A 60,948-nucleotide genomic window follows, 5' to 3' on the forward strand; every position below is an offset into this window, starting at 1 on the left:
CCATCCGGCAGGTTTCTCTGGGCAGAGCAGCTCAGAACATCGGACCAGCGAGAGGCGGCAAGACGGCCAAATGAGAGAGCTGCAGCTGTTTGTGGGTTGTGGAGGCGGTTTGTGAGTCGAGAGAGAGTGAGAGAGAGTGAATATAGATTTGATATGGAGCCTGTGGCAAAAAGAGGACGTTCTGAAGTTTGGGAACACTTTTATTTGATTTCATTTCACCCAACAATGGTGTTATGAGCAAATGTGTTATGCCTACATTTTGTTCATTCTCAATGTTTGACTTTGAAATGTATTTAGGGTGGTTGGTTGCAAGTTGCAACAATATGTCACATGTAAAGTATTGTTTTGTCAGACCAATCCCTTCTTTAAAAACATCCCTCATTTGTAATTTATTTTTCTCGGTCCAGTGTTTAGTTTGTGGCCAGCATCTGCCAACGTCAATTCACTTCCACTATCTCTCATGATACCTTAATAATTACTGTGTCTCAAATGATAAGTCAGCTTGCTGCTGACTTGTTATGTGAGACACAGCAAATGTCCTGGTCTCTTCAAACACATTCAGTCATGCGTATGAACACTCTGCTTTTTCATCCCCATCTTTATTCAAGTTGGCCTGTGAACAATAGAAATGCTGACATCAAAATATTAGCTATACTAGGTTTCAGTGATGTGGACAAATCATTCAATAATTTAAAACATGTAATTACTCATACATCACATTCATTCATTCAGCTCTGCCACATGACATGCTTTCCTTGACTTTCACCACCAGGGGTCCTTGTTGGGCTCTGATTTGAAAAGCTTCGAGTACTGAACCTTTTTTCAATACAATTGTGTTGAAAGCTTTGTTGCTTCAGAAAGCTTCAGATTGCCATCACTACGTTTAAATATGCTCCTGTAGTGAACTAATCAATAAAAACTTTAAAAATCTGCGCTATACCGTTCCTGTCTGGACCGCTGGCAGCCATTTTGGAAAAGACGTCACACACACCGAGTGAAACGGACCAATCACAGAACAGTATTTCTTCTTCTTTTATTTGACGGGTAGGCGGAGGACAACTGGGCTCACTGCCTCCTCCCCGCGATGTGGAGAAGCTATGGCTGGTTTCACCTCCGGTAAACAGAGCAGTCAGAGTGATTTACAAAGGAAAAAACACATCGAACAAACAAACGATTCACTATTAGTGACAAATCTTAGGTTATCAACAAACATATTCCAGAGAAATTATGAACCGTTGCCACTGTCCAGCAAAACTAAAACTAAAGCCAATATAAACAGACAAACAAACAAAAAAAGCTGCAACAACAAAACATGCACGTTTCATTATTCTGTCAGTGGATCTCCAGTACACACAACACATATATATATATATATATATAGATATATATATATAATATATATATATATATATAATATATATTATATAGACCAAGCAACATGCTTGTGCCCTTTCCGGCAGGACACCGAATTCAAAGCTTTAAAACAGTAGCCAATCACTTTTGTGATGTCCACAGCTGGGTCACTCATAGCAGAATATAACAGCGGAACTTCTTCTTCTACGCTTGCAATTAGAAAAGTAGTCGCTGAAAGCGCGGCAAGCTCTGGCTTGGTCTGCGCGGCTTCCGTAGTTCAGGTGCGGCGCGCAGACATGCAATGGAGCTGGATGAGAGTGCCCTGTTTGGGCTGTTAAAATGTACTAAATGACCTCGTTAAGATTAATTATGGACGTTACGCGCTCAGGACACTTGGATTACAGCGGACGAGCAGTATGAAGGAAACTGGGAACGTTTGTGGATTTATGGACCATTTTTTCTGTCGGCTTTGTCGGTCCCTGTGTGTTGACAACAAAAATCCCCAAACATCTCCAACTGCATTTGAAACGTCAAAAAAGTGCTCCAGAGTGTTTCTCAGCATGAGGGTGAGTAGAAAATGAGGCCAAATCGTTTTTTGGGTGGAGTATTCCTTTAAGATATTGTTGAAACTGGATTTTCTAACTGAAGAGTTCTATTTAGAACATTATTTAATATTTGCAAAGAGTCTAAGAGAGCTATTATTTTGTTACAAGTTTTTACATTTCATTTGATTTTGTTGAAGAATTAAGGAAGTTAATATTGAAGCATAATAAAGCATGTTCGTCAACCTCTTGACGAACATGTCTCGCAAGATTGAGTCCACGAGACGAGACGACACGAGACGAGACGGGGGGAGAGGGGGTCGAGTGGGGAGCGGTGCGGTACTCACATGGCAGCGTCGGAGCGGCACAGAGCAGTGCTCACACGGAACACAGAACGTCGGGGCGCCCTAGGCGGCCACCTAGTTCCCCTATTCCCATTCAAACCGCGGTGCACAGACGACGCCATGACTGCATTTGCATTTCATGCCACTAGGTGCGCTGTTTGCATGTTCAACCTTATTTTACACAGACACCACAGAGGAAGAAGGGCGCCGCAGCCGCTGCAGGTTCTCTTTCAACATTCGTTTCGGTATCTCACTATGGGACACGCCCCCAGCGCTGTTCCCCAGAAGCAATATTACACTACGCCAGTCCTGACTGGCAGACTGACGTGACGTCGGCTCCGCAGGGAGGGGCCTCCCCCTGCTATAAGAGCCCCACGTCGACGTCATCTCCTCAGTCTTTCACCTCTTCTCGCTCCCAGAAGCACCTCTCAGATGCTTTTTGTGGCTAAACAGGCTAGCTTTACCGTTCGCAGAGCGAGCTCACACCTCGGTCGCCGAACGCTACCTGCTCTCCACATTAGCAATCTGGGATTAGCAGACGGTCTGTCCCAAACAGCGGCTGCTATAGCTTGTTGCAAAACTCGCTAGCCACGGAGCTAACTTGTCGGAGTTTTTTACCGCTTCCTCACCATGGACGGGACAAAACCTCCGACCAAGACCTGCACATGCGGAAAGAAGATTTCGGGCGCAGATACCCACGCTGCTTGCAGCGCTTGCCTCGGGCTGCAACATGCCCAGGAAGCGCTCGCACTCCCGGCTTCTTGTGAGCATTGTGCACGTCTTTCGCTGAAGACTCGCCGACGCAGGCTAGCTCGCCAGGCTAGCCTGTCGGAGGTGGACCCTATGTTAGGGGTAACCATCCCCCCGACACAGGTGTCGCTGAGTTCCCGCGAGGACACCATTCCCGCGGGAACGAGCTGGGGCGAACAGCTCGACGCTGTGGCCCCGCTCACCGACCCCGATGACGACGCTATCAGCCTAATGGCCGAGCAGTGCGACTTCGGGGCGGCGGACTTCGAGTCCGGGGACGAGCCCGTCAGCCTCGGCTCCGACGGAGATGAGGAGGACGACGGGCCGTTTATCCCCTCTCCGGCTGCAAAGCCGATGGCGGAAGACAGCACGCGCAGCGGGTCCCCAAACCCGGCCGCCTGCATGGATTTGCACGCCGTCTGCCGCAGAGCAGCTGCAAAGCTTGGCATCGCGTGGCCTGAAACCCCCGCCGAGACCACCACGTCTCGTTATGAGGGAAAAAGGCTCCCGAAAGCCAAAGCCGCGGCCAGACAACTGCTGCCAGTCTTCCCTGAGTGCCTGGAGGAGGCGACCCGGTCGTGGAGCAATCCACTTACCGCCAAAAACCCCGTCCAGGGAGGGTCGGCGTTAGACTGGGACAACATGGAGGAGAAAGGTTTTTCCCACCTTCCCCCTGTTGAACCTCTCGTGGCATCTCACCTCCACCCCAGCCTGCAGCCATGACGGCAGCGGGACCCTCCCTGCCTTCCAAGGCCGAATCTTTTCAGTCTTCCCTGACTGAAAAGGGCTACAAAATGGTGGCGACAACGGTGAGAGCACTGAATGCTTCTTCCCTGCTTCTAGCCTACCAGGCTGAATTGCAGGACGAGATGACGTCCTCACCTGCGCCAGACCTGTGGGACGAGCTGTGCGTGGTCACCGACCTCTGCCTCCGTCTTCACAGGAGCGCTGTTTCAGGCTTCGGGACGAGCCATGGCTCTCATGGTTGCCCAGGAGAGAGCCAGGTGGCTGAACCTGTCCAGCCTCTCCCAAAAAGAGAAGGCGAACCTCCTCGACGTGCAGGTGGACCCAAAGGGCCTGTTTGGCCCAGCCGTGGCCACCATGCAGAGACGATGCGAGGAGAAGAAGAAGGAGGGAGAAGCACTCCAACTGTGTCTCCCCAGAAAGATGCCTCCCCCTCCTCCTACTGCACCCAGACAGACTTTTGCGCAGGCCGTGGCCAGGTCGGCCTACCGGACCCCAAAACGTCAGTCTCAGCCGACAGGCCGTGTTTTCCAACAAGCCTCCAGAGCTGAAAGGTGCTTGGCTGAAAAAGCCTTCTGCCACCAGTGTGACGTCAGGGGACCAAGCTGGCCCTCCTGCCACTCTGGGGGCCAAAAAGAAGCGCCGCGCCACCTAGAGCGCAGCCATCGAGGGGGGAAGACGGGCTCCGCCAGACGCCAACGTCGTCCCTCCTGAGTCATGTTCTGGCTCACATGTTCGAGGCATGTTCCAGCCCACGGAAGAGGCATGCAGAGGCCATGGAGGCACTCACAGTTCACGGCCCAGTGAAGAGAAGAACACTCGGACCTGCAGAGAGCTCAGAGGAGCCACAGCGGAGTCCCACAAGCACACACCAGTGCACAAGCACACACCAGTGCTCATGTTCTTCAATAAACTTTTCATTAAAGATGTTTCAGAGCGCGCATCCAGGCCTGAGGCCAAGGGCGCAGCCAAAAACATTCAAAATAATGAAAAATCATATATGTGTGGCACAGGACACACCTGTGCAATCGCACAGGGGGCCTCTAGAGGGAGCCATTGCTCCATCTATGAGGAAGCAGGCCAGCACACCTGCTGTGGAAAGCAGAGCTGCTGTACCGCTGTCCGCCTCTGTCCAGCATGGCGCTCACACAGAATCCCCGCTCGGCCCGCTAGCGGTCCGAGCCCAGCAGTGGCGGGCATGTGGAGCAGCAGATTGGGTAATAAAGACCGTAACCAGAGGTTACAGGCTCCAATTCGCGTCCGCTCCTCCCCGGTTCAACGGGATATTGCAGTCGCTGGCTCGGGGAGAAAAAGCTCATGTTCTGCAGGAAGAAATCACTTCTCTGCTGATCAAAGGAGCTATTGGAATAGTGCCGCTGGATCAGAGCCAGTACAGTTTCTATTCAAGATATTTTCTGGTCCCGAAGAAGGACGGGGGGTTACGGCCGATTCTGGATCTGCGCTCTCTGAACAAGTACATGAGAAAGTACAAGTTCAGGATGCTGACGCATGCAGTCCTAATCCGCCTCGTGCGTCCAGGCGACTGGTTTGCATCCATAGACCTGAAGGACGCTTACTTTCACATCCCTATTTACCCCCCTCACAGAAAGTATCTCAGGTTCGCCTTTCAAGGCGTAACATACGAATACCAGGTGCTCCCATTCGGGCTTTCCTTAAGCCCGCGGGTGTTTGTCAAATGCACCGAGGCGGCCATCGCCCCCCTGCGGCACAGGGGCGTGCGTGTGGCAACTTACATCGACGACTGGCTTCTCATGGCGCAGTCGTCACACCAGGCCCAGGAGCACGTGAGGCTGCTCACGTCACATCTCACTGGCTTGGGTTTCACAATAAACCGGGAAAAGAGTGTTTTGACACCCACTCAGAAAATCCCGTTCATTGGCCTGTCACTGGACTCAGTTGCGTTCACGGCTCACCTGTCGGCGGAGAGAGTGAAAGCCTTTCAGGCTTGTCTGGCACAATTCCGCAGAGGCGCACTTCTGAGGTTCAGGACGTGTCTCAGACTACTAGGACTGATGGCATCAGCACTGGTAGTTCTTCCACTTGGCCACTTGTACATGAGACCGTGTCAGAGATGGGTGACGTCACTGAGGCTGAACCCGGCGCTCCACGGTCGCCGTCACGTTCTTGTTTCCTCCGCGTGCGTTCTGGCGCTGCGCCCATGGAAACGCAAAGGCTTTCTCACTGTAGGCGTTACCATGGGGACGGTCCTGGTGAGGAAAGTGATCACTACAGATGCCTCTCTGTCGGGCTGGGGAGCCACGCACGAGGGCAGGATAGTGAATGGCACATGGGGCGCGCAGGTGCGCGGGATGCACATAAACTGCTTGGAGCTCCTGGCTGTCTCGCTGGCACTGAAACACTTTCTGCCTTTCCTGAGAGGGCAGCATGTGCTGGTCAGAACGGACAATACCACGGTGGTGGCATATATCAACAGACAAGGGGGACTGCGCTCGCATCACCTTCACAGTCTGACACACAGACTGATCGTGTGGAGCAGCTCCCACCTGTTATCGCTGAGAGCGACGCACGTCCCCGGCATCCTGAACCGGGGGGCGGATCTGCTCTCCAGAGGGAATCCTCGCTACAGGGAGTGGAAACTCCACAGCGAAATAGTGACCCAGATATGGCAGAAATATGGACAGGCAGAGGTGGACCTCTTCGCCTCGGGGGAGAACGCCCAGTGTCCCCTGTATTTCTCCCTGTTGGACCAGAGTGCTCCCCTGGGTCTGGACGCTTTGGCACACGAGTGGCCGCGCGTCTTGCTGTACGCGTTTCCCCCGTTAGAGCTGATCACTCCTACGCTCGCCAGGGTGCGGCAGAGGGGGCTGGCTCTGATTCTGATAGCTCCGCGCTGGCCAGGGAAACACTGGCTGTCGGAGATATTTCAGATGTTGTGCGGTCAACCTTGGCCCCTGCCCCTCCGCAGGGACCTTTTGACGCAGGCACGCGGAGAAATCTTTCATCCTCACCCGGAGCGCATGGCGCTGTGGGCTTGGCCCGTGAAAGGTTTAACCTGCTGACAGGTGGGCTCCCGCATAACGTCATCGTAACTATTCAGAGCGCCAGAGCCTCGTCCACACATCGTGCGTATGAGGGAAACTGGCAGGCTTTTGAAAAATGGTGCGTAAGGGCAGGTCTGGTGGCTTTTCAGAGCCCCGTCCCTGCTATCCTGATGTTTCTGCAGGAGCTGCTGGATAACGGTCTGGCTTTCTCCACCGTCAAAGTGTATTTAGCCGCTATATCGGCTTGTCACGTCGGTTTTGGGGATAAGACGGCTGGCCAGCATCCTCTTATCTGTCAGTTCATGAAGGGAGCGCGGCGGCTTCGCCCGGTATCCAGGAGCTTGACTGCGCCCTGGGATTTATCCTTGGTGCTCGAAGCTGTGTCACGCCCGCCTTTTGAGCCACTTCAGCAGGTGGACCTGCGGATGCTCTCCCTGAAAACGGGTTTATTACTCGCGCTGGCGTCTGCGAAACGCGTGAGTGATATCCATGCGTTATCGGTGAACCCGGCCTGCATGCAGTTTTTCATGGGGGGACATAAGGTTTTATTGAAACCTAACCCCGCATTTGTGCCTAAGGTTTTTAACCAGGCAACTTCGTATCGCCCTATCGAGTTGGCGGCGTTTTATCCCCCTCCTTTCGCGACGCAGGAGCACGAGACGCTTAACGCGCTCTGCCCTGTGCGCGCGCTGAGGGCGTATGTTGACAGGACAGCCGGACTCAGGAAGTCCGAGCAGCTGCTTGTGTCATGGGCCGCATCACATCTGGGAGAACCGCTCACTAAGCAGCGTTTATCTCACTGGATCGTGGACGCTATTAGCGTAGCTTATAACAGCAGCGGGTTGCAACCCCCTGCGGGGCTGCGCGCGCATTCCACGCGTGGTGTGGCCGCGTCTTGGGCGCTTTTCCGGGGGGTTTCTGTGGAAGAGATCTGTGCGGCTGCCAGTTGGGCGTCGCCTCACACTTTCACCAGATTCTATAACCTGGATGTTACTGCGCCATCAGTGTCTCATGCTGTGTTAGGCGTGGGTTCTGTACCCACTGTGTCTGCCTGACCGGCTGGACATATGCGCCTGGTCTTCGAGGTAAGCTTGTCTGGCAATACGGGAGTCTCTATATCCCATAGTGAGATACCGAAACGAATGTTGAAAGAGAACTTTAGGTTAAGAAGTTAACCCCGGTTCTCTGAAACATGAGTGAGGTATCTCACCAGACCACCCTCCTTGCCTGGAGTGAGGAAGAGGTGTGCTTACAATGACTGAGGAGATGACGTCGACGTGGGGCTCTTATAGCAGGGGGAGGCCCCTCCCTGCGGAGCCAACGTCACGTCAGTCTGCCAGTCAGGACTGGCGTAGTGTAATATTGCTTCTGGGGAACAGCGCTGGGGGCGTGTCCCATAGTGAGATACCTCACTCATGTTTCAGAGAACCGGGGTTAACTTCTTAACCTAAAGCTCTCTCTGCATGTTGTAAGAAAAGAGTGTGAGCCGGCAAGACGTGGTAAAATGTTCATTGATGCGATGCATCGTTTTTTCAATAGAAGAGAAGAACTGTATGATCGTTTCCGCACATTTTATTTACGTCGTAGCAATTAAACTGTATCACAAGTAGTTTGCATACTCAAAAGACCAAGATTCCTTGCGGATAGAACATGCGCAGAACAATATTTCATGTCCCTTTCGACCGGGTTTTTAAATATGAATATGAGCATATTCGGGGGTTTCCACGTGTTTATATGGCTGTGCGCCATGTAATGTATTATTCCGTCAATATTCCAGTTAATAAAGAGTTATTGCCTGCATACAAACGTACCCAATCTCGCGGCATTTCGATCTTGTCCCATCCCTACTCTTTAGGTATAATGTCTATTTTTTTCTAGGGCTGGGCACTGCTTCCTTAACGCTGACAAATATTTTCATCAGGCGTTGAGGTGTGGCCCGCCCCTCACCTCACTGTAGTTGAGGAAGAAGATGGAAGAAGGTGAAATGCAGGCATCTCCCTCTAAAAGTGTGGAGGAACATGTAACCTACATGTAACTGTTGAACTCCGGGCTGTGATCCAATCAAAAGACTCTGTTCGCTCTAGGAGTGGAGAGTGAAAGACTGAACGCAGGTTGGTTGTAGTGATGGTACCCTTTTTTTATAATTGTGCAAATACACAAACAAACAACAGACAAAGAATACAAACAAGAAATTGATAATTATAGAAAACCAAATGAACGTTCAACAAGGGAAAACTATATTCACGCATACGTCACGCAATGCAGCATTGTCCACTGGAAACACACGTATAGGATCCGTGTGTCAGATGGGAAAAGCAACCAGTTCAGGTCCCACTTGTGAGTGTCCAGGGGGAAATCCAAATTGGGGAAGGGGATGTACTGATTGAAAAGTGGCCTGTGAATGAGTTGCAGGGGCAGAACGAGGGCAGCTGCAGTGTGATGTATCCTACCAGCCTGACCAGGGCAGAGTAGAACAGCGCAGGGCAGAGCAGGACAGAGCAAGGTCCACACGTGGTCTGTGTCTCCAAGTTTCCTCAGGCTCTCGTGCCTGACTGGGCCTTCTGGCTCGCCATCGACACCTGGCCTGTATCAAAATAGGTCTAGTGAGGTCAAACGTGTACACTTATCAAAATAACTTGTACTAAATAACATACTGTTATAAATACAACCAATCCCATATTGCACAATATAATAATATATCCATTATAAAATCCAATTTGAATAAATATAAATACAATCAGTGTCCAAGTATCACACAAAGTGCAAAAACAGCTCCAGTGATCAGCTGGGCTGTGCATGATAAACACCAGCTTCACAATGAAAACCGGCTTTAAAGTGCATATTTCATATCATAGTCACCAGACAGGTGATTAATCGTCCAATACATAAATAACAGTGCTTCAGTTCTTTTAACATTGACATATCCGGAACATAGGCAGCGTAACTGAATGAATGAATGGAGCTTCGTATGAATGGAGGCTAATGCTAATGCTAGCGCGACTCACCAATTCCGACGTTTGCTCTCTGCACGGCTCGGCTACAGACGGCCGACGGCTCTGGCAATCAGCTCCTATGGTCCGACATGCACTGTGTTTAGTAGTGATGTTAACCGTGACACCGAAGCTTCGAAGCATGTGTTGAAAAAATGAACCTCTTCTCACTGGAGCTTTGTATCGGAGCTTGATTCGTTTCCTGATAATCACGTGATCCGTGACGTCTGAAGCTTCATTTGCGCACACCCACGTGACGCTTCAGCTGCTGCTTCACAGGTTCAAAACGCGCTGCAGCTGTTTGTGGGTTGTGGAGGCAGTTTGTGAGTGGAGAGAGAGTGAGAGACAGTGAATATAGATTTGATATGGAGCCTGTGGCAAAAAGAGGACGTTCTGAAATTTGGGAACACTTTGATTTGATTTAATTTCACCCAACAATGGTGTTATGAGCAAACGTGTTATGCCTACATTTTGTTCATTGTTAATGTTAGACTTTGAAATATATTTGGGGTGGTTGGTTGCCAGTTGCAACAATATGTCATATGTAAAGTATTGTTTTGTCAGACCAAATCCCTTCTTTAAAAAACATCCCTCATTTGTAATTTATTTTTCTAGGTCCAGTGTTTAGTTTGTGGCCAGCATCTGCCAACGTCAATTCACTTCCACCATCTCTCATGCTACCTTAATAATTACTGTGTCTCAAATAAGTCAGCTTGCTGCTGACTTGTTATGTGAGACACAGCAAATGTACTGGTCACTTAAAACACATTCAGTCATACATATGAACACTCTGCTTTTTCATCCCCATCTTTATTCAAGTTGGCCTATGAACAATAGAAATGCTGACATCAAAATATTAGCTATACTAGGTTTTAGTGATGTGGACATATCATTCAATAATTTAAAAAATGTAATTACTCATACATCACATTCATTCATTCAGCTCTGACACATGACATGCTTTCCTTGACTTTCACCACCAGGGGTCCTTGTTGGGCTCTGATTTGAAAAGCTTTGAGTAATGAACCTTTTTTCGATACAATTGTGTTGAAAGCTTTGCTGCTTCAGAAAGCTTCAGATTGCCATCACTACTTTACACACAACCTCCATGTCCTCTGGCTCACATTCCTCAGTACACTCTTCCATGATGGTTTCCATGGGTGTGGGCCTACGGGACAGGAAGTCAGCGTCCCCGTTAGCTGTCCCAGGTCTGTACTTCAGGGTGAATCTATAGTCTGCCAGCTCTGCAACCCAGCGATGACCAGTAGCATTGAGTTTTGCTGATTTGGTGACATAGGTGAGTGGGTTATTATCGCTGTAGACAGTGAAGTGAGGTGCATGGAACAGGTAGTCACGGAAACGTTCAGTGATAGCCCATTTCAGTGCGAGGAATTCCAGTTTACCTGAGTGCAGCTTGTAATTCTTTTCAGCTGGAGAGAGGTTTCTGGATCCGTAGCCGATAACTCTCAGAATACCACCCTGGCGCTGGTACAGCACAGCTCCGAGTCCTTCTTCAGAGGCGTCAACATGAAGGATGAGAGGTTGCTCGAGGTCAGGATACGCCATGACAGGCGGATTGGTGAGCTTATTCACAAAGGTCTCCAAAATGGCTTTGTGTGCATCTGTCCACTGTACAGGTGAGGAGGGCGAGAGCTGGTAGCTGGCACACTTCATCCCCTTCTTGTGGTGGTGCTTTGGCTCACATTTTGGCTTTGCCAGCAGCTCATACAGTGGCTTCGCAGTCCTGGAGAAGTCCTGGATGTAAGCTCTATAGTAGCTCAGGAATCCAAGGAGCTTTCTCACCTCCTTCACTGTAGCTGGGGTCTGGTGTGCGAGCGCCTTTACTGCCTCCACCTCTTTTGGGTTCATCCTGTATCCTTCTGCAGAGATGACACGACCAACATAGGTTACTTGTGGCTTGAAAAATTCACATTTACCTGCTCTGAGCTTGATTCCACAGGCTTTCTGTCGTTGCAGGACTTGTCTGACATTGTGCACATGTTGGTCAAATGTGCGGCTGAACACAAGGACATCATCCAGGTAGGGCACACAGACTTCGTCCCTCAGATCTCCCAGGCATCCCTCCATATGGCGTTGAAAAGCAGCCGGGGCATTTGACAGTCCAAATGGGATTCGGAGCCACTCTTAGAGTCCCCAAGGTGATATGAAGGCTGTACAGGGTCTGCTCTTCTCGCTCATGAAGCCTTGGTGGTATGCTTTGCCTTGGTCCAAGACCGTGAACCAAGAGTTTCCTCCCAAGTTCTCCAGGATTTCTTGGATTCTGGGGATGGGATGGCGGTCTGGTAGGGTCTTCTCATTCAGCAGCCTATAGTCAATGCATAAACGTAGTGTTCCATCCTTTTTACGCACACAGACTACAGGAGACGAGTAGGATGAGTACGACTTTTGTATCCAGCCTCTGTTAAGCATGTCCTGAATGTGAGTTTTGACCTCTTGATACAGGTGACGGGGTATTGCATTGTAAGTTCTTTGGACCGGAACAGAGTCTTTCAAATTAATGTCCATCTGCAAGTCTGTAATGCAACCAGCATCCCACTCATCTCTGGCAAACACGTCACACTCCTCCCTCAGCATCTGCCGGACTTTATGCTGCTGCTCTGTAGAGAGGTGACTTAAGTCCACGGGCGGGTCCCAGGGCTCCCCTTGTGGTGCTTTATTAAACTGCTCCAGTGATGATGTGGTGCTGTTCTCTGATGGCTGACAGTCAGCGGACTTGGACTCAAGTGGATAGACAGCGTCGACACTATGTAACCAGCCAAGTGTTGTTCGGCCACACAGCGCAATGTCACAAGTTGTTGTATTCTCAACAGTAACTTTAATCCTTGTGTGGTCTTGGGGGAGGTCAATCAGCTGCTCTCTCACTTTGAGTCCAGTGGGCCACGGTGTCTCTGGGTTAGGCTCTAGCAGAGCATTAGGTCCATTCAGCACACCCTGCTGTACATAGTTACAGTGCACTTGAATAGCTTTGTTCTTAGGGACAGTGACTGATATTCTTCCCACCCAAGCAATATGGGGATTGTTCTCAGGTGGCTGCTTCTTTAAGACTGTTAGAACAGCTCTGGCAGTTTTCTGTCCCACTTCAAGTGCTGAACAGAGCCTCTTCACCATGTGACCAGCAGGAAAACAGTTCTCAGAGTCCTCATTAGTCAAAGCCAGCTCTTCAATTACATTAAATCCAATAATAGGACGTTCAAGTTCTGTGGTGGCGACGAGGATGGGGACAACCACAGGCTTGTCACTCATCCCAGCTACAGCATTCTGGGACAGTGTGAACTCCACTTCAATCCAGCCTTGGTACGGGATCTGTGTTCCATTGGCGGCAGACAGGTCCAGTCCTCCTTCCTCCAGTAACTCCTCCACAGGCCGCACGGCAACGTCTGGTAAGTGTCTCTGCTTCCACTCTGCCCCAACTATAGACACTTGTGAGCCAGTGTCCCACAGCACTCTGGTGCCAACGTTATTCATAGTGGCTCGGACAAGACACCTCCTCCCCACTAGCTTAGCTGTTTGATGTTGTTTGCCAGTGAGAGGTGCAGTGGTGCAGAATAAATGCGCATTCTTACCAAGATGTACACTGCTCTCAATCTTGTTGGTGGAGGCTGTGGCATTCCTGGGTACTCGGCGGCAACCGATAGCCCAGTGGTCGGTGCTCCCGCACTTGTAGCAGTGGTCACACCTCCCACCTGGATTGGTCCGCTGGCACTGGTGACACTGTCGCATGGGGCGTGTCCTTGGTGACGGTCGGCTGTAGCTGCGGCTGGCTTGCCCCCTTGCTGCAGGCGGGGGTGATTGTCTGGGCAGCTGGTGGAGACTTGACAGTTGGGTGGTAAGGTTCTGGATCGCTTCACAAATGGCTTTGTTTCCTTGGTCCACTTTCTCCATTAATGTGTCTCGTTTCTGTAATTGTCCTTGTCTTTTATGTGTAGAGTTACTCTCATAACTGCAGCTCTCCGAATCAGTTGAGTTTGAATCATGACTCACCGCTGACACCTTCACTTTGGATTTTGTTGACAGCTTGCTCTTTCTCTCCATCTCCAGGTTGTAGGCAGCAGTCATTTTCTCCAGTAGGACCTCATCTGTTACTGTTGGATTCTGTAGGTGAGGCTTTAAATCTGTGCGAATGGTGTCATCATGAATCCGGTGAGTGTTGTTTGCAGAAACTGATTTTGAATTAGTTCTGGGCTGTACTTCAATCCTGTATCTGCCCTCTCTGATGCAAAGAGTATTTGTTGCCTCAGGTCCATGGCTCGAACTAGAAACTGGACTGGAGTCTCTCTGGGCTCTTGTGCAGCACGTGTGAGTGAGTGGTACAGCTCGGTGGCATCTTTCTCAACAAAATGAGTTCTTAATATTTGCTTTAGAGCTTGCAGTGGCAAATCATCTCTACTTTCAAGATAGCTTCTTAATTTTGTTCCTGGGATGATAGCTTGAATAACAGCATCAGCAATTTCACATTCATCATGTCCTTTTTTAAATGCTTTTGTTATTTGTCTTTCTAGACTTGCATAACCAAGCTTATCCTTCTGATTATGTTCACCAATTTGTCCATTAATTTTCAAGTCCTTTCTGTACATAGGGTGAACAGCAGTGGCACTCCTTTCAGAAAAGTTCATAGCAGTAGTGGTGGTTGACATTGTGGCAGAGGTGCGTTGTCTCACCACATTCTCTGGGATGGGTGCAGTACCATCTGTGGCCGCTGGGGAGCGGTGTAGCGACGTGGGACCGGACTTTGGCTTTTAATTAATCAATTTTATCAGTCACTTTCAACAATAAGGACAGTCCTTCGTCTTCAAGCGATGTGACATCTTCCCCCTCTAAGTGCAGGAGAATAATCCTTCTCACTTTGCGAGGTGAGTCCTTATCATCATCCTTAACAGTAATTTCAAGTGTAGTGCAAATTTCTGATAGTTCCAGTGCAGATAAAGTAAACAGCTTCCCTTCAATGTCCTCCAACAATTTCTCACTTTCAGAGGACATGGTTGAAAGTTCTTTTACCTTCGCTTTGATGGTAGATGGAGTTGTTTGCCGTTTGTTTGCTGTTGTTGCTGCTGCTGTTAGCATTAGCTCCCCGTTAGCTCTGTGTCGGCGTCCCTCGTAGTGTCTTCCACTCCCGATCCAAACACGGCTCTGGTAGCTCTAATCCACAGCGATCGACATCCACAAACTTAATCCAACCGGGCGGAAACACCAGATTTATGTTGCCCCTTCGAAATGAACACCAAGTCCGTAGTCCCTTGAAGCCTTTATTTTGAGCTCAGTTTTAAAGGTGTTTTTTTGTACAAGTGTCAATGAGGAAAAAGTCCCCTGTGAAAACACACAGTGTGACAATCAGCATAATTTAGGATTAAGTTAACAGTGAATCAAATGAAGAGAAAAGGAAACTTACACGTCTTAGCCACAATCACATTTCTGCAGGCCACAGCCTGATTACTGCACCACACGCCAGCTCGCCATGAACGGCTGTGGACCTACCCTACATAACAAGACCACACCCCGAGCTTGGCGTGGACCGGGCGATCACGTGACACGGGTTTCCTGAGACGTATCAAAATGAAACTAACTATAACGAATGTAATGATAATTGCAGAAGTTCCAAATAAACATATATACTGTTATACTCAGTGAACCAATAATATCAGATAAAGTGCAATAATACATATGAAAAACCAGTGGGCAACACATGAAGACACACGGGTTCTGTGGAGAGCTCCGCTCCAGCTGGAGCTTAAAGGTATACTGGAGGATTCTCCGCTGATTTCGTACAACATGGCCAATTTGCCATTTTTGGAGCACTGCGCATGCGAAGACCACTCAAGTAAAAAAGGCTAAAGGAAAATCAAGTGAAAGCAAGAAGGATAAAGACAGAAGTGACAAACGCGGGAAATGGTTCGGACCTCTTCTTGAAGAAGACCTCATCAGAATACAGATGCTCCATGATGCAAGGAAGGAAGCTGAACGGGTGTGTGTGTGTGTTTTGATAATTCAGTTGTAGAAGAATTTGTTGTTGCCTTCATAGACCCCCCATTCTCATTTGGACATGCAAGTGACAAACTTACCAGAAACCAGCAAATGAGTCGGTGTGGGGGTAATTACAATAAACATAAAGTGTTGCGCCCCCACCCCCACCTCTACTGTAATTGTAATGTGCTCTCCCTACACCATGGGTCACACTGAAAGGTATTAGTGCTGTTTTTGTGTTATATCCCAGATAGTTTTAGACAATAATTTTCCAAACAAATAAATAAGCATATTTTGTGAAACATGTATGTAACTACACAATTTCTACTTTAACAGGATCGAATTCGAAGACTGACCCTTGATCAGTGTCATGACCTTCTGGAGAAGTGTCTTGACTGCGAGCCGAGCCTCATGTTTGAACTTCTGCGTCTCACGGCGGACCCTGCTCCACCAGAACCACCACAGAATCCTCAAGCTCCTGGCTGGTGCATATGTACGCACTGTAAGCCGATGCCTATACTGTTGGAGCAGAAATGCTGCCAGAACACTCCAGATGCCTGCACTTCAAGATTGCCACATATGGACGTGTACATCTTAGAGCCAGGGGTGCTCAGGCTGGCGAGAAGGATCTGGAATGACCTTAGGGTTGATGTGGATGTACAGGAGATTGGGGAAAGTAACACACAGTTCCACTACACAGCCTACTGACAATTTGTTGTTTGGCAGTATGGCATTCTTGGCCCTAAAAACAGAATTGTCATACCCAGCTGCTGTGTCTGGAAAGTAAGAGATGCTTACCCTGATCCAAATCAGAACTACGTGGGATTTATTCCTGCAAGACTATAAAATAGTCTTTATGTTATTATGTCCAGTTTGTTGATTACATGAAATGACTGCACTGATGTTATTGTGAATAACTTTTGCACAAAATCTAAACATTTTTGCCACTTCTTTTCAACATATGTATGGAGGATTGTAGACAGTCCTTATTTTGTGTTTGTATTTTTTTACATGCAAATAGCAGGGAATCACTGCACTACTGTTTTTGATTTATTCTTGCACTACATTGTGATTTTTTTTTTTTTTTTGCTACCTCCTTTTCAGATAGCATATCTCCCTAATGAGAGCATGCACATTTTTTGCACTACTGTATTTTTTGTTCCTGTTACAATAAAAAATGTGAGATACAAATTGTGTCTTTGAATTTATCATATGATCGCTACAGAGCAACTTCTTCACCTGCTGTCGTGTGACCAGTGTTTCCCCTTCCACACAGGCAGGACGGGCCCCTGCTAACAGTGCCTTCTACAGTGTTTGACTATTATTTTCAACTTTAAATCAATTGAACAACATTGGAACAACTTGAAATGACAGTAATATGCCTTTAATAATTCTGTATATAAAAAAACAGTACACAATATGAATATGTTATTATGATTATGCCCCTGTTTCAATCGAGCTTATAAAGGTACACACTTTAACCTCACCTGCTAAGCCAGTAAATATAGGGGAACCACTTGTGACCATGTTGATACAATTCTTACATGTGACAAGGCAAAATGTGTAGTGTAAAATAATTATTTATTTTCAAATTCTCAACACACAATAAGAAGAATATTCACATGTAAGGCACATCTGTCAACGGTTGACTGGCTGTCCATGGTTGTCTGGCTTTCCAGGAAGATTTCCACAACAGTTTATAAAAACAGTAATAATGACCTTTACAAATATATATCTTTCAAAACAGTGTCAAGTGATACACAAAAGATTAGCACCTCAATCAGGTCATTACTTTGCTCAAATGTAAATACAGAATCCCAAAATTGGATATAAATGCAGATCATACAATTTCAGAGACAACAGAGAGAGAAAAACTGCAACTACACTTTAAAACCAAATTATGCTGCCCTTTTATATAGGCTAAGCAATGCTCCCACCCTGCCCAATGCTGGCTTTTTGAATCTGCAGTTCCTGCGCTGTTGGGCCTGCACCAGCTAATGGTCCTAGCCTTCGTGGATCGTGTGGTCTTTCAGGCTTTTTCTCTGACAACCCTCTGGCTGCTATGAGCCTCAGCTGGAGGATGGCACTTTGGAGCTCTGGGATGTAGGTGTATTGTTTGGGAGTTTTGATAGTGTAGAGTCGCCACATTTTGGATTTCTTGTTGTAAATTCTGCCATACCTGAGAAATGAGATGACAAAGGATCAATAAAATGAATATATAGTGTATAGGAGAGCAAAGGATTAAAGTATAACAAGGAAAAAAGTAACTTACTGATATGTACCATCTGCTTTTGTTCGTGGTCCTCGATTCAGGTGATGGTTGTAATCAAGTGCCGCCAACATCACTCTGGCCTGGTAAACAGGTGGGGAAAATGCGAAGCGCTTCGATACATACATCAGTATGTGGTTGTGAAAGGACTCCAGCTCTGCAGTAGACCTAATAAATATATATACAAAAGTACAACGTAAAATATTACAGGGGCTACAGCTAGTGAGCTCTAAACTTTGTGATAGAGCACAGAAAATAGGAAGAGAGATGAAGTGTACACTATTTCAAACTGATCTGTACCTGAATGGGAGATACTTTGTAATGTTTTTCAACCAACGTGCATCCAGGACTATTTGCTGAAGTCCGTGGTGTGCCGGAGAGCCTTTCGGAATCCATTCCTTAGTCCTTTCTGTCTCATCCAAGGGACCATGCCTGCAGGAACCGAAGTACCACTCGTGTTCATCTGTTACATGGTGCAGAACTCCAGTCCACAGATCCTATATAAAAACAGTTGATTTATAAGTTACAGATGTGTTCTGTTTTGATTTTTAAATAATTCTGATCAAAAAGAAGCACATATTACAGTAAAATACATTTAAATAAAAGTACCATGAATGTAGGGTTGCCAACTCCCAGAGATTGAAATAAGGAACGCCTCTCGCGGGCAGCTGAAAAAAACTGGGTTTTTGGGGGGTCAAAAACGCATATATAACAGCATTTTGCCACAGTTATACCTATTACAGACTGTAAAAACACATTAGGCTACTGCATCACACCTACAGTAGCAAGATTGCAATAACTCATGATCAGTTTGTATTTGAGGCCTGCAGTGAGACAGTTATGATTCCAGTATCATCATCATGATGGACAGCAGCTCTCAGCCACTGCACCGGACGGTAGAGCAGCTCAGCAGCTCCTTCAGAGGAGACTGAGACCCTCAGAGCAGGAAGGAGCTACCACAGGCCTCTCATCCCCACTGCTGTCAGACTGTACAATTCTACTGTGTAGAATATGAGCAATAATCCTGGACATTATAATGTCCTGCACCCCCCCTTTCAGAAATTCTGCGACACTTTATCATCCATTCACTCTGCTGTATCCATTCACTCCACTAAAACACATTGTACATGTTATATCATACTGTATAGTTATATATTGCATCATATATTGCATATTGTATTGTATATATTGTATATATTATATATTTCCTGTTATATTTTTAAGATTCAGGTTGTACATACAGTTTGATCTTCATTGTCTTTAGCTTCTATCATCAATCCTACTATGATTTGCACTATTACTTGTTAATTATTGCACCATTCATTACTTTTGCACCCTGCTGTGTGTTTTATGAGCCTATACACCTGTACATTTATCCACTGTGAGATTAATGAAGTCTTCTATTCCTATTCTATTCTATATTTATTGCTAAATATGCAAAATAACATCAAACAGCTGCTGTCTCTTCTGGATTTTAACATGTTCTTTTTTTATTTTCAACTAAAAAAGTGTAAAATCAAAACTGAAAAACCTTCTGAACAGAAAAACCAACAAGGTTCCGTTTCTAAACTGAAAACACTCCACAGTCTGCAGCAGCAGACACAAATCAATGAACTAAACATGATATATCCGATATGGAAACGGCACAAACTTACGTGTCTATGGAAGCCATGCTGCGCGCTGCTTTAATGTTTTCATTTACTTCTTCCCGTGCGCTCTGTGACCAAACTGACTATTGGCCAATGAACTGCTGAAGCCTACTCGGAACGGTCTTTTTTTGACCAATGAGATGTGTTGTTAAGCCATCTCTGTCAGCTCATTGGTCACAGAACGTCAGAGAGCCGGTGAACAATTTACCGTAAGTTTTCAAAAACAAGCGCAAGTTCCATTGCTCACGTTTTGACTCTCACAAAAATACGGAACAAAGTGCGTTCCTTTTCAGCTCAATACGGAACGCACACTTTTACATCCAAATACGGAACGATTCCGTTTTTCAAGGAACGGTTGGCAACTCTACATGAATGCTTCATAAGTTAGCGCTTCCTTGCAGCAATACCAAAAATGGTTGGTGATATCTCTACTCCAACGGAGGAGCACAGCACAATGCTTCTCACGTCCAGCCTAAAAAAGATGTGTTTCAAAATTTAAAGTACATGGTACACATGTGAGTTATTCTGTGAAAAAATGCATACCGCTACAATCTTTTTGCCGAGGTTTTTAGCACCATGCCAGATATCGAGACTGTGCTGGACACCACTGTCTTTGTATTCACCACTATCTGCAAAAATAAGTAGACAAAGAGTGAGATCCTTCAAATAAAAGAGTTCAAGCAAAGAAAATCAATACTTGGAAAATCAACTCACTAAACAGTGCGGATATACTGATGTTTGCATCTGTGCAAAACTCCTTCACGTTTGTTAATTCCGCACAGATGCTGTCCATCGTCTTCATGAAGGTAACTTTTTCCATTACCACAGAATTGCCTCCTGTTTCACGTTTATCCTGATTTACTATGGAAATGATTTTCTTGCTATCATTTCCATAGTGGTGTAGGTGCAGTACTGGGCACAGAAACCTGGACTGTCCATTCAAGCATCACCTTAGAAAGTAAAGTCAAGACAAAACAATTATAAATACAAATCCAGTGATATAATAACTATTATTTTACACAAAGCAATAATGCTAAAGTTCTGTTTACCAAGGAGCACAACAGACTCTTTTGATTTTAGCTGATCCATCACAGTGTTTCTTTCCTTCTTCCAAAAGGCCTCGATAGTGTCCACGCAGAATCGGTCTTCTATTTTGTGGAATGTTGTAGGATCTATCATTCCAATGTTCATAAATTTAAAGAGCAGGGCCACTTTACGAAAGTTATTCCCAGAGAGAAGAATGTTGACTCCGAGCATGAAATCACCAGCTAGAATTCCATATTTGAAGTATCGCTGAGAGCTCCACTTCCAGACAATATGTCCATTTGGACAAACCTGTGAAAGCATGAGATAGACAGTAAATAGGAAGAAATGTTATTGCAACAAATAACATAAAACAGACAGCTTACCCATTCAGCAATGACAGCGGTGCATCTTGATTTCACCGAAACTTCAAAGGGCTGCACTGCATTGCATGGTTCATTTGTGGTGGCGTTCTTCCCTGGGCAACTTCCAATAGGAAGGATGAGGAAGTCCAAAAGCTGCTTGATGATGTCATGGTACACTATGGATGCAGTTTTACCAACAATATCCTCTTCTGTGACAACTGCTGGTGCATCTGGAGGACTGGAAATCTTAGGGATGTGGTCTGGCTCGTCATGCACAGATTCCTCAACACCAATTACAGGACATTCATCCAATGACGCACCGTTTGGTAAAACACCAGCAGACCTTGAGGTGTTACAAGAAAGAAAATTAGCAATTGTAAAGCCCACGTGAAGTAAACTGCACAGAAACTATTCTTTTTATCCTGTCCTGTTCATGAAAAGGTGTGAACACTTTATCTCCAGTAGACTGAGAGGTGTGATTAGAAAATTAGCATGTGAGTAGTCATGTTCAAAGGGCCATACAACCCCCTCACCTCACAATCACACATTTTTACTATTTTATCGAACTATTTTATATGACATACCGGAGATGTAGACTAATAGGGGCAAAATCACAATCGCTGTCATCGCTGTTGTCACTGTCAAAAATCAACTCTTCTTCTGAAGAGGATAATGTTGTGTCCTCATTGACAATGATTAAAAATAGTAATAAAAAAAAACAAAACAAAAAAAAAACAAAAAAACCCCTTACATCTGAGAACAAGTCCATGCCGAAAGCGACCATGATGTACCGAAGACGGCGAGCCGATCTTTGTTGAAGAGCCAAAAAAACTCTCCGTCGGTAAAGCATCATAATTGGCATAATAAGTGGTCCGTTAACGGGACACCGGTCCAAACGGCGATGTTAAGCGACATATATTGCTGAAAGATTGCCTTCTTGTTTTCAAAGTAAAAGCACAGATTTATCACTGAGGTTTTTTTGCATGAGAAAGGGAAAGGGGTGGTTTATTTTGGTGAAAATAACCGGAAGTGCGTTGCTCACTGCGGCTGGCTTGAATTTCACCGAATTCGTCCGAACAAAATCCTAAACGGCTGATATTCGGACAAATAAACGACACACTCGGGCTCTAAACCACCACGTTGTCGCCTAATTTAAAAAAAAATCTCGATGAAGTTATACATTTGACGAGTTTAGAGCTAAAGTGAAATCAGCTTTAGCAGATCGATTTCTGCTCATGGAAGAAGTGCAATGCATTGTGGGTTATTATGTAGTATGCTGTAGTGTAAACGCTTCGCATACTGTTTGATGGACTGAGTAAGCAGGATGGAGGATGGATAGTATGAGTATGTAAGGATGTAGTAGACAGTATGCGGTTTCGAACACAGTCTAACACTGCCGCGTCTCAATGACTTCTTCTACGACATCCGCTACTGATGCACAAAGTACCGAGCGCCCCCTGCTGGAAAACCTATACAGCACTATATTAGGGCTACATTCTCCAGATTGACACGTGTTATTATCATAGGTGAAAGTAAGCCGGAACGCACCGGAACGCACCGGAACGCCGTGCCGGTAAGAAATATACTGGCCTCTTCTACCGGAACGTCCCGGAACGCCTCTCAAAAGCAACTTTCACTCATGCATACAAAGCGAGCCCTTTCTTTTTTCAAGCAAATTTTACCGAAATAAGTGTAAAATTGATGAATACATAAAACTCATCTCCAGACTACATCTTCTGTGACGTGTTGAACAAGGTTAATGCGCCTGACGAGCACTGGAGCACTCGCTTACCGTGACAGGTTGCAGCTTGTAGCGGCAGTCTCTCGCTGTAGCGTAACGTTAATCCAATGTCCACTGTTGTCTGTTTTTTGTAGACAACAGTGTCGTCATTTTTGCAAAATAAACAAAACATAAATCCACAAGTAATAAACTGTGAGGGTTCACGCGTCGTAAAATATTCTCCGTCTCTCTGTCATGCGAGCAGCATCACTCCTTCCGCAAACAAGCACACGTGGAAGTGAGGTAAACTCAATGCGTTCTTTTCATTGGATGGCTGGTTGCCTAGGTGATGTAAGGACACTCCCCCTGTCCCCGTCTCAAGAGACAACCGGGACAGGTCAAAAATGCAAAGAAAAATTTAAAAAAACATTTAACTAAAAACAAAAAATAATATATATTGTATATATTGTTGCGGCGGCAGGCGCCGCCGGGGGCCGCCATACTGTTTGGTACCGCAAGGCATCATGGGAGGGGATTGTTCGGGCCGTTTCAAGATGTATTTCGTGTTAAAATGTGTTAAAATGTACTTCGTTTTGTTATAGGTGTGTTAAGTTATTGTTTTTCTATGTGTTGATGCCTTTTTCCGGTCTTTTTATGTTAAGTTTCATTTACGTTATGTTGGACCAACAGTGAGAAGGGTCGGTGTAAGAGTGACATGGCCTCTGTGCCAGCATTATTTAACATGATTGACATGCTCCCAGTCAACATTCGGTGTTACAACAATGGAAATTTTGGATGAGCTAAAGACTGGCAGTCCTTGCCAAACATTGATTCCATTATGAAGAGGTTGCAACCACTGTCACAATATGCATTATATTTAAACATTCAAAATAACATTCAAACAATTAAAAAAAATTATGCTTTCAAGGATATCAAAAAAGAGCAGGATTTATCAATATCTGTCTTGTACGATGCCCACATGCTTTGCACACAAACTAAAACATTTTTTTGAGTTGCACAGTTCCTGCAAGAATCTTATCTTACTTTCACCCCTGGTTATTATCTAATAATATTCATCTCCGTGGCTGTTGTAGAGCGTCTCCATAAGCTTTCAACATTTCTATGTTATCATTGCTTATTCTGTATTTCAACCCAGAGGTTCACTCACCTTCACTTCCTGCAGGACGCTCCCAGCAGGTGTTTCGGATTAACTGGTCCCCCTGCTAATTGGTGACTGACTTCTTCCAGCGTCTCTTTGTTGCTGCAGAAAGCAGAGGTTAAAAACTGACCTAAGTCCGGAGCTGTCCTTCAAAAGTCCGTTAAACCGCGTTTACAATAAAGTTTAAATTGTTGTACCTCTAGTGCAGGGGTGGGGAACCCTGGTCCTGGAGGGCCGCAAACCTGCATGTTTTCCATGTCTCCCTGCTTCAACACAACTGATTGCAATGAGGCTCGTTATCTGGCTTTCTGCTGGACTTGGCCATGAATCTTGATTCGATTCAGGTGTGTTGAAGCAGGGAGACATGGAAAACATGCAGGTTTGCGGCCCTCCAGGACCAGGGTTCCCCACCCCTGCTCTAGTGGGTCCTCATGCTGGATGATCGGAGTGCAGGATGTAACTGTTAATTAAGAGCAGCTGCACGTGCTCGTCCAGATTCTGCTACGTCACTGAGGGGGCGGGGCAACAACAACTCACAACTTTATTAAACAAGGGAACAAATGCAAATAACAGGACAGAGAAGTAAAGACAAAGGAGTATCTGAAAGAAGGACTGACACAAGAAACACACAATAGCAAACAAAAAAATAAAAAAGCCGGGTTTATTTTCTCAGCCATAGCTTTCAATCCTGTCAACAAACTTCATTACCATTTTTATTTTTCATAACAGAGGCTATGTGAAAGAAATGCATTATGAAACAGTAAAACTGTTTTAAATCCAAGAATCTTGATTAATAAATAAAGCATTGACCAAAGGCTAGTCCAAAAATGAAGGAAATAATCAAGATGGATAATCTTTGGAAAGAATCAGTCATGAACATCCAGTCAAATCCCTTAAGAAAGAAAAAAATTGGAAAAATAGTTTCAGTCTCATCACAAAACAATGATTAGTTTTGATACCAGATCTCAGTCTTCAGGCATTAGATGGGTTCACATCATTTAAGATCTGAAAGTATTGCTTCTGCTTTAGGAGCTCAGGAAGATGAATGACAGGACAGTTAGAATTTCTTTGAACATATGATAGCTCTGGGGATAGCTTCGGTCCCAGATTTAAACAATTTCGGATTGCTAAATGTTATATTTCATTCAGGCCGAATTCCTCATGCGATCAGAGACTGCCATTACCACCCAGGAAGTAAACTACAGACCAAATACCTTCTGTAATCCAGCTCTCCTGAGACAAAGATCTGCTCTGCAAATCCATCTGTCATTGCTTTCACTGTTTCCAGCACATTTAACACACTGGAAGAACTTGGACCAGTCTGGATGAAACTCTTCATGGTGGGTTTGTTTCACTCACTGTCAGAATCATCTGGACTTGATGAATGGATGAAATGTAATGTGACATCCTGCTGTGTGTTCATTGGCACCATCTCCTGTTTCAGTGAGACGCTGATAGACATCCTGCTTCTGTTTCAGTCACTGGTTCCAAATAAACTTTTACTTTTAGAAATGAAGACGTGATTTGATGAATGTAGTCAGTATCAGACATGCTGGAGACAAATTTCATACAAGTTTTCAGACATTGTGTTTCAGCAGGCAGGTGTTACATAAGAGCAAAAAGCATTTTTCCCCAACAGATTAGAAAAAGTGAAAAGTGAGTCACGTGGGGGATACCTGGAAGATGGCAGCACACTAGATCTGCTCCCGACCCTTGTCGATTAATGTAAGTAATTAACGACAGCAACTCTCCGCAATTATTACTCGGAACCCCAAATAAGCAGCGCTTTCATCCAGCCACGGAGAAGATCAGAACTGCGAGAATGAATCAACCCAAACGATGTGTGCAGACTCGTCTGAAAAATACAGCCCCCGGGAATGCTAACCCTGCCAGCCCTGAAGCTAGCCCGAAAAGCGGCATGGAAGACCTCATGGCTGAAGTTATGAAGCTTGGGACAACTTTGAATCAAGTAGCGAGTGATGTGGCCATAATACGGGCAGACACTACAGAGCTCAAGAACTCAGTAAGTGTGCTTCAAACGCGAATGGAAGAAGTCGAAACTCGCATTTCCAACGTGGAAGATAATGGTGCTAGCGTGGCTAACAATAATAAGCGGCTCAACGAGAGAGTGGAACAATTATGGAAGAGAGTGGATGATTATGAAAACCAAAGCAGAAGAAATAATGTCAGGTTGGTTGGACTGAAAGAAGGTAAAGAAGCTGGGAGCAATATGAATGATTATGTCAGGAAGATACTACGAGATGGTTTTAAACTGGATGGAGACGAATACGAGATTGAAAGGAGCCACAGGAGCGGGGCACCGCGACAGGATGACGATCAAGCACCACGTGTCGTTCTGGTGAAGTTTCTGCGTTACACAGCTCGACAGAAAGTTCTTGCAGCTGCAAAGAAAACAAAAGGGTTGAAATGGGAAGGCTGCACTCTCTCGATGTTCGAAGATCTGACCAAGGAGCGCTCTGATCTGCGGAGGCAGTTCTCCCCCATTATGAAGACTTTGTGGCAGCACCAGGTGAAGCACACACTCGCACATCCAGCGAACCTGAGATTCACATGGAAGGGGAAGAGATGGAGCTTCACGGATCCAAAAAAGGCCGAACGCTTTGTCCATGATAACATTACGACCGCGGAACAAGAGGACAAATGCGCACTTTGGAGAGTGGAACTTTATTCTGAAGGTGACGGAGGGGACGGGGATCAGCTGGGAGCTGCCAGAACCAGGCGGCGGGAGGATGCCGCCCACAGGATCCACACGGACCGAAATCAGCAGGGAGGCTGCTTACACTGTCAGGTTCCTTTTTGAGACAGTGTTTTTTGAGTTGGGGTTATTTTTCTTTTTGTTCACTGGTTTTGTTAATGTTGCAGGATTTGTAATAAGTTTATGTTTAAACACTTATTATTGCAGCGGCATGGCATTGATTTATGACACTGAAATATGGAAAAGTATGGTTTTACTTTCAATGAGAGGCAAATATTTCTACAAGCCTTATGGGTAGTCGGTACATCAATATTGTTTCATGGAACATTAATGGTTGCAGTACCCCTGCTAAAAGGCGAAAGATACTTACATATCTTAAATCTAAGGATACAGATGTTGCTTTCATACAAGAAACTCATTTTAAAAATGAAGATGAGGCTTTGAAATTAAAACGTGACTGGGTGGGAAAGGTATTTCATAATTCTGTATCCAGTAAGAGTTGTGGAGTTGCTATTCTAATTAACAAAAGGCTAAATTTTATACTTTCAAAACAATCAAAGGATCATGATGGACGCACCCTGTGCCTGGAGGCAAAAATTAATGGAGTAAAAGTTGCATTATGTAATATTTACGCCCCAAATAAAGAAAGCTCAGTTTTTATTCATAAAGTTAACAAGATGCTGGGAGGCTTGTGTAGCAGGAGGAGGCCCTTTCCTGGCTTGTAATAATTAACCAATCCCGCCAGGGGGAGCTGTGTATAAAAGAGGGCCATTCTCACTGGTGCAGCCTCTGCTGCTGGTTCGAGAGTAGACCCCGCCCCTGGGCTTCCTCACTTCCTGGTGTGAGCTGTGTGAGCCGTGCGAGCTGTGTTTGCCTGCTGGGCTGCGTCTGGGATCATTTCCCCCTGAATCTGGGTGTCAACTTGCTGCTAGAGGAGTGAGTATAGCTGTCCTCCTGGAGGCGCACCCCACATTCATGATCAGCTGGTAGTAATCAGCAGTTTGTGTTTAGGTGGCTGTTGTGAAGCCACAGACTCCCCACCTCTCCTACTGGGTGATCAGTTTGGATGCTTTTGGCCAGGTATGCAGTTGAAATACCCCCATAGGTGCATGAAGGTATGTGCAGAGGTATGACTGCCCTTTTTATTACATATTAGGAGCGGCCAGTTAAGCTGCAGTGGAACCTCCCAGCTGTTTTGTCCTTCCGGGTTGCTGCCACGACCAGCGTTGGCACATGTAATCACGCCTGGTCTGCCTCTGCTCCGTAGAGTCGGCCGCCTGCACTCCAATCTACTGGCTGACCTCCTGAACAGAGCTTGAACACTCGTGGAACGCCAGGCGGAAGACGGAAGCAATCTTTTGGTTTATTATCTTTTCTTTCTGCTTTAATTAATTTTGTTGAAGACCAGTGTTGGTATATTTTGTTGTTCTTTTGGTTATTGTTTCTTTATTTAATTGTGTGTTCATTCTTTGTTATTTTCCATTTACCTTTGTTTTGTTTGGGTTTGGCAGTTACAGGTTTGCATTTATTTATTTTACTTGTGAGTTGTGGCTGCCCTTCCCCTCGTGTTTATTTAGTTATTTTCTTTTTCTTGAATGCTTGAATGTGAGGGAAAAACCCTTTTTAAACTCTCCTTGTCTTTTCCCTCCCTTTCAGAAGCTGAGCACGACGGTGGCGGCATCGGTGTCCCTGGGTGGTGGGTCTCCCTCCCGTGTGATGTGCTGCGCACCCCTTTTTGTTTGAGTGTGTTCACCTTTATTTTCAGCGAGTGAGAGTGTCCACGTGTGTCTGGGGTGATCCTTCCGAGGCCTTCATTCCCTCTTCTACCCGCGTCCCACCGGTAAGCCTCAGCTCCTGTTTGGGCTCCCCCTTTTCCCCTTCTTTTAAAGAGAGTGAATGTGTTTTTGAAGTTTACTATTTAATAAAGATTTTCTGTTGGCCAGAACCCACGTCTCCTGCTTCTTAAGCCACGAACCTGAGTGTCCTCACCAATCATTACTTTTTAGTTATTTCCTTGGGTGCGAGTCCCAAGGTGGCGTTGTCTGGCTTCCTTTTACTTGATTCATCTCGCCACAAACTTGGCGTTGTCGGCAGGATCGCTTTGGGTTAGCAGAGACGTGTGTTCTGGTCTTTTGTTTTTTTCTCTTTGGTGTTTCATCTTCCATATTCTGTGTGTATATCTTTGTTTGGAATTTACTGTTCTTTTTTTCGCTTCTTTAAGGACAAAACAGCTGCCGGGTTCCGGTGAGTCAGTTAGGGTGTAGTTATGGGGGAGGAACTGCAAGAATTGAGGGAGTTGGTTTCACAGTTAAGAGCAGACAATGAGAGGTTGCGACGGGAACAGGCTGCGGCTGCGCCTGGTCCTAGCTCTGCCTCTCACTCTGGGTTGGCACCACCTCCTCCCCCCTCCATTTCTAGTGCCCCTATCACAGAAAGATTGGTTTTCGTACCTCGAGACAGAAAATGCCCCAGTTTCAGGGGAAGGTCAGGAATGGCGTTAACTGAGTGGATTGAGGAAGTCCAAGCCTGCATGAGGGCACGCCATTTATCCCCATCCGATCAGGCATTTTTTGTATTTGATCACCTTGAAGGAGAGGCAAGGGAGGAAATAAAGTACCGCCCCAGCGCAGAGAGGGATGATCCAGACAAGATTTTCACTATTTTACAGGAACTGTATGGTTGCTCTGAGTCCTATGTAGCCCTGCAGGAAGCATTCTTCTCACGGCGGCAACAGGAGGGGGAAACGCTCCAGGGGTTCTCCCTCGCCTTGATGAGCCTGATGGCGTCGGTGAAAGCATGTGCACCTGAAGGGGGAGTACCAAATTCTGAGGTTCTGCTGCGGGACCAGTTTGTGGAACATGTGATGGACGGTGCCCTCCGTCGCGAGTTGAAACAGCTGGTGCGTCGACAGCCTACGGCCTCCCTGCTTGAGGTGAGGAGGGAGGCGATCCGCTGGGAATGTGAGGGTTTGCCTGGGGGAGCCCGGGGTCGAAGTCACTCTGTTCCCTCGGTGCTTGGTCTGCAGTATGGGGTGCGTGGCAATTCTCATGGTGTAGCTACCCCGCCCCCAGTGTCAGAGCTTCAGGAGATAAGGGAGATGTTGAGGCTCCAGCAAGAGCAGTTAAACACCCTCACTCAAAGCCTTGCTGCAGTACAGAACCCCCAGCCGCATCGTCCTCCACCTCGTCGGGGTCCCATTATATGCAGACGCTGCCAGCAGCCGGGTCACTATGCAAGTGATTGTGATGGTGTGCGTGTCCCTCGTACCCGGTCCTCTTCTCCTGCACCTCAAATGGCCAGAAGGCGTCCTGCTCAGGAGTCAGAAAACTAGCGCCCGCCGAATTGCAGAGCCACAGTTTGGGCGGGGCGGACACTGGCTCCAGAGCTGTTTCTGATGAGGGAGAAGAAACTTGTCACCTTATGTCATCTTGTCCACAGGTGAATGTGTGCATGGGGGAAGTTGAGGTTCCGTGCCTTGTTGATACTGGGTCCATGGTTTCTACTGTCACGGAGAGCTTCTTTCTCCAGCATTTTGAGCCCTGGGGTCGGGAGAGACTCCAGTCGTGCCATTGGTTGCAGCTCAGAGCAGCTAATGGGTTAGCCATTCCCTATATCGGCTACCTGGAGCTGGACGTGAAGCTCTGTGGTAAATTCATGGCACGATGTGGGGTGTTGGTGGTCAAGGACCCTCCTGGAGGTCAGTCCTCTCGGGTCCCTGGTGTCTTGGGGATGAACATCATTCGCAGGTGTTACAAGGAGCTCTTTAGCCATCATGGGTCCAATTTCTTTGATTTACCCTCAGTAGCTGGAGCTCCAGAGCCAGTTGTGCAGGCATTACAAAAGTGTTGTCAGGCCAAGGAGCAGGTGCACAGGGATGCCGCTGGTAGGGTAAAGGTTCGAGGCCACAAAGCTTGTCGTATCCCTGGTGGCACATTGAAGATAGTTGCGGCAACCTGTTCAGAGCGCTACTCGAGTAACAGTGTGTTGTTTGAGCCCTTGGACTCTGGCCTACCTGCTGGATTACTGGTTTCGCCGTCTTTGGTCAGGGTAGTAAGGGGCACGGCCTACATCCCTGTTGTAAATGTTGGTTCTGTTGCCACCCGGTTGTACCCACGCACTGTGGTGGGCACTTTGGAAGAGGTCAGTGTTGTCAGTTTGCCTGCAGGAATCACTGAGGTCCCATCTGGTGTAGCCACCGTGGCATCCCAGACAGTCCCTCCTTCAATAGGGGAACAAATAGATTCCCTGGACTTATCCGCACTCCCCACAGTCGAGCAAGACAAGGTGAAGTCTCTTCTTCAGAGATACGAGTCTGTCTTTTCTACCCACGATGGTGATCTGGGCTGCACTGACCTGATAACCCATGACATTCCTCTGGTGGATGATGTCCCGGTCAGACAGCGTTACAGGCGCATCCCACCATCGGAGTACGAGGTGGTTAAAGAACATATTAACCAGCTGCTTCAGACACAGGTGATCAGAGAAAGCAGCAGCCCTTACGGTTCCCCAATCGTGTTGGTTAAGAAGAAGGACGGCAGTCTGCGTATGTGCGTTGATTACAGGCAGTTGAACAGCAAGACAAGAAAAGATGCTTTTCCCCTTCCACGCATTGAGGAGTCGTTGGATGCTCTAACAGGTGCCCGCTGGTTTTCGACTCTAGATTTGGCCAGTGGGTACAACCAGGTCCCAGTTTCGGAGGCCGATCGGCCCAAGACGGCATTCTGCACTCCTTTTGGTCTGTTTGAATGGAACCGCATGCCCTTTGGACTGTGTAATGCTCCCAGTACATTCCAACGACTGATGCAGCGGCTGTTTGGAGACCAGCAGTGCCAGTCCTTGCTTCTCTACCTTGATGACATTGTGGTTTTCTCCTCCACCGTTGACCAACATCTGCAGCGGCTGGAGGTGGTGCTTGGGCGACTTCAACAGCAAGGCCTCAAGGCAAAATTAAACAAATGTGCGTTCTTCCAGCGGGAGGTGCTGTATTTGGGCCACATAGTCTCTGATAAGGGGGTGTCTACAGATCCCAGCAAGGTGGAGGTTGTTGCTAAGTGGCCGCCTCCTACAAATATTTCAGAGCTGCGGTCGTTCCTTGGTTTTGCCAGCTATTATCGCCGCTTTGTTGAGGGTTTCGCAAAGTTGGCGGCACCCCTGCACCGGCTGGTTGCTGAATTTGGGGGCAAGAAAGGTAAGCCGACTGAGCGGGAGGTTCCTGAGAAATGGTCAGACGAATGTCATCGAAGCTTTGAGGCACTAAAGGCTAAGCTAACTTCTGCACCCGTGCTGGCATATGCCGACTTTTCTTTGCCGTTCATCCTGGAAGTGGATGCCAGCTTTGGTGGCCTTGGAGCTGTGCTCTCGCAGGAGCAGAATGGGAAGGTTCGGCCAATAGCTTTTGCCAGCCGAGGCCTTAAGCCCACTGAGCGCAACATGTCGAACTATAGCTCAATGAAACTGGAGTTCCTGGCGCTCAAGTGGGCAATGACTGAAAAGTTTAGGGAGTATCTGCTAGGTCACAAATGCATTGTGTACACAGATAACAATCCCCTCAGTCATCTGTCCTCGGCTAAGCTTGGTGCCACTGAGCAGCGTTGGGCTGCTCAGCTGGCCTCATTTGACTTTGAGATAAAGTACCGATCTGGGAGAAGTAATAAAAATGCAGATTCTTTGTCTCGCCAGCACCCAACTGAACCACAGGCCTGGGAGGCCATGATCCCGGGTACACCACTGCCTGAGCCTTTACAGCAAGCTTTGAGGGGTGAGTCTGCTGCAGCCATGCAGGCTGCGGTTGTAGCCCTGCCTCACCATGCAACATCTGACATTCAGGCCCTCCAGCAAGCTGACCCTGTTCTCCAGGAATTTTTTGTGTTCTGGAGACGTAAGCAGCGACCAAATGTTCAGGAGCGGAAGCAACTATCTTCGCCTGTTCTGGCATTGGTTCGCCAGTGGGACCGGTTGGTTGAGAGAGACGGGGTCCTTTACCGGGAAATCTTCCGCCCTGATGGGGCTGAAGCAGTGCTTCAGTTACTGTTGCCTGCTGCTTTAAGGGAAGAGGTACTTACTCAGGTTCATCAGGGGCACGGTCATCAAGGTGTGGAGAGGACTCTGGAGCTGTTGCGACAGCGGTGTTATTGGCCGGGGATGTCTTCAGTGGTGGCTCAGTGGTGCCAGGCCTGTGAACGTTGTCAAGTTGCCAAGGATTCCCAACCAGCTGCTCGGGCCTTCATGGGGCATTTGCTGGCGTCTCGCCCAAATGAGATTTTGGCCATAGACTACACTGTGTTGGAGCCTAGCCATAATGGACTAGAGAATGTCCTCGTTATGACAGACGTTTTCAGTAAATACACCCTTGCAGTGCCCACTCGGGACCAACGGGCCTCGACTGTGGCCCAGGTTCTGGCGTCTGAATGGTTTTTCAAGTTTGGTGTTCCTGCCCGCATACATTCGGACCAGGGCCGTAACTTTGAAAGCTCCCTGATCCAGCAACTTTGTAGCCTGTACAGCATTGAGAAATCCCGCACCACACCGTACCACCCAGCTGGTAATGGCCAGTGCGAACGTTTTAATCGCACTCTCCACAACCTTTTGCGTACGTTGCCAGTGTCCCGAAAAAGAGACTGGCACTCCTGTCTGCCACAAGTGCTATATTCTTATAACACGACCCCCCATCAGGCCACTGGTGAATCCCCATTCTATTTGATGTTTGGACAAGAGCCGAGGTTACCAGTTGACTTCTTGCTGGGGAGGGTCCCAGACCCTGTTGGTGGTGATGTACATGAATGGATTCAGGAGCACCAGGCCCGGTTGCATGTAGCATTTGAGGGGGCCCGGGAACGATTAAGGGTTGCGGCGGAGCGCAGAAAGAGAAACTACGACTGTCGTGTCCGAGATGTGCCTCTGATGGAGGGCCAGTTGGTGCGGTTACGGGATTTCAGTTCGAGGGGGCGCCATAAGATTCAGGACCTATGGGGCCCTGTGGTGTACAGAGTCGTGAGAGCACCAACAGGTGGGGGATCAGTGTACACCATTGCCCCTGTGGATGATCCCACCAAAGTCCGCCAGGTCAACCGCACCCTGTTGAAGGCTGTGGTCGGGGCGGCTCCTCAAGATGGTGCCCCGGCTGTTGGTTCACCCCCCGATGGCCAGATTGGGTCTGAGGATGAACCTTCATGTGACGGAGATTTGTTTCTTCTTGAGCAGGAGGTCCCCCGAACAAGATCCGCTCAGACAACCACAGTAACGCAGACAACTCCTCAGTTGTTGCTCTCACCATCATCAGGGCTGGATTCTGCTATGGCCGAGTGTCCACCCTCCCGTTTGCCGGCCGGTCCCTCAAGACAATCCGATGTCTCCAGCGAGGTAACAGTGCGACGGACGGCAAGGGCAACTGCTGGTCAGCATCCAAATGTCCATCACTTACCACGGTCCGTGCAGGAACCTACCCAACGGGATGCAGGCCCTTCTCGCTCAGCCTCTAATGCCATGGTCACTGTTTTTAGGCCATGGGATTAGCTGGTCCCTTGAGAGCTAAGGGGTAATCGTCGGGGCGACGATTTCTAAAGGGGGGGCAGACTGTAGCAGGAGGAGGCCCTTTCCTGGCTTGTAATAATTAACCAATCCCGCCAGGGGGAGCTGTGTATAAAAGAGGGCCATTCTCACTGGTGCAGCCTCTGCTGCTGGTTCGAGAGTAGACCCCGCCCCTGGGCTTCCTCACTTCCTGGTGTGAGCTGTGTGAGCCGTGCGAGCTGTGTTTGCCTGCTGGGCTGCGTCTGGGATCATTTCCCCCTGAATCTGGGTGTCAACTTGCTGCTAGAGGAGTGAGTATAGCTGTCCTCCTGGAGGCGCACCCCACATTCATGATCAGCTGGTAGTAATCAGCAGTTTGTGTTTAGGTGGCTGTTGTGAAGCCACAGACTCCCCACCTCTCCTACTGGGTGATCAGTTTGGATGCTTTTGGCCAGGTATGCAGTTGAAATACCCCCATAGGTGCATGAAGGTATGTGCAGAGGTATGACTGCCCTTTTTATTACATATTAGGAGCGGCCAGTTAAGCTGCAGTGGAACCTCCCAGCTGTTTTGTCCTTCCGGGTTGCTGCCACGACCAGCGTTGGCACATGTAATCACGCCTGGTCTGCCTCTGCTCCGTAGAGTCGGCCGCCTGCACTCCAATCTACTGGCTGACCTCCTGAACAGAGCTTGAACACTCGTGGAACGCCAGGCGGAAGACGGAAGCAATCTTTTGGTTTATTATCTTTTCTTTCTGCTTTAATTAATTTTGTTGAAGACCAGTGTTGGTATATTTTGTTGTTCTTTTGGTTATTGTTTCTTTATTTAATTGTGTGTTCATTCTTTGTTATTTTCCATTTACCTTTGTTTTGTTTGGGTTTGGCAGTTACAGGTTTGCATTTATTTATTTTACTTGTGAGTTGTGGCTGCCCTTCCCCTCGTGTTTATTTAGTTATTTTCTTTTTCTTGAATGCTTGAATGTGAGGGAAAAACCCTTTTTAAACTCTCCTTGTCTTTTCCCTCCCTTTCAGAAGCTGAGCACGACGGTGGCGGCATCGGTGTCCCTGGGTGGTGGGTCTCCCTCCCGTGTGATGTGCTGCGCACCCCTTTTTGTTTGAGTGTGTTCACCTTTATTTTCAGCGAGTGAGAGTGTCCACGTGTGTCTGGGGTGATCCTTCCGAGGCCTTCATTCCCTCTTCTACCCGCGTCCCACCGGTAAGCCTCAGCTCCTGTTTGGGCTCCCCCTTTTCCCCTTCTTTTAAAGAGAGTGAATGTGTTTTTGAAGTTTACTATTTAATAAAGATTTTCTGTTGGCCAGAACCCACGTCTCCTGCTTCTTAAGCCACGAACCTGAGTGTCCTCACCAATCATTACTTTTTAGTTATTTCCTTGGGTGCGAGTCCCAAGGTGGCGTTGTCTGGCTTCCTTTTACTTGATTCATCTCGCCACAAACTTGGCGTTGTCGGCAGGATCGCTTTGGGTTAGCAGAGACGTGTGTTCTGGTCTTTTGTTTTTTTCTCTTTGGTGTTTCATCTTCCATATTCTGTGTGTATATCTTTGTTTGGAATTTACTGTTCTTTTTTTCGCTTCTTTAAGGACAAAACAGCTGCCGGGTTCCGGTGAGTCAGTTAGGGTGTAGTTATGGGGGAGGAACTGCAAGAATTGAGGGAGTTGGTTTCACAGTTAAGAGCAGACAATGAGAGGTTGCGACGGGAACAGGCTGCGGCTGCGCCTGGTCCTAGCTCTGCCTCTCACTCTGGGTTGGCACCACCTCCTCCCCCCTCCATTTCTAGTGCCCCTATCACAGAAAGATTGGTTTTCGTACCTCGAGACAGAAAATGCCCCAGTTTCAGGGGAAGGTCAGGAATGGCGTTAACTGAGTGGATTGAGGAAGTCCAAGCCTGCATGAGGGCACGCCATTTATCCCCATCCGATCAGGCATTTTTTGTATTTGATCACCTTGAAGGAGAGGCAAGGGAGGAAATAAAGTACCGCCCCAGCGCAGAGAGGGATGATCCAGACAAGATTTTCACTATTTTACAGGAACTGTATGGTTGCTCTGAGTCCTATGTAGCCCTGCAGGAAGCATTCTTCTCACGGCGGCAACAGGAGGGGGAAACGCTCCAGGGGTTCTCCCTCGCCTTGATGAGCCTGATGGCGTCGGTGAAAGCATGTGCACCTGAAGGGGGAGTACCAAATTCTGAGGTTCTGCTGCGGGACCAGTTTGTGGAACATGTGATGGACGGTGCCCTCCGTCGCGAGTTGAAACAGCTGGTGCGTCGACAGCCTACGGCCTCCCTGCTTGAGGTGAGGAGGGAGGCGATCCGCTGGGAATGTGAGGGTTTGCCTGGGGGAGCCCGGGGTCGAAGTCACTCTGTTCCCTCGGTGCTTGGTCTGCAGTATGGGGTGCGTGGCAATTCTCATGGTGTAGCTACCCCGCCCCCAGTGTCAGAGCTTCAGGAGATAAGGGAGATGTTGAGGCTCCAGCAAGAGCAGTTAAACACCCTCACTCAAAGCCTTGCTGCAGTACAGAACCCCCAGCCGCATCGTCCTCCACCTCGTCGGGGTCCCATTATATGCAGACGCTGCCAGCAGCCGGGTCACTATGCAAGTGATTGTGATGGTGTGCGTGTCCCTCGTACCCGGTCCTCTTCTCCTGCACCTCAAATGGCCAGAAGGCGTCCTGCTCAGGAGTCAGAAAACTAGCGCCCGCCGAATTGCAGAGCCACAGTTTGGGCGGGGCGGACACTGGCTCCAGAGCTGTTTCTGATGAGGGAGAAGAAACTTGTCACCTTATGTCATCTTGTCCACAGGTGAATGTGTGCATGGGGGAAGTTGAGGTTCCGTGCCTTGTTGATACTGGGTCCATGGTTTCTACTGTCACGGAGAGCTTCTTTCTCCAGCATTTTGAGCCCTGGGGTCGGGAGAGACTCCAGTCGTGCCATTGGTTGCAGCTCAGAGCAGCTAATGGGTTAGCCATTCCCTATATCGGCTACCTGGAGCTGGACGTGAAGCTCTGTGGTAAATTCATGGCACGATGTGGGGTGTTGGTGGTCAAGGACCCTCCTGGAGGTCAGTCCTCTCGGGTCCCTGGTGTCTTGGGGATGAACATCATTCGCAGGTGTTACAAGGAGCTCTTTAGCCATCATGGGTCCAATTTCTTTGATTTACCCTCAGTAGCTGGAGCTCCAGAGCCAGTTGTGCAGGCATTACAAAAGTGTTGTCAGGCCAAGGAGCAGGTGCACAGGGATGCCGCTGGTAGGGTAAAGGTTCGAGGCCACAAAGCTTGTCGTATCCCTGGTGGCACATTGAAGATAGTTGCGGCAACCTGTTCAGAGCGCTACTCGAGTAACAGTGTGTTGTTTGAGCCCTTGGACTCTGGCCTACCTGCTGGATTACTGGTTTCGCCGTCTTTGGTCAGGGTAGTAAGGGGCACGGCCTACATCCCTGTTGTAAATGTTGGTTCTGTTGCCACCCGGTTGTACCCACGCACTGTGGTGGGCACTTTGGAAGAGGTCAGTGTTGTCAGTTTGCCTGCAGGAATCACTGAGGTCCCATCTGGTGTAGCCACCGTGGCATCCCAGACAGTCCCTCCTTCAATAGGGGAACAAATAGATTCCCTGGACTTATCCGCACTCCCCACAGTCGAGCAAGACAAGGTGAAGTCTCTTCTTCAGAGATACGAGTCTGTCTTTTCTACCCACGATGGTGATCTGGGCTGCACTGACCTGATAACCCATGACATTCCTCTGGTGGATGATGTCCCGGTCAGACAGCGTTACAGGCGCATCCCACCATCGGAGTACGAGGTGGTTAAAGAACATATTAACCAGCTGCTTCAGACACAGGTGATCAGAGAAAGCAGCAGCCCTTACGGTTCCCCAATCGTGTTGGTTAAGAAGAAGGACGGCAGTCTGCGTATGTGCGTTGATTACAGGCAGTTGAACAGCAAGACAAGAAAAGATGCTTTTCCCCTTCCACGCATTGAGGAGTCGTTGGATGCTCTAACAGGTGCCCGCTGGTTTTCGACTCTAGATTTGGCCAGTGGGTACAACCAGGTCCCAGTTTCGGAGGCCGATCGGCCCAAGACGGCATTCTGCACTCCTTTTGGTCTGTTTGAATGGAACCGCATGCCCTTTGGACTGTGTAATGCTCCCAGTACATTCCAACGACTGATGCAGCGGCTGTTTGGAGACCAGCAGTGCCAGTCCTTGCTTCTCTACCTTGATGACATTGTGGTTTTCTCCTCCACCGTTGACCAACATCTGCAGCGGCTGGAGGTGGTGCTTGGGCGACTTCAACAGCAAGGCCTCAAGGCAAAATTAAACAAATGTGCGTTCTTCCAGCGGGAGGTGCTGTATTTGGGCCACATAGTCTCTGATAAGGGGGTGTCTACAGATCCCAGCAAGGTGGAGGTTGTTGCTAAGTGGCCGCCTCCTACAAATATTTCAGAGCTGCGGTCGTTCCTTGGTTTTGCCAGCTATTATCGCCGCTTTGTTGAGGGTTTCGCAAAGTTGGCGGCACCCCTGCACCGGCTGGTTGCTGAATTTGGGGGCAAGAAAGGTAAGCCGACTGAGCGGGAGGTTCCTGAGAAATGGTCAGACGAATGTCATCGAAGCTTTGAGGCACTAAAGGCTAAGCTAACTTCTGCACCCGTGCTGGCATATGCCGACTTTTCTTTGCCGTTCATCCTGGAAGTGGATGCCAGCTTTGGTGGCCTTGGAGCTGTGCTCTCGCAGGAGCAGAATGGGAAGGTTCGGCCAATAGCTTTTGCCAGCCGAGGCCTTAAGCCCACTGAGCGCAACATGTCGAACTATAGCTCAATGAAACTGGAGTTCCTGGCGCTCAAGTGGGCAATGACTGAAAAGTTTAGGGAGTATCTGCTAGGTCACAAATGCATTGTGTACACAGATAACAATCCCCTCAGTCATCTGTCCTCGGCTAAGCTTGGTGCCACTGAGCAGCGTTGGGCTGCTCAGCTGGCCTCATTTGACTTTGAGATAAAGTACCGATCTGGGAGAAGTAATAAAAATGCAGATTCTTTGTCTCGCCAGCACCCAACTGAACCACAGGCCTGGGAGGCCATGATCCCGGGTACACCACTGCCTGAGCCTTTACAGCAAGCTTTGAGGGGTGAGTCTGCTGCAGCCATGCAGGCTGCGGTTGTAGCCCTGCCTCACCATGCAACATCTGACATTCAGGCCCTCCAGCAAGCTGACCCTGTTCTCCAGGAATTTTTTGTGTTCTGGAGACGTAAGCAGCGACCAAATGTTCAGGAGCGGAAGCAACTATCTTCGCCTGTTCTGGCATTGGTTCGCCAGTGGGACCGGTTGGTTGAGAGAGACGGGGTCCTTTACCGGGAAATCTTCCGCCCTGATGGGGCTGAAGCAGTGCTTCAGTTACTGTTGCCTGCTGCTTTAAGGGAAGAGGTACTTACTCAGGTTCATCAGGGGCACGGTCATCAAGGTGTGGAGAGGACTCTGGAGCTGTTGCGACAGCGGTGTTATTGGCCGGGGATGTCTTCAGTGGTGGCTCAGTGGTGCCAGGCCTGTGAACGTTGTCAAGTTGCCAAGGATTCCCAACCAGCTGCTCGGGCCTTCATGGGGCATTTGCTGGCGTCTCGCCCAAATGAGATTTTGGCCATAGACTACACTGTGTTGGAGCCTAGCCATAATGGACTAGAGAATGTCCTCGTTATGACAGACGTTTTCAGTAAATACACCCTTGCAGTGCCCACTCGGGACCAACGGGCCTCGACTGTGGCCCAGGTTCTGGCGTCTGAATGGTTTTTCAAGTTTGGTGTTCCTGCCCGCATACATTCGGACCAGGGCCGTAACTTTGAAAGCTCCCTGATCCAGCAACTTTGTAGCCTGTACAGCATTGAGAAATCCCGCACCACACCGTACCACCCAGCTGGTAATGGCCAGTGCGAACGTTTTAATCGCACTCTCCACAACCTTTTGCGTACGTTGCCAGTGTCCCGAAAAAGAGACTGGCACTCCTGTCTGCCACAAGTGCTATATTCTTATAACACGACCCCCCATCAGGCCACTGGTGAATCCCCATTCTATTTGATGTTTGGACAAGAGCCGAGGTTACCAGTTGACTTCTTGCTGGGGAGGGTCCCAGACCCTGTTGGTGGTGATGTACATGAATGGATTCAGGAGCACCAGGCCCGGTTGCATGTAGCATTTGAGGGGGCCCGGGAACGATTAAGGGTTGCGGCGGAGCGCAGAAAGAGAAACTACGACTGTCGTGTCCGAGATGTGCCTCTGATGGAGGGCCAGTTGGTGCGGTTACGGGATTTCAGTTCGAGGGGGCGCCATAAGATTCAGGACCTATGGGGCCCTGTGGTGTACAGAGTCGTGAGAGCACCAACAGGTGGGGGATCAGTGTACACCATTGCCCCTGTGGATGATCCCACCAAAGTCCGCCAGGTCAACCGCACCCTGTTGAAGGCTGTGGTCGGGGCGGCTCCTCAAGATGGTGCCCCGGCTGTTGGTTCACCCCCCGATGGCCAGATTGGGTCTGAGGATGAACCTTCATGTGACGGAGATTTGTTTCTTCTTGAGCAGGAGGTCCCCCGAACAAGATCCGCTCAGACAACCACAGTAACGCAGACAACTCCTCAGTTGTTGCTCTCACCATCATCAGGGCTGGATTCTGCTATGGCCGAGTGTCCACCCTCCCGTTTGCCGGCCGGTCCCTCAAGACAATCCGATGTCTCCAGCGAGGTAACAGTGCGACGGACGGCAAGGGCAACTGCTGGTCAGCATCCAAATGTCCATCACTTACCACGGTCCGTGCAGGAACCTACCCAACGGGATGCAGGCCCTTCTCGCTCAGCCTCTAATGCCATGGTCACTGTTTTTAGGCCATGGGATTAGCTGGTCCCTTGAGAGCTAAGGGGTAATCGTCGGGGCGACGATTTCTAAAGGGGGGGCAGACTGTAGCAGGAGGAGGCCCTTTCCTGGCTTGTAATAATTAACCAATCCCGCCAGGGGGAGCTGTGTATAAAAGAGGGCCATTCTCACTGGTGCAGCCTCTGCTGCTGGTTCGAGAGTAGACCCCGCCCCTGGGCTTCCTCACTTCCTGGTGTGAGCTGTGTGAGCCGTGCGAGCTGTGTTTGCCTGCTGGGCTGCGTCTGGGATCATTTCCCCCTGAATCTGGGTGTCAACTTGCTGCTAGAGGAGTGAGTATAGCTGTCCTCCTGGAGGCGCACCCCACATTCATGATCAGCTGGTAGTAATCAGCAGTTTGTGTTTAGGTGGCTGTTGTGAAGCCACAGACTCCCCACCTCTCCTACTGGGTGATCAGTTTGGATGCTTTTGGCCAGGTATGCAGTTGAAATACCCCCATAGGTGCATGAAGGTATGTGCAGAGGTATGACTGCCCTTTTTATTACATATTAGGAGCGGCCAGTTAAGCTGCAGTGGAACCTCCCAGCTGTTTTGTCCTTCCGGGTTGCTGCCACGACCAGCGTTGGCACATGTAATCACGCCTGGTCTGCCTCTGCTCCGTAGAGTCGGCCGCCTGCACTCCAATCTACTGGCTGACCTCCTGAACAGAGCTTGAACACTCGTGGAACGCCAGGCGGAAGACGGAAGCAATCTTTTGGTTTATTATCTTTTCTTTCTGCTTTAATTAATTTTGTTGAAGACCAGTGTTGGTATATTTTGTTGTTCTTTTGGTTATTGTTTCTTTATTTAATTGTGTGTTCATTCTTTGTTATTTTCCATTTACCTTTGTTTTGTTTGGGTTTGGCAGTTACAGGTTTGCATTTATTTATTTTACTTGTGAGTTGTGGCTGCCCTTCCCCTCGTGTTTATTTAGTTATTTTCTTTTTCTTGAATGCTTGAATGTGAGGGAAAAACCCTTTTTAAACTCTCCTTGTCTTTTCCCTCCCTTTCAGAAGCTGAGCACGACGGTGGCGGCATCGGTGTCCCTGGGTGGTGGGTCTCCCTCCCGTGTGATGTGCTGCGCACCCCTTTTTGTTTGAGTGTGTTCACCTTTATTTTCAGCGAGTGAGAGTGTCCACGTGTGTCTGGGGTGATCCTTCCGAGGCCTTCATTCCCTCTTCTACCCGCGTCCCACCGGTAAGCCTCAGCTCCTGTTTGGGCTCCCCCTTTTCCCCTTCTTTTAAAGAGAGTGAATGTGTTTTTGAAGTTTACTATTTAATAAAGATTTTCTGTTGGCCAGAACCCACGTCTCCTGCTTCTTAAGCCACGAACCTGAGTGTCCTCACCAATCATTACTTTTTAGTTATTTCCTTGGGTGCGAGTCCCAAGGTGGCGTTGTCTGGCTTCCTTTTACTTGATTCATCTCGCCACAAACTTGGCGTTGTCGGCAGGATCGCTTTGGGTTAGCAGAGACGTGTGTTCTGGTCTTTTGTTTTTTTCTCTTTGGTGTTTCATCTTCCATATTCTGTGTGTATATCTTTGTTTGGAATTTACTGTTCTTTTTTTCGCTTCTTTAAGGACAAAACAGCTGCCGGGTTCCGGTGAGTCAGTTAGGGTGTAGTTATGGGGGAGGAACTGCAAGAATTGAGGGAGTTGGTTTCACAGTTAAGAGCAGACAATGAGAGGTTGCGACGGGAACAGGCTGCGGCTGCGCCTGGTCCTAGCTCTGCCTCTCACTCTGGGTTGGCACCACCTCCTCCCCCCTCCATTTCTAGTGCCCCTATCACAGAAAGATTGGTTTTCGTACCTCGAGACAGAAAATGCCCCAGTTTCAGGGGAAGGTCAGGAATGGCGTTAACTGAGTGGATTGAGGAAGTCCAAGCCTGCATGAGGGCACGCCATTTATCCCCATCCGATCAGGCATTTTTTGTATTTGATCACCTTGAAGGAGAGGCAAGGGAGGAAATAAAGTACCGCCCCAGCGCAGAGAGGGATGATCCAGACAAGATTTTCACTATTTTACAGGAACTGTATGGTTGCTCTGAGTCCTATGTAGCCCTGCAGGAAGCATTCTTCTCACGGCGGCAACAGGAGGGGGAAACGCTCCAGGGGTTCTCCCTCGCCTTGATGAGCCTGATGGCGTCGGTGAAAGCATGTGCACCTGAAGGGGGAGTACCAAATTCTGAGGTTCTGCTGCGGGACCAGTTTGTGGAACATGTGATGGACGGTGCCCTCCGTCGCGAGTTGAAACAGCTGGTGCGTCGACAGCCTACGGCCTCCCTGCTTGAGGTGAGGAGGGAGGCGATCCGCTGGGAATGTGAGGGTTTGCCTGGGGGAGCCCGGGGTCGAAGTCACTCTGTTCCCTCGGTGCTTGGTCTGCAGTATGGGGTGCGTGGCAATTCTCATGGTGTAGCTACCCCGCCCCCAGTGTCAGAGCTTCAGGAGATAAGGGAGATGTTGAGGCTCCAGCAAGAGCAGTTAAACACCCTCACTCAAAGCCTTGCTGCAGTACAGAACCCCCAGCCGCATCGTCCTCCACCTCGTCGGGGTCCCATTATATGCAGACGCTGCCAGCAGCCGGGTCACTATGCAAGTGATTGTGATGGTGTGCGTGTCCCTCGTACCCGGTCCTCTTCTCCTGCACCTCAAATGGCCAGAAGGCGTCCTGCTCAGGAGTCAGAAAACTAGCGCCCGCCGAATTGCAGAGCCACAGTTTGGGCGGGGCGGACACTGGCTCCAGAGCTGTTTCTGATGAGGGAGAAGAAACTTGTCACCTTATGTCATCTTGTCCACAGGTGAATGTGTGCATGGGGGAAGTTGAGGTTCCGTGCCTTGTTGATACTGGGTCCATGGTTTCTACTGTCACGGAGAGCTTCTTTCTCCAGCATTTTGAGCCCTGGGGTCGGGAGAGACTCCAGTCGTGCCATTGGTTGCAGCTCAGAGCAGCTAATGGGTTAGCCATTCCCTATATCGGCTACCTGGAGCTGGACGTGAAGCTCTGTGGTAAATTCATGGCACGATGTGGGGTGTTGGTGGTCAAGGACCCTCCTGGAGGTCAGTCCTCTCGGGTCCCTGGTGTCTTGGGGATGAACATCATTCGCAGGTGTTACAAGGAGCTCTTTAGCCATCATGGGTCCAATTTCTTTGATTTACCCTCAGTAGCTGGAGCTCCAGAGCCAGTTGTGCAGGCATTACAAAAGTGTTGTCAGGCCAAGGAGCAGGTGCACAGGGATGCCGCTGGTAGGGTAAAGGTTCGAGGCCACAAAGCTTGTCGTATCCCTGGTGGCACATTGAAGATAGTTGCGGCAACCTGTTCAGAGCGCTACTCGAGTAACAGTGTGTTGTTTGAGCCCTTGGACTCTGGCCTACCTGCTGGATTACTGGTTTCGCCGTCTTTGGTCAGGGTAGTAAGGGGCACGGCCTACATCCCTGTTGTAAATGTTGGTTCTGTTGCCACCCGGTTGTACCCACGCACTGTGGTGGGCACTTTGGAAGAGGTCAGTGTTGTCAGTTTGCCTGCAGGAATCACTGAGGTCCCATCTGGTGTAGCCACCGTGGCATCCCAGACAGTCCCTCCTTCAATAGGGGAACAAATAGATTCCCTGGACTTATCCGCACTCCCCACAGTCGAGCAAGACAAGGTGAAGTCTCTTCTTCAGAGATACGAGTCTGTCTTTTCTACCCACGATGGTGATCTGGGCTGCACTGACCTGATAACCCATGACATTCCTCTGGTGGATGATGTCCCGGTCAGACAGCGTTACAGGCGCATCCCACCATCGGAGTACGAGGTGGTTAAAGAACATATTAACCAGCTGCTTCAGACACAGGTGATCAGAGAAAGCAGCAGCCCTTACGGTTCCCCAATCGTGTTGGTTAAGAAGAAGGACGGCAGTCTGCGTATGTGCGTTGATTACAGGCAGTTGAACAGCAAGACAAGAAAAGATGCTTTTCCCCTTCCACGCATTGAGGAGTCGTTGGATGCTCTAACAGGTGCCCGCTGGTTTTCGACTCTAGATTTGGCCAGTGGGTACAACCAGGTCCCAGTTTCGGAGGCCGATCGGCCCAAGACGGCATTCTGCACTCCTTTTGGTCTGTTTGAATGGAACCGCATGCCCTTTGGACTGTGTAATGCTCCCAGTACATTCCAACGACTGATGCAGCGGCTGTTTGGAGACCAGCAGTGCCAGTCCTTGCTTCTCTACCTTGATGACATTGTGGTTTTCTCCTCCACCGTTGACCAACATCTGCAGCGGCTGGAGGTGGTGCTTGGGCGACTTCAACAGCAAGGCCTCAAGGCAAAATTAAACAAATGTGCGTTCTTCCAGCGGGAGGTGCTGTATTTGGGCCACATAGTCTCTGATAAGGGGGTGTCTACAGATCCCAGCAAGGTGGAGGTTGTTGCTAAGTGGCCGCCTCCTACAAATATTTCAGAGCTGCGGTCGTTCCTTGGTTTTGCCAGCTATTATCGCCGCTTTGTTGAGGGTTTCGCAAAGTTGGCGGCACCCCTGCACCGGCTGGTTGCTGAATTTGGGGGCAAGAAAGGTAAGCCGACTGAGCGGGAGGTTCCTGAGAAATGGTCAGACGAATGTCATCGAAGCTTTGAGGCACTAAAGGCTAAGCTAACTTCTGCACCCGTGCTGGCATATGCCGACTTTTCTTTGCCGTTCATCCTGGAAGTGGATGCCAGCTTTGGTGGCCTTGGAGCTGTGCTCTCGCAGGAGCAGAATGGGAAGGTTCGGCCAATAGCTTTTGCCAGCCGAGGCCTTAAGCCCACTGAGCGCAACATGTCGAACTATAGCTCAATGAAACTGGAGTTCCTGGCGCTCAAGTGGGCAATGACTGAAAAGTTTAGGGAGTATCTGCTAGGTCACAAATGCATTGTGTACACAGATAACAATCCCCTCAGTCATCTGTCCTCGGCTAAGCTTGGTGCCACTGAGCAGCGTTGGGCTGCTCAGCTGGCCTCATTTGACTTTGAGATAAAGTACCGATCTGGGAGAAGTAATAAAAATGCAGATTCTTTGTCTCGCCAGCACCCAACTGAACCACAGGCCTGGGAGGCCATGATCCCGGGTACACCACTGCCTGAGCCTTTACAGCAAGCTTTGAGGGGTGAGTCTGCTGCAGCCATGCAGGCTGCGGTTGTAGCCCTGCCTCACCATGCAACATCTGACATTCAGGCCCTCCAGCAAGCTGACCCTGTTCTCCAGGAATTTTTTGTGTTCTGGAGACGTAAGCAGCGACCAAATGTTCAGGAGCGGAAGCAACTATCTTCGCCTGTTCTGGCATTGGTTCGCCAGTGGGACCGGTTGGTTGAGAGAGACGGGGTCCTTTACCGGGAAATCTTCCGCCCTGATGGGGCTGAAGCAGTGCTTCAGTTACTGTTGCCTGCTGCTTTAAGGGAAGAGGTACTTACTCAGGTTCATCAGGGGCACGGTCATCAAGGTGTGGAGAGGACTCTGGAGCTGTTGCGACAGCGGTGTTATTGGCCGGGGATGTCTTCAGTGGTGGCTCAGTGGTGCCAGGCCTGTGAACGTTGTCAAGTTGCCAAGGATTCCCAACCAGCTGCTCGGGCCTTCATGGGGCATTTGCTGGCGTCTCGCCCAAATGAGATTTTGGCCATAGACTACACTGTGTTGGAGCCTAGCCATAATGGACTAGAGAATGTCCTCGTTATGACAGACGTTTTCAGTAAATACACCCTTGCAGTGCCCACTCGGGACCAACGGGCCTCGACTGTGGCCCAGGTTCTGGCGTCTGAATGGTTTTTCAAGTTTGGTGTTCCTGCCCGCATACATTCGGACCAGGGCCGTAACTTTGAAAGCTCCCTGATCCAGCAACTTTGTAGCCTGTACAGCATTGAGAAATCCCGCACCACACCGTACCACCCAGCTGGTAATGGCCAGTGCGAACGTTTTAATCGCACTCTCCACAACCTTTTGCGTACGTTGCCAGTGTCCCGAAAAAGAGACTGGCACTCCTGTCTGCCACAAGTGCTATATTCTTATAACACGACCCCCCATCAGGCCACTGGTGAATCCCCATTCTATTTGATGTTTGGACAAGAGCCGAGGTTACCAGTTGACTTCTTGCTGGGGAGGGTCCCAGACCCTGTTGGTGGTGATGTACATGAATGGATTCAGGAGCACCAGGCCCGGTTGCATGTAGCATTTGAGGGGGCCCGGGAACGATTAAGGGTTGCGGCGGAGCGCAGAAAGAGAAACTACGACTGTCGTGTCCGAGATGTGCCTCTGATGGAGGGCCAGTTGGTGCGGTTACGGGATTTCAGTTCGAGGGGGCGCCATAAGATTCAGGACCTATGGGGCCCTGTGGTGTACAGAGTCGTGAGAGCACCAACAGGTGGGGGATCAGTGTACACCATTGCCCCTGTGGATGATCCCACCAAAGTCCGCCAGGTCAACCGCACCCTGTTGAAGGCTGTGGTCGGGGCGGCTCCTCAAGATGGTGCCCCGGCTGTTGGTTCACCCCCCGATGGCCAGATTGGGTCTGAGGATGAACCTTCATGTGACGGAGATTTGTTTCTTCTTGAGCAGGAGGTCCCCCGAACAAGATCCGCTCAGACAACCACAGTAACGCAGACAACTCCTCAGTTGTTGCTCTCACCATCATCAGGGCTGGATTCTGCTATGGCCGAGTGTCCACCCTCCCGTTTGCCGGCCGGTCCCTCAAGACAATCCGATGTCTCCAGCGAGGTAACAGTGCGACGGACGGCAAGGGCAACTGCTGGTCAGCATCCAAATGTCCATCACTTACCACGGTCCGTGCAGGAACCTACCCAACGGGATGCAGGCCCTTCTCGCTCAGCCTCTAATGCCATGGTCACTGTTTTTAGGCCATGGGATTAGCTGGTCCCTTGAGAGCTAAGGGGTAATCGTCGGGGCGACGATTTCTAAAGGGGGGGCAGACTGTAGCAGGAGGAGGCCCTTTCCTGGCTTGTAATAATTAACCAATCCCGCCAGGGGGAGCTGTGTATAAAAGAGGGCCATTCTCACTGGTGCAGCCTCTGCTGCTGGTTCGAGAGTAGACCCCGCCCCTGGGCTTCCTCACTTCCTGGTGTGAGCTGTGTGAGCCGTGCGAGCTGTGTTTGCCTGCTGGGCTGCGTCTGGGATCATTTCCCCCTGAATCTGGGTGTCAACTTGCTGCTAGAGGAGTGAGTATAGCTGTCCTCCTGGAGGCGCACCCCACATTCATGATCAGCTGGTAGTAATCAGCAGTTTGTGTTTAGGTGGCTGTTGTGAAGCCACAGACTCCCCACCTCTCCTACTGGGTGATCAGTTTGGATGCTTTTGGCCAGGTATGCAGTTGAAATACCCCCATAGGTGCATGAAGGTATGTGCAGAGGTATGACTGCCCTTTTTATTACATATTAGGAGCGGCCAGTTAAGCTGCAGTGGAACCTCCCAGCTGTTTTGTCCTTCCGGGTTGCTGCCACGACCAGCGTTGGCACATGTAATCACGCCTGGTCTGCCTCTGCTCCGTAGAGTCGGCCGCCTGCACTCCAATCTACTGGCTGACCTCCTGAACAGAGCTTGAACACTCGTGGAACGCCAGGCGGAAGACGGAAGCAATCTTTTGGTTTATTATCTTTTCTTTCTGCTTTAATTAATTTTGTTGAAGACCAGTGTTGGTATATTTTGTTGTTCTTTTGGTTATTGTTTCTTTATTTAATTGTGTGTTCATTCTTTGTTATTTTCCATTTACCTTTGTTTTGTTTGGGTTTGGCAGTTACAGGTTTGCATTTATTTATTTTACTTGTGAGTTGTGGCTGCCCTTCCCCTCGTGTTTATTTAGTTATTTTCTTTTTCTTGAATGCTTGAATGTGAGGGAAAAACCCTTTTTAAACTCTCCTTGTCTTTTCCCTCCCTTTCAGAAGCTGAGCACGACGGTGGCGGCATCGGTGTCCCTGGGTGGTGGGTCTCCCTCCCGTGTGATGTGCTGCGCACCCCTTTTTGTTTGAGTGTGTTCACCTTTATTTTCAGCGAGTGAGAGTGTCCACGTGTGTCTGGGGTGATCCTTCCGAGGCCTTCATTCCCTCTTCTACCCGCGTCCCACCGGTAAGCCTCAGCTCCTGTTTGGGCTCCCCCTTTTCCCCTTCTTTTAAAGAGAGTGAATGTGTTTTGAAGTTTACTATTTAATAAAGATTTTCTGTTGGCCAGAACCCACGTCTCCTGCTTCTTAAGCCACGAACCTGAGTGTCCTCACCAATCATTACTTTTTAGTTATTTCCTTGGGTGCGAGTCCCAAGGTGGCGTTGTCTGGCTTCCTTTTACTTGATTCATCTCGCCACAAACTTGGCGTTGTCGGCAGGATCGCTTTGGGTTAGCAGAGACGTGTGTTCTGGTCTTTTGTTTTTTTCTCTTTGGTGTTTCATCTTCCATATTCTGTGTGTATATCTTTGTTTGGAATTTACTGTTCTTTTTTTCGCTTCTTTAAGGACAAAACAGCTGCCGGGTTCCGGTGAGTCAGTTAGGGTGTAGTTATGGGGGAGGAACTGCAAGAATTGAGGGAGTTGGTTTCACAGTTAAGAGCAGACAATGAGAGGTTGCGACGGGAACAGGCTGCGGCTGCGCCTGGTCCTAGCTCTGCCTCTCACTCTGGGTTGGCACCACCTCCTCCCCCCTCCATTTCTAGTGCCCCTATCACAGAAAGATTGGTTTTCGTACCTCGAGACAGAAAATGCCCCAGTTTCAGGGGAAGGTCAGGAATGGCGTTAACTGAGTGGATTGAGGAAGTCCAAGCCTGCATGAGGGCACGCCATTTATCCCCATCCGATCAGGCATTTTTTGTATTTGATCACCTTGAAGGAGAGGCAAGGGAGGAAATAAAGTACCGCCCCAGCGCAGAGAGGGATGATCCAGACAAGATTTTCACTATTTTACAGGAACTGTATGGTTGCTCTGAGTCCTATGTAGCCCTGCAGGAAGCATTCTTCTCACGGCGGCAACAGGAGGGGGAAACGCTCCAGGGGTTCTCCCTCGCCTTGATGAGCCTGATGGCGTCGGTGAAAGCATGTGCACCTGAAGGGGGAGTACCAAATTCTGAGGTTCTGCTGCGGGACCAGTTTGTGGAACATGTGATGGACGGTGCCCTCCGTCGCGAGTTGAAACAGCTGGTGCGTCGACAGCCTACGGCCTCCCTGCTTGAGGTGAGGAGGGAGGCGATCCGCTGGGAATGTGAGGGTTTGCCTGGGGGAGCCCGGGGTCGAAGTCACTCTGTTCCCTCGGTGCTTGGTCTGCAGTATGGGGTGCGTGGCAATTCTCATGGTGTAGCTACCCCGCCCCCAGTGTCAGAGCTTCAGGAGATAAGGGAGATGTTGAGGCTCCAGCAAGAGCAGTTAAACACCCTCACTCAAAGCCTTGCTGCAGTACAGAACCCCCAGCCGCATCGTCCTCCACCTCGTCGGGGTCCCATTATATGCAGACGCTGCCAGCAGCCGGGTCACTATGCAAGTGATTGTGATGGTGTGCGTGTCCCTCGTACCCGGTCCTCTTCTCCTGCACCTCAAATGGCCAGAAGGCGTCCTGCTCAGGAGTCAGAAAACTAGCGCCCGCCGAATTGCAGAGCCACAGTTTGGGCGGGGCGGACACTGGCTCCAGAGCTGTTTCTGATGAGGGAGAAGAAACTTGTCACCTTATGTCATCTTGTCCACAGGTGAATGTGTGCATGGGGGAAGTTGAGGTTCCGTGCCTTGTTGATACTGGGTCCATGGTTTCTACTGTCACGGAGAGCTTCTTTCTCCAGCATTTTGAGCCCTGGGGTCGGGAGAGACTCCAGTCGTGCCATTGGTTGCAGCTCAGAGCAGCTAATGGGTTAGCCATTCCCTATATCGGCTACCTGGAGCTGGACGTGAAGCTCTGTGGTAAATTCATGGCACGATGTGGGGTGTTGGTGGTCAAGGACCCTCCTGGAGGTCAGTCCTCTCGGGTCCCTGGTGTCTTGGGGATGAACATCATTCGCAGGTGTTACAAGGAGCTCTTTAGCCATCATGGGTCCAATTTCTTTGATTTACCCTCAGTAGCTGGAGCTCCAGAGCCAGTTGTGCAGGCATTACAAAAGTGTTGTCAGGCCAAGGAGCAGGTGCACAGGGATGCCGCTGGTAGGGTAAAGGTTCGAGGCCACAAAGCTTGTCGTATCCCTGGTGGCACATTGAAGATAGTTGCGGCAACCTGTTCAGAGCGCTACTCGAGTAACAGTGTGTTGTTTGAGCCCTTGGACTCTGGCCTACCTGCTGGATTACTGGTTTCGCCGTCTTTGGTCAGGGTAGTAAGGGGCACGGCCTACATCCCTGTTGTAAATGTTGGTTCTGTTGCCACCCGGTTGTACCCACGCACTGTGGTGGGCACTTTGGAAGAGGTCAGTGTTGTCAGTTTGCCTGCAGGAATCACTGAGGTCCCATCTGGTGTAGCCACCGTGGCATCCCAGACAGTCCCTCCTTCAATAGGGGAACAAATAGATTCCCTGGACTTATCCGCACTCCCCACAGTCGAGCAAGACAAGGTGAAGTCTCTTCTTCAGAGATACGAGTCTGTCTTTTCTACCCACGATGGTGATCTGGGCTGCACTGACCTGATAACCCATGACATTCCTCTGGTGGATGATGTCCCGGTCAGACAGCGTTACAGGCGCATCCCACCATCGGAGTACGAGGTGGTTAAAGAACATATTAACCAGCTGCTTCAGACACAGGTGATCAGAGAAAGCAGCAGCCCTTACGGTTCCCCAATCGTGTTGGTTAAGAAGAAGGACGGCAGTCTGCGTATGTGCGTTGATTACAGGCAGTTGAACAGCAAGACAAGAAAAGATGCTTTTCCCCTTCCACGCATTGAGGAGTCGTTGGATGCTCTAACAGGTGCCCGCTGGTTTTCGACTCTAGATTTGGCCAGTGGGTACAACCAGGTCCCAGTTTCGGAGGCCGATCGGCCCAAGACGGCATTCTGCACTCCTTTTGGTCTGTTTGAATGGAACCGCATGCCCTTTGGACTGTGTAATGCTCCCAGTACATTCCAACGACTGATGCAGCGGCTGTTTGGAGACCAGCAGTGCCAGTCCTTGCTTCTCTACCTTGATGACATTGTGGTTTCTCCTCCACCGTTGACCAACATCTGCAGCGGCTGGAGGTGGTGCTTGGGCGACTTCAACAGCAAGGCCTCAAGGCAAAATTAAACAAATGTGCGTTCTTCCAGCGGGAGGTGCTGTATTTGGGCCACATAGTCTCTGATAAGGGGGTGTCTACAGATCCCAGCAAGGTGGAGGTTGTTGCTAAGTGGCCGCCTCCTACAAATATTTCAGAGCTGCGGTCGTTCCTTGGTTTTGCCAGCTATTATCGCCGCTTTGTTGAGGGTTTCGCAAAGTTGGCGGCACCCCTGCACCGGCTGGTTGCTGAATTTGGGGGCAAGAAAGGTAAGCCGACTGAGCGGGAGGTTCCTGAGAAATGGTCAGACGAATGTCATCGAAGCTTTGAGGCACTAAAGGCTAAGCTAACTTCTGCACCCGTGCTGGCATATGCCGACTTTTCTTTGCCGTTCATCCTGGAAGTGGATGCCAGCTTTGGTGGCCTTGGAGCTGTGCTCTCGCAGGAGCAGAATGGGAAGGTTCGGCCAATAGCTTTTGCCAGCCGAGGCCTTAAGCCCACTGAGCGCAACATGTCGAACTATAGCTCAATGAAACTGGAGTTCCTGGCGCTCAAGTGGGCAATGACTGAAAAGTTTAGGGAGTATCTGCTAGGTCACAAATGCATTGTGTACACAGATAACAATCCCCTCAGTCATCTGTCCTCGGCTAAGCTTGGTGCCACTGAGCAGCGTTGGGCTGCTCAGCTGGCCTCATTTGACTTTGAGATAAAGTACCGATCTGGGAGAAGTAATAAAAATGCAGATTCTTTGTCTCGCCAGCACCCAACTGAACCACAGGCCTGGGAGGCCATGATCCCGGGTACACCACTGCCTGAGCCTTTACAGCAAGCTTTGAGGGGTGAGTCTGCTGCAGCCATGCAGGCTGCGGTTGTAGCCCTGCCTCACCATGCAACATCTGACATTCAGGCCCTCCAGCAAGCTGACCCTGTTCTCCAGGAATTTTTTGTGTTCTGGAGACGTAAGCAGCGACCAAATGTTCAGGAGCGGAAGCAACTATCTTCGCCTGTTCTGGCATTGGTTCGCCAGTGGGACCGGTTGGTTGAGAGAGACGGGGTCCTTTACCGGGAAATCTTCCGCCCTGATGGGGCTGAAGCAGTGCTTCAGTTACTGTTGCCTGCTGCTTTAAGGGAAGAGGTACTTACTCAGGTTCATCAGGGGCACGGTCATCAAGGTGTGGAGAGGACTCTGGAGCTGTTGCGACAGCGGTGTTATTGGCCGGGGATGTCTTCAGTGGTGGCTCAGTGGTGCCAGGCCTGTGAACGTTGTCAAGTTGCCAAGGATTCCCAACCAGCTGCTCGGGCCTTCATGGGGCATTTGCTGGCGTCTCGCCCAAATGAGATTTTGGCCATAGACTACACTGTGTTGGAGCCTAGCCATAATGGACTAGAGAATGTCCTCGTTATGACAGACGTTTTCAGTAAATACACCCTTGCAGTGCCCACTCGGGACCAACGGGCCTCGACTGTGGCCCAGGTTCTGGCGTCTGAATGGTTTTTCAAGTTTGGTGTTCCTGCCCGCATACATTCGGACCAGGGCCGTAACTTTGAAAGCTCCCTGATCCAGCAACTTTGTAGCCTGTACAGCATTGAGAAATCCCGCACCACACCGTACCACCCAGCTGGTAATGGCCAGTGCGAACGTTTTAATCGCACTCTCCACAACCTTTTGCGTACGTTGCCAGTGTCCCGAAAAAGAGACTGGCACTCCTGTCTGCCACAAGTGCTATATTCTTATAACACGACCCCCCATCAGGCCACTGGTGAATCCCCATTCTATTTGATGTTTGGACAAGAGCCGAGGTTACCAGTTGACTTCTTGCTGGGGAGGGTCCCAGACCCTGTTGGTGGTGATGTACATGAATGGATTCAGGAGCACCAGGCCCGGTTGCATGTAGCATTTGAGGGGGCCCGGGAACGATTAAGGGTTGCGGCGGAGCGCAGAAAGAGAAACTACGACTGTCGTGTCCGAGATGTGCCTCTGATGGAGGGCCAGTTGGTGCGGTTACGGGATTTCAGTTCGAGGGGGCGCCATAAGATTCAGGACCTATGGGGCCCTGTGGTGTACAGAGTCGTGAGAGCACCAACAGGTGGGGGATCAGTGTACACCATTGCCCCTGTGGATGATCCCACCAAAGTCCGCCAGGTCAACCGCACCCTGTTGAAGGCTGTGGTCGGGGCGGCTCCTCAAGATGGTGCCCCGGCTGTTGGTTCACCCCCGATGGCCAGATTGGGTCTGAGGATGAACCTTCATGTGACGGAGATTTGTTTCTTCTTGAGCAGGAGGTCCCCCGAACAAGATCCGCTCAGACAACCACAGTAACGCAGACAACTCCTCAGTTGTTGCTCTCACCATCATCAGGGCTGGATTCTGCTATGGCCGAGTGTCCACCCTCCCGTTTGCCGGCCGGTCCCTCAAGACAATCCGATGTCTCCAGCGAGGTAACAGTGCGACGGACGGCAAGGGCAACTGCTGGTCAGCATCCAAATGTCCATCACTTACCACGGTCCGTGCAGGAACCTACCCAACGGGATGCAGGCCCTTCTCGCTCAGCCTCTAATGCCATGGTCACTGTTTTTAGGCCATGGGATTAGCTGGTCCCTTGAGAGCTAAGGGGTAATCGTCGGGGCGACGATTTCTAAAGGGGGGGCAGACTGTAGCAGGAGGAGGCCCTTTCCTGGCTTGTAATAATTAACCAATCCCGCCAGGGGGAGCTGTGTATAAAAGAGGGCCATTCTCACTGGTGCAGCCTCTGCTGCTGGTTCGAGAGTAGACCCCGCCCCTGGGCTTCCTCACTTCCTGGTGTGAGCTGTGTGAGCCGTGCGAGCTGTGTTTGCCTGCTGGGCTGCGTCTGGGATCATTTCCCCCTGAATCTGGGTGTCAACTTGCTGCTAGAGGAGTGAGTATAGCTGTCCTCCTGGAGGCGCACCCCACATTCATGATCAGCTGGTAGTAATCAGCAGTTTGTGTTTAGGTGGCTGTTGTGAAGCCACAGACTCCCCACCTCTCCTACTGGGTGATCAGTTTGGATGCTTTTGGCCAGGTATGCAGTTGAAATACCCCCATAGGTGCATGAAGGTATGTGCAGAGGTATGACTGCCCTTTTTATTACATATTAGGAGCGGCCAGTTAAGCTGCAGTGGAACCTCCCAGCTGTTTTGTCCTTCCGGGTTGCTGCCACGACCAGCGTTGGCACATGTAATCACGCCTGGTCTGCCTCTGCTCCGTAGAGTCGGCCGCCTGCACTCCAATCTACTGGCTGACCTCCTGACAGAGCTTGAACACTCGTGGAACGCCAGGCGGAAGACGGAAGCAATCTTTTGGTTTATTATCTTTTCTTTCTGCTTTAATTAATTTTGTTGAAGACCAGTGTTGGTATATTTTGTTGTTCTTTTGGTTATTGTTTCTTTATTTAATTGTGTGTTCATTCTTTGTTATTTTCCATTTACCTTTGTTTTGTTTGGGTTTGGCAGTTACAGGTTTGCATTTATTTATTTTACTTGTGAGTTGTGGCTGCCCTTCCCCTCGTGTTTATTTAGTTATTTTCTTTTTCTTGAATGCTTGAATGTGAGGGAAAAACCCTTTTTAAACTCTCCTTGTCTTTTCCCTCCCTTTCAGAAGCTGAGCACGACGGTGGCGGCATCGGTGTCCCTGGGTGGTGGGTCTCCCTCCCGTGTGATGTGCTGCGCACCCCTTTTTGTTTGAGTGTGTTCACCTTTATTTTCAGCGAGTGAGAGTGTCCACGTGTGTCTGGGGTGATCCTTCCGAGGCCTTCATTCCCTCTTCTACCCGCGTCCCACCGGTAAGCCTCAGCTCCTGTTTGGGCTCCCCCTTTTCCCCTTCTTTTAAAGAGAGTGAATGTGTTTTTGAAGTTTACTATTTAATAAAGATTTTCTGTTGGCCAGAACCCACGTCTCCTGCTTCTTAAGCCACGAACCTGAGTGTCCTCACCAATCATTACTTTTTAGTTATTTCCTTGGGTGCGAGTCCCAAGGTGGCGTTGTCTGGCTTCCTTTTACTTGATTCATCTCGCCACACTTGGATGGCCAAATTATCCTAGGAGGAGATTTCAATCAGGTGATGGATGATTATTTAGACCGCACTAAGAATAGACCGGGTGCAACCCCCAGAGATAGAACTGCCATACATAGCTTACAGGAAGATTTGGGTTTAATTGATATCTGGAGGTTTGTTAATCCACGGGAAAAGGGGTATTCATTTTATTCTCACTCTCACAAAACTTACTCACGAATAGACTTTTTTCTAATTTCTAATTCATTGGTTGATAGGGTTATAGACAGTAATATAGGGGTTATAGCAATAACAGATCACGCACTGGTGGAGCTACATTTAGATTTGAATGCTGATAAAAACAAAGCTGGAAGATGGAGAATGAACACAAGTTTACTACAAGATGAGCAATTTGCCAAAAAACTGGGAGAAGATATCTGCATGTTTTTAGAGTTAAATATTGGTTCAACAGAGAGACTGGCTTCAGTGTGGGATGCTCTTAAAGCATTTGTTAGAGGAAAATTTATTTCTCACAGTTCATGGAAAAAAAAGGAAAACCTCAGAAAGTTACAATCTTTAGAAAAGGAAATAACTGACTTAGAAAAAATCCTGGCAGAACGGTTTGAGGAGGAACAATTTCGTAAAATTTGTCAATTAAAATTTGATTTACATGAAATTTACAACAAAAAAACAGAATATGCATTATTTAGGCTTAAAACTATTTACTATGAAAATGGAGAGAAGACTGGACGATTATTAGCGAGACAGTTAAAGTCACAGGATGCAAATAATACAATTTCGACAATTAGAGAAAATGAAGACTTACTTACATCACCTATTGACATTAACAGGGTTTTTAAAAGCTTTTATGAGGAACTATATACATCTTCAAATACAACTAATGAGGAGGATTTTGCCTTTTTTTTTGAAAAGATTACACTGCCACAGGTTCCTCAGACGGAAAAAGATAACTTGGATATCCCCATATCAAATATAGAAGTAAAAACCGCTATTATGGATATGAGGTCTGGGAAGTCACCAGGTGTGGACGGCTTTCCAGCTGAATTCTATAAGAAATATCTGGATGTGCTTTGCCCAGTGCTTACAAAGGTTTTGCAGGAAGCATTTGAGTATGGATCGTTACCAGACAGCTTTAATGAAGCCATCATATCCCTAATACCAAAAAAAGATAAAGATTTAACAGACCCTGCTAACTACAGACCTATAAGTCTAATCAATGTTGATTGTAAAATATTATCAAAAGTATTAGCTCTGAGATTAGAAAAAGTTTTGCCAAAAATTATACACAAAGATCAAGTAGGTTTCATAAAAAATAGAACATCAACTGATAACATGAGGAGATTATTACATCTACTATGGATGAATAAATCTAACCCACAACCTGTTGTTGCCTTATCCCTTGATGCCCAGAAAGCTTTTGATCGGGTGGAGTGGGCCTTTTTATTTGAAACACTGTCAAGATTTGGGTTTGGCGCTAATTTCTGCAGATGGATAGGAATCTTATATTCAAATCCGAAAGCTGCTGTTTTCACCAGTAGGATGATATCTCAGTTTTTTAACATATCCAGATCGACACGTCAGGGGTGCAGTCTTAGTCCTTTATTGTTCACAATATTTCTTGAACCTCTTGCTGTGACGATAAGGGAGGAGCCCGGAATTCAAGGAGTTACTGCAGGAGGGAGAGAACACAAACTTTTTCTTTATGCGGACGACATTCTGATACTGTGTCAGGACCCAGCTAACTCTGTAACACAATTACTGGAAACTATTAAAACATATTCTAAAGTTTCAGGATACTGTATTAACTGGCATAAGTCAGAGGCCATGCCAGTCTCCCAGACCTGCTCCCCTCATCTACTCAATGCGTTTAAATTCAAATGGCTCCCAAAAGACATGAAATATTTAGGAATAGAACTAAATTCGGATATAGAAAAGATTATTACAACTAATATGGAAAAATTATTAAATAAAATTAAGGGTAATTTGGAGAAATGGGGCATATTAAATTTAACGTTATGGGGGAAAATAAATACAATTAAAATGGTTATTGCCCCACAAATTAACTATCTCATTGGAATGATCCCCCTATGCATCCCTCCACAACTGCTACTTAGATATAACAACATGATAAAATGCTTCCTTTGGGGTGGAAAGAAACCCAGAATTTGTTTAGATAAACTCTATCAACCAAAGAAATATGGGGGGTTGTCTTTGCCAAACATCTCTTATTATAGCAATTCTTTTGAAATGGCAAAACTCATGAAACACTGGAGTGGAACGAACACGGATTTGGACTGGATTCTGATTGAACAGGAGCTCACATTCCCTTTCAAACCCACAGAGACTCTCTCACAAATGATTAAACAAAAGGACAACAATATGATGAACCCAATTTTAACCCACTCAAGGAAAATATGGCAGGGCATACATAAAATTTGTAGAATCTCACATAACACCCAGAAATCGGCTTCTATTTGGCATAACTCGAAAATAAAAATAGGTAAACAAACCATTTACTGGGCCCAGTGGTTGAAAAAAGGTATTAGAACATTAGACGATTTGTATGAGGAGGGTAATTTTGTCTCTTATCAAACATTAGTCAATAAATTTAAACTGGAAGGAAGGGCCCATTTTTGGAAATATCTACAGCTCAGACATTGCATTAAAGGTAAGATCTTTATAAATAACGATGCTAATATAGTTGAACAATTCTTAAAATTACCACCAACATCTCAAACAGCCTCCAAGTGGTACGAGTTATGTCCCTGGAAGACCAGCAGAAGGTGTGATTCTTTAAAGATGATATGGGAGAAAGATCTAGATTGTACTTTGGATGAAGAAACGTGGAAGGGGATTCTTTCCAGCACTGAAAGATATATTAGAGAAGCTAGGAGCAAATTTATTCAATATAAAATTATACATAGATATTACTACACTCCGACTAGACTTAATAAAATGAAATTAATTGACGATGACCTGTGCTGGAAATGTAAGGGAGACCGTGGCACATATTTACATGCTATGTGGAAATGTCCTTGGGTTTTTCCTCTGTGGGAAAATGTATTGGAGTTTGTAGGGAATTGGCTTGAATGTATACTCCCAACGTCACCAAGGCTTTGCCTCCTCGGGGACAGAACAATAGTACCAGATTTAAATAAATTCAAATACCAAATATTAAAATCCGGTCTATTGACCTGTGCTCGTCTGATCCTGACGTGCTGGAAGGAACCCCGAACTCCTACAATGGAAATGTGGAAAGCTCAAATGATGGAAATGGCTACTTATGAAAAAATGCTGATGAGACTGAATGGTGGGAATGAGGCTGCTAATGAAGAATGGGAGAGTTTTAGAGATTTTGTGTATGTAAGGAGCTGAAAAGTGAATATTATTGTGAATACAAGCATATGAAGAATGTGCCACATCTGCTAAACACCCATTATATGTTAAACCCTCTCAATTTTTCATTAGAAACTTTGTGATGGACATTGCCTGCTAAAAAACCTGCCTTTATAGGTTAGTTATTTAATTCTAGGGGGGGTTTTTTTGTTTGTTTTTTTTGTTTGTTTGTTTGTTTTTTTTGTTGTTGTTGTTGTTGTTGTGAATGTTCTTGTTCTTGTTGAAAAAATGAAAAATTCAATAAAAAATGTGAATTATAAAAAAAAAAAAAGAAAAAGTGAAAAGTTAAATTACTCATTAAAAGAAACAAAACCCTTTGGATTCATTTCAACATCCAATCAGAGGATTTTCATATTTTTCTAAATAAAAAGCAATGATGAAGAAGCGCATTTCATTTTATTCCTGAAGCTCATTCTGTGACCAGGGGACCGTTGGTCAGACTCTGGAGTTCAACACTACTAGAAAACACACTGACTGAAATCTTCTCATTTCTTGAGTCAAACCATGAACAAATGTTCCTGAAGCTCCGTGTCCACAGGGTCTCAAACAGGAACGTTTCCACTCCACTGGAGGAGATCTGGTGGTTCTGGGCTCAAGCTGGGCTCAGTCACATCGGCCGCACCAATAATCTTGTGACTTCAACTTAATGAATTTGGCTATCAGTAATAATTAACGATGATCAAAGAAAATAATTAATTAAAGAATTTCAGATGTGATTTTCATCAGACAACCTTGGGGCACAACATTTAGGAGGAAAAGATAGCCAGTTCATTGTAATCAGTCTCATAAACTATTAATAATATAAATATTGATCCAAATACCAAATTAAAAATTTATATTTTCAGTCACATTTTATTTGTTTCCGATTTGTTGAAGAAAAATATTTTGGTTGATTTATTGGCACATAAACGTATTTATTGACCCTCTTTGAGCTGCACTTAAGTTTTAACTAACTTCTATTACACGTTTGAATTTTAGTTGTTTTGTGTTTATTTTTTACAAAGGAAGGGTCAGAATTTGGAATCACACCTTTTTTCATTTCATCCAGTCACCAAATCTGGGGGGAATAATAGTTTTTTTAACTGCTCTTTATTTATTTTAAATAAGTATTTAATTAAATCTGTTCTGTTTACCCAATCTGGGTTACATGTAGTCATGCTGCTCTGTACAATATTTGAGATTTTAGGGTACTTAGTAGTTACTAAACGTAACTCCAGTTCTACAAGTGTATGCGTGCTCACCTACGGGCATCGCTATTGGTACTCCTCTCTGGCGCCAGCCAATCACTGAGACAAAATTGGAAACCTGCGCGCCAATCCCCGCCCCACTGCCATGC

General features: G+C 48.2%; 7 long non-coding RNA genes across 7 annotated transcripts; all 7 read left to right on the forward strand.

Moving 5' to 3' along the window:
* Nucleotides 1-13,930: 13,930 nt before the first annotated feature.
* LOC115392276 (uncharacterized) lies at nt 13,931-14,615 on the forward strand. Its single transcript, XR_003931831.1, has 3 exons — nt 13,931-14,063; nt 14,344-14,411; nt 14,525-14,615. It is a non-coding gene; the product is annotated as an uncharacterized LOC115392276 (long non-coding RNA).
* Nucleotides 14,616-27,435: 12,820 nt separating this feature from the next.
* LOC115392458 (uncharacterized) lies at nt 27,436-27,857 on the forward strand. Its single transcript, XR_003931848.1, has 3 exons — nt 27,436-27,562; nt 27,638-27,706; nt 27,783-27,857. It is a non-coding gene; the product is annotated as an uncharacterized LOC115392458 (long non-coding RNA).
* Nucleotides 27,858-28,149: 292 nt separating this feature from the next.
* Nucleotides 28,150-49,103, forward strand: LOC115392463 (uncharacterized). The gene is made up of 7 exons (XR_003931853.1): nt 28,150-28,466; nt 34,775-34,868; nt 35,164-35,347; nt 41,656-41,749; nt 42,045-42,228; nt 48,537-48,630; nt 48,926-49,103. It is a non-coding gene; the product is annotated as an uncharacterized LOC115392463 (long non-coding RNA).
* On the forward strand, nt 34,317-34,738 carry LOC115392460 (uncharacterized). The gene is made up of 3 exons (XR_003931850.1): nt 34,317-34,443; nt 34,519-34,587; nt 34,664-34,738. It is a non-coding gene; the product is annotated as an uncharacterized LOC115392460 (long non-coding RNA).
* LOC115392461 (uncharacterized) lies at nt 41,198-41,619 on the forward strand. Its single transcript, XR_003931851.1, has 3 exons — nt 41,198-41,324; nt 41,400-41,468; nt 41,545-41,619. It is a non-coding gene; the product is annotated as an uncharacterized LOC115392461 (long non-coding RNA).
* LOC115392462 (uncharacterized) lies at nt 48,079-48,500 on the forward strand. The gene is made up of 3 exons (XR_003931852.1): nt 48,079-48,205; nt 48,281-48,349; nt 48,426-48,500. It is a non-coding gene; the product is annotated as an uncharacterized LOC115392462 (long non-coding RNA).
* A 5,853-nt stretch (nt 49,104-54,956) lies between the features above and the next one.
* LOC115392459 (uncharacterized) lies at nt 54,957-55,378 on the forward strand. The gene is made up of 3 exons (XR_003931849.1): nt 54,957-55,083; nt 55,159-55,227; nt 55,304-55,378. It is a non-coding gene; the product is annotated as an uncharacterized LOC115392459 (long non-coding RNA).
* Nucleotides 55,379-60,948: the final 5,570 nt, after the last annotated feature.

Source organism: Salarias fasciatus, chromosome 7, assembly GCF_902148845.1.
Source record: "Salarias fasciatus chromosome 7, fSalaFa1.1, whole genome shotgun sequence".
Taxonomy (NCBI): Eukaryota; Metazoa; Chordata; class Actinopteri; order Blenniiformes; family Blenniidae; genus Salarias; species Salarias fasciatus.